The 72,089-nt window shown below is 41.4% G+C and overlaps 2 protein-coding genes across 3 annotated transcripts; both read right to left on the bottom strand.

Moving 5' to 3' along the window:
• Positions 1–19,811: 19,811 nt before the first annotated feature.
• RHOBTB3 (Rho related BTB domain containing 3) lies at positions 19,812–45,324 on the bottom strand. Its single transcript, XM_058043873.1, has 12 exons — positions 44,811–45,324; positions 44,425–44,641; positions 36,803–36,995; positions 34,844–34,995; positions 33,929–34,040; positions 32,775–33,143; positions 30,442–30,554; positions 28,769–28,880; positions 26,490–26,663; positions 25,139–25,305; positions 23,898–23,994; positions 19,812–21,321 (listed from the first exon to the last, which is right to left on the bottom strand). Coding segments are annotated over exons 1-12 (1,824 nt in total). The 5' UTR covers positions 44,813–45,324; the 3' UTR covers positions 19,812–21,205.
• An 18,755-nt stretch (positions 45,325–64,079) lies between these two features.
• On the bottom strand, positions 64,080–71,680 carry RFESD (Rieske Fe-S domain containing). Of its 2 annotated transcripts, none has more exons than XM_058043979.1 (4): positions 71,616–71,680; positions 65,459–65,639; positions 65,334–65,368; positions 64,080–65,154 (listed from the first exon to the last, which is right to left on the bottom strand). In XM_058043979.1, the coding sequence occupies exons 1-4, from the start codon at positions 71,676–71,678 to the stop codon at positions 64,861–64,863; spliced, it is 573 nt and encodes a 190-aa protein (XP_057899962.1). In that variant the 5' UTR covers positions 71,679–71,680; the 3' UTR covers positions 64,080–64,860. The 2 variants fall into 2 exon arrangements, with proteins under 2 accessions (XP_057899962.1, XP_057899961.1); XM_058043978.1 differs by lacking the exon at positions 71,616–71,680 and adding an exon at positions 66,403–66,695.
• Between the last annotated feature and the right edge of the window lie 409 nt (positions 71,681–72,089).

The raw sequence follows: 72,089 nt of genomic DNA, 5'->3' as shown, positions 1-72,089 counted from the left end.
AAGCAGCTCTCAGGCCTGCTTGTAAATCATGACCTCACCTTGACAGTGGGTGCCAAGGAATATCCAGATCTTTTCAAGAGTTTTGTAAAACACATGGAGAAATGTTGGAGTCAAGGTACTTCAATGGATTTTGAAGAGAAATTGGGTTCAAGAGTCTCCAAAGGAATCTCAATGAGTTTTGTAGTTTTCTCCAAACTACTCTGTCACAACCCATCTTTCTAGAGATACATGAATGTTAATTCCCGCACAGACTTGTGGGGACTTTGAAGTCTAGACCCTTTCCTAAGTTTCTTGTCAGGAATATATTCAGCTGACAGGGTAGAGGTGTGGCCAGCAATGCCAGAATCATCTTTTGGGAGAGATATGAAATTGACTGAGGGAGGATAATATTTGGGAACATGCAAGTAGGACGTTTTTCCTTGGAAAGTATTCTACAAATTCATGAATCATCTCCATGCCAATGATGTTGACTGCCCATTCCTGAGAATTCTTGGGGCATTTTAGATTGAACATCTGAGCCATTTTTTCCCTTCTGTTCTCTGTCAAGTGAAGTTCAGCAAAATGTCACCTCTTAAACCCTGAGACTTGGGTGCTTTTTTGCCTGGGTCAGGAGTTTCTCCTACAGCTCTGCAGTGCAGCAGCCCCAGGAACGCTGCCTAGGGGGGCATGGGGTGAATTGTGCTGGGGAGCCTCCCCTTGGCCCAGTGGCTGCTGCTGGTTGACAGAGCGTGCAGGAATGCTGCTGGCAAGATTGTGGGCTGAGAGTGAGGATTTTTCATAGTTACCCATTCATGACTTATCTGGTATTTCATAGAATTTTTTCTAACTAATTCAACACAGCAAAAAACATGTATTATTTCCAACCTTCACAAATCTAAGTTTCAAATTCTCAACTATATTTTCCTCTCCAGTTCCTTGTGAGTAGGGGCAGGCTCCCCTTGGGGGAAGGTGTATCATAGTATTGGTCCCATTCCCTTTTATTGCTGCAGGGGTGCTTAGGGATACTTCAAATGGTTCTTCCAACTTTTCTTGAAGTGCCTTGTTGCTGTGCTTTCTGACACAGACACTGTCCCCAGCTTGATGAGGATGTACCTGAGCATCCAAACTCATCAGGGATGGTCATACCCAAAATTGCTGTAGACATGAGAGCACTTGGCCAAAAGATGATGAAAAGGGACCTAAATTATCACTTCCTCTCATATGACTTTCTCTAGATTAGGATTGTGACTTGCTAAGGTCTTCCATAGAGCATTTCCTGTGGGTTCAATTTTTCTTTAGGAGCCACTGGAATTCTGATTCTCAGTAGTGCAAGGGGAACCTCTTGTGGTCTGCTGTGTGCTTTCCTGGCAAATTGTATTCATTTCTGTCTTTGTAGGCTCTGATTTGTTCTCTCAATCTCGCTGCTGGAGTAAGACCTCCATGTGCTAAGTAGGTCTCAACTGGGAGTTATTTCTTTTATTATTACTTGAGCTATGCCTAAAGCTTTGTTTGGTGTGACAGGGAAAAGTCTCTGGCCATGCAGAAAAGGGCCTACTAAGGCAAATAAATACCTAGACCCTTCCTGCTGAGGTAAGTCAGAAAAGAGTCTTTGGAAATAAATCTCCTGTACTACTTCCCTTTTATTGGATCCCTCCGGGCAGTCTTTTGTAAAACTCGGCATTGTTCTGTAAAAAGATTTTACATTTCACTTGTCACCATCCCTGTCAGCCTAACACCAAGTAGCTGCCTTTCCAAATTGTCTGCTGTACCTTCAATACACCAATCGGCTTCTTTATCTTTGTCTTCTCAAGTTTGTGTCATTGCTGCTTGACGCACTCTAACTTGTTCATTTGTTGCTACCTACCATCCTTCAGGACAATAAGGGATTTCAAGAATGATTGTTTTCATTGTGGTGTTCAGGTTCTAATTTGGAAAAATTCACAATTTGGAAAAAATTGGCAACAAGATGCTTTGTTCTGCCTCCTCTCCAGCATTTTGTCTCCTCATCAGTCTGCTGGTGAGCCCTGCGGCATATTAATGCTAATTCAGCAGGGAACTGGATGCTCCCAAAACTGTCCCTATTTCATTTGAGAAGCTGATTCCTTGCAGAGGGATTGAGGAACACAGCAGGGTTCAAGGCAGTAGCTGTCTTTAGCACCATGTCTTTTGTTCCAGGACTGCCATCTATTCCGTTAGGAAAACCAGTGAGCTCCTTTTTGCTCTTCACCAGACCTAACCCTCTGCAGGACATCAATTGCTTTTTTCCCCCCATGTATTTTCAGGCCTATTCTATCAAAAGAATAGCCTCACCTGTTCTGGCTCCATCTCTGAGGTGCACTGGCCATCCCTCAGTTACACTGTTTAGCTCTTTTTTAAGAAATACACTCTTTTCAACCCGCTTCTTCCATAGATTGCCAGCCCTTGAGCGAACTGTGGAGTGACGGCGCAAGGCAAAGGCTCTCATGTCTGAACAGTGCAAAAGGTTCAGTCAAATCAGGTACCTCCAGGGCAGGAGCTGCCATCAATGTCTTTTTAAGAGATGGAAAGGCTGTTGGACATTTTGCAGTCCGGTGTAACACCTCCTTGGATTTCTTTCATGGAATCCAATCCATACAAAGGCTTTTCCAAAAGTTCATCCATTGGACATCCAATTGGACTGGATCAATACGATCCAGTCATTCCTAAAAAGGAACACAGTTCTTCTATACATGTTGTGTCTGGTGTTTGATAATTTGCTTCCTTCCTTTCTGTCCCCAAATTACAATGTCCTTGTGAGTGTGGCAGCCAGATGAGACATGGACAACAATGGATATGGTCTTGAAAACAAAGACAAGATTTCATGAGAAATCACCTTTGGATGGTAATATTCAGCCCATTCTATATGACATGCTTTCATTACATCTCCCTGTAATGACCGGACAATAGTTTCATGGGTGCGAGCTGGCTGAAATCAGGAGTAAGCTTAGGTGTGTGGAAAATAAAAGTCAAATGATCATAAGCAGAGTATGAAATGTTTTTCAGGTGCGTCAGTAATTTCAATGGCCACCTGCAGCCAGCACAACTTTCAGCCAACTGTAATTGTGTTCATGGTCCTCCCTGGCCTTTCCATGTCAGCTCCTCCTGCAGAGCACCTGGGGGCCTGGCCATGCTGCTGGCTTGTTTCCATTGAGGAGGCTGGGATGAGGAAAGGCCGGGGCATTGTGTCAAAGAGATGATATTTGAGAGAGCGTGTGCGTGCTGGAAGCCTCACAGACTGACGGGCCCATGACAGGATGGCCCAGAGCTGTCAGGGCTGCACCTTGCTGCCCTGGTTAGAGGTATTGAGCTGCTCCTTTGCCTCAGAGAGAGCCAAGTGCAGCACTTTGGTGCAGAAAGACTTCATTAGCCCTGGTTTGCACAGCAGAAGCTGCTGGGGTTGGTGGGGTGCCCCTGTCTGCACTTGGAAATGAGCAGAACCAGTGATGGGACAGGGCTGGACATTCCCTACCTGTGCCCATTGTGAAATCCCTCTGCCCCCACTGTGTCACGTCCCGCTCCTCAGTGACATCCCGGCCAGCCTGGCACACGGAACTCCCCGTTTCCAAGGACACGTGGCCATTGTCACCGGCACAGGGCAGGAGCGCTCAGAGCCTTTGGCGGCTGCAGCGAGAGCGGGGGGGTCAGAGCTACAGCGAGTGTTGTTCCACCTTGGCTGGCTCCAGCACCCGTTGTTCAAGAGCCCGATCCACCCACTGAGTGGAGGTAATTATTTACAGGTCTGTGCAGACAGGGGGGCTCAGGGACAAATTCACAAATTCAGCAGCACAAGAACCCAGAATGTTTGAGCATTTATGCATTTGAGCAAAGAAAGGAATTAGTGTTCAATGCTTGCAAGTTCCCTAGTTCTCTTCATAAGGAGTATTCTGTCTGCTGTTGGAAAATGATCTTCTCACTTCTCATGCTCATTAGTATGTATGCTGAGTTTCTCCCTTCTTCTTAGAGAGAGGTTTCTTGAGTGGGTGGCCATGGTCTGCTTTTGCTGGAATGGCTTTTACCCTGCTGGAGCTGATTCAGCACAGTTGCTGCATTGCCTTTATCAGTTTGTTCCTTTTCTTTGGTTTCTCCCAAATGTCCTTGTACCCATAAATTCTGCATTCTTTGTGTCTACCATCATGAGTGGTACATCCTTCTTCCCAAACCTCGCTGACCTGCCCTGTGTCTGAGGTCACTGAAGCCTTTCAGGCCCTGCACCTCCACAAGGCAATTCAGCCAAGAAGTCACCTGCCTTTCCAAGGCCTGGCCATCACTTCCAGCTTGTTGGCTGCTTCTTGTTTCATGGGAATCATCTCCCTTCTTGTTGATGAGCCTTGGAAGCCACAAAGGCCAAACATCCAGGAACATATTTTTCTAAGAAATATTTTACATTTTTTAGATTTTCAGCAGGATCAGTGTGTGTGTGTGGGAGCGGGAGCGGGAGCAGCCGAAGCAGAGCGGGATGGCGGAGCTGCGGGCCTGGGCAGGATCCAGTGAATTCCGCAGGGCCCCAATCCGCACTGCGTCCCGCAGGGCCCCCACCAGCACTGCCATGCCCGTCAGGGTGAGCCAGAGGTGCCAGGAGCAGCAGGTGAGGGGCAGGTGTGGGGCTCTGCGGGTTGGCAGCAGGTGGGGCTTGGGCATGGTGTTGGTGTCAGGTGCTGCTGAGCCCGCGGGACCTGTTGGGCAGGGCTGGGGCCCCTCTGGTGCTCCAAGGGCCCTTTGAGGCAGCTGCCCGGGGGGAAGCGACTCACAGGGATGGCACGGAGGAGGTGTCTGTGGAAGTGTGAGGTTCTCTGATGGAAGTGGCCCTCAGGGATGACAGAGAGGAGGTGCCAGTGGAAGTCAGATATTCTCCATGCTGTGACACTCAGGAAATTCATGCTCTGGGCATGGCTCATGGCCAAAATGCACAGATTTCTCATAGTTTCAAGTTTGTACTGCCCTCAGAGAACATGTCAGGATAAAGGAAATCTCTAAAAACATTTTCTACTATTGGAAGGACCATTTACTCTAATTCTTTCTGTGATGCCTAATAAAGAACTCCACCCACATGCACTCCATTTTGAAAGCTTTTCCATTTATTGTTACATTTTACCAAAGAAAGAAATTAATCCTCTTTGGTTCTAAATTACAGTTCCCTTAAATACTATTCTACCTTCTATTTAGGATTGATGTGTCCCTTCTCAACGCTAATTAGTCCACATTTTTCAGTCCATTTATCATAGCCGTTTAGATTTTATCTCAGCCAATTGTGCCTGCAGAATGAAGCTGTTGGATGGCAGAAATTCGTTTTGTTAAAAAATGTTCTTATGTTGATAAACATTTTAGTGATGTTTGAGTTCCAATGGAATGCGACATATTCTGTACTAAATGATGTGTTCAGCCAAGCAACCCAAATTTCATTACATCTGACAAACTCTTTCCATTTCACATCTAGGAAAATAATAATTTCTAGAGCTGAGGAAAAGAGAAAGGGTTTTCATGCATGTTGAGAGTTGAAATTCAGATTGTGCAGATGAAATTCTTCTTAGAGCTGACTCTGTGATGTGCTTCCATAGTGCCAAATGAATCCCAGTGCTGGTCCTGCCCTGAATTCTTGATTGTTTTGTGAACCACTCTCACCAGGATTGTTTGCTGAGTCAAGCTGTCCAGGTCAATTGTACTCAGGCACTGGAATTCAAGGGAAGCCTGTAACTATAAATTCCAGCAATTGGGAAAGGATGACTTGCTACTCCAAGGCTTGGCTGCATTAGAGGCTGAGTGAGAGTGGCTCTCTCAGGGCACTTTTGTAGCTGGCTGCTTTCAGAGGGAGAACTGTGTCAAAGCAGCCCTTTTTGGTGATGTGACAGCAAACCTTTGCAAATACAGCTCTTATTTAAAAAGAAGGGTGTCTTTAATCTGAAGTAATGGAGAGTAGGCTAAAGTTTTTACAGAAAATTTCTTTCCCTTTTTAGCCAAATGCCAGTGATGCCTGGCAAAATGGAAGTGTACAGGGTGTCAAATCGTGTAACCCACTTGGAGGTATTGCAGCCTTTCATATTTTCTCAATGTCTGTGTGATTTTCAACTTAGTAATTCTTTTTCAGAGTATGTTGTTGGGCAGACGATCTCTAGTGTTCAGAGACCTCAAACTGGAGGTTGAGGTCAGCCTCAGGTCAGCCTTGCAGTCTCTTGTCACTGCATTCAGACAGTGGTTTATTTCCCCTGAGAAAGCCTGCCAGCCCTTCGTTGTTCCCATTTTGCTTGATGGGTTGCAACTTGGAGCATGGAGGTCAAGGTTTGGATCACCTTATGCATTTAAATTCACAGACTTGGTAGCTAAGATGTTGGTTTTGGAACAACTAGGCAATGTCATTATCCATTAAACTAAATTGGGACATTGAAAGAGAGTGACCTTGAGCAAGTTGCATGGAGAATTTCATAAGATCAAAATGGAAAACCATGGTAGATTAAATTTTTCATCTTGGTAATTAATAAGTGATGTTGCCACAATGCTGCACTAGGTTCTTTTCAAGGAAGGAAGATATTGATTTCATCTTACTGACAGATTCCAACATTCCTCTCAAAGCACAATGTGCTTAGGTGATGCCATTTGTATTAACCTGTTCTGAGTGCAGTTTCCCCAAGGAGCCTGGCTCCGGGCAGACACCAGGTGCACATTCCCCTTCCAGGCACTCAGTGGTGCTGCCTGCAGCAGGGAGCTGAGGCAGGCACAGCCAGCTGCCCTGAGCAAAACAGGCTCTGACCTGGCTGTGGCTGCAGTCACCTGCCTGCAGGGACATCCCTGCCCCTGCGAGTGCAGCTCTTGCTCTGCCTTAGCCTCGTGCAGAGCATTTTAAGGCAGTACCAAGGTGGCTTTTTGGAGAGACAAAACTCGACTTCTGAGTTATTCATTGGGGACATTCTGTTTCACATGTGATTGATGATTTGTGTGATTCTTGCTGGTGGTCTACATAGATCCTTTAGGAATATTTAACCTTAAATACCTGGGGGGTGGGAGCTGGCCCTAGTGAGCTAGTAGTGGATCTTGGTGGCAATTTTGCTTTCCGCTGGCACAGGGAAACTCAGGTGAGACAGATCTGATTACTGGTAGGGTACAGGGTGCCTTTGCAACATGCTCCATCCAGTACCAGTTAGGGACTGGGCTTTGTCACAGAGTCAGAGAATATGTGAATTCAAAGGGATCCACAAGGATATGCAAGTGCAACTCTGTCTCCAAGATTTCCATCATCATTTTCAATCAACTCTTTTTCCTTCTGCCACCTTACCATTTGACACTTCTATTTCTGCTTTCCTTTGGGAAAACCAGCAGATGTGAGAAGAGCCAAACGAAATGCTTCATGTCCTGTCCCTGAGGAGAAGAGAACAAAGCCCATGAAGCCTGCAGTGAGTGTACAGAATCCTTGCAGTGCTGTTTATCGGCGACCCTACAGGGACAGGGTGATTCATTTACTTGCTCTGAGGTCTTACAAGAAGCCAGAGTTACTTGCTCACTTGCAGAGAGATGGAGTCATGCAAAAGGACAAGGGCAGCCTTGCAAAGATCCTTCAGCAGGTGAGATTGTGGAGTTTGTGACAGCATTATTTCCACCACACTATTTTTTGTTCCTAATAGTCACTTTAAATACTGTCTCTTTAAATTAGATACCTATGAACAAGTTAGGGAATTCTCCCTCTTCAATTCTTCCATTGGCTTCATCCAGAGGTGTCAAGCTGCAGGTCCATGTGACAAAAAGAAAGGAAACTTCAAAAGTTTTGGGGCATTGTTGTTTTCCTGGACTAGCTGGCAAGGAGTAACACTTTGTAATCTTGTTGGTCTTCATTCCTTATTCCATTCTCTTTCTTTTCCATGCACTGTTTAACTGCTTCAGGGAGTAACTTCACGGATGTTCCTTGATTGTGTGAAATGGGTTGTGATGGCACTTGATATTTCTTGGGAGAATTTCCAGAGCAGAGGAGTTCAGGAACTGCAGGGGCCAGTATTTCATTTGAACAGAGTTGGTGGCCTCTCAATGGTACTTGGCTTCGCCTGGGATCTGTGGGGATTGCCTTACAGAAGTGTTCCAGGCATATCCTCCATGATAAATATGGTAGCTAAACTTTGAGCAGTGGGTTTTTTGCAGTCATGTGAATTCAATCTCCATGTTCCTTGGAACGCTTTTATTCCGTAAATTCTCGAGTGCTCCTCTAAATTCCATGGTTATTTTGTTATTACAGCCAACAATAGGATGCACATGCATTGAAAGTGCTCCTCTGAACTGCACTGGTATTTCCTTATTATAGCCCGCCTTAAAATAAACATGCATGGAAAGATGCATTGGTTCTTTCCTCCCTTTTAATATATTCCCTGTTCTCCTAGGCTGTTTCTGAATGCTGCCAGCATTATTATATCAAATAGGAACATTTCCTCTTTACCTAGGAAAAACATTGATGGAGGTATTTCAAAGGGCTTTTCTATGTAACTCTGAGCAGGTGTCAGCTGATGAAGTCTAAACCAACAGTTTTGATATCAGTGGTCTTGAGGTTTTACTACCTAATTTTACCTTTTTGATTAGACTTTGTATTTGTCTTGAGGAGAATATGATCCTAATTTCTTTTCTAAGGAACACAGCAATGCCTGTGCACAGCCTTCTCATTGCAGGACTTTGCTGGAATGAACCCTGGCTCTGCCACATGTTGTAGGGCTCTGGGCCTGATCCCTTCTCCTTACACATTGTAGCTCTCAGTGTTGCTTTCAGGGGCACTCTTGCTAGATATGAATTCAGATACTTGGTTTTTCCAATTGTTGAAAACAGTAATATGGCTTAAAACTCATGTGATAGAGGAATAATCAAGCTCTGTACTAAAAGACATAATTTAGTTGAAACTGGGTTCTCATAAGCAGCTGTTCAGGACCAATCATATTTCCGTAGTTTTGCATGCAGCAAGCATAATAAAGGTTTGCTTTCCTACATGTCTGCCTGTAGGTAGCCAAGTGGAATGCAAAGGATAATTCCTTCAGTCTGAAGGAACATCTCTTTCAAACCCTTCAGACTGATTGGCCTGGCTACACTGAAATAGACAGAATTTGAAGTTAATACTTTCTGGGTAAGTTCAGTCTTTCAGACATAGGAAAATAAAACGTCCCTGGTTAATGAAGCTGTGATTGTTAGAATATGTGGAGGTAGAAGGGACCTGCCAGGATCTTGGCCCTGCACAGGACATCTCAAGAATCACACCAGGTGCCCAAGAGTGTTGTCCAAAATCTTCTTGAAGCCTCCTGCAGTGACCACTGGCCTGGGGAGCCTGTTGCAGTGCTCCAGCACCCTCTGGGCCATGAATGTTTTCCTGATGTCCTGCCTAAAGCTCCCCCAACTCAGCTTCATGCTGTTTCCTTGAGTCCTGACACTGAAGGACTATGTTTTCCCTGCAAGGAATGAATTTTGACAGTTGATATTTAGGCTTTTTTAACATGAAATATTGGCCCATCCATACAGAAAATCAGCTCCATCTCAGAACACGACCAACAGCAGCCAAGCAACATCTCCAGGGCCTTCTGAGAGAGACGCTCCAGCAAGACCTGCTCAGGTATTTTGTTCATTTTGAATATTCTAGACTGTATGGTAAATTTTAGCTTACTTGATGCTGCTGTAAAAGCTGTGATGTGAACGTGCAGGACCATCCCTTTTGGGGAAGTCTTTGATGGAGCTCCTGAAGGGAGTACCTTTCACCCAAAGCATTTTAGCTACTGACTTGAAGTAGGACTTGCTGAGTGCTAAGATGGGAAAGTGGGAATGAGATAGATTCTGTATTTACCTGCAGTACTTCCTGGTTTGAATGCTCTCCTTTGTTTAGAAAGATGTATGTTCAAACTCTACCCAATCAGAAATGCGGCATTTTCAGAATGGGAGCTAAAGATGATCCTGATCATTGGTGAATGAATGAATTAGTTAGTTATTGATGCAGAAACGGCCTCTGGCTTCTGAGTTTTCCAGTCCTGTGACGAGCAAGAAGAGGAGAACTGGCCACCAGCACAGTCATGTCCAGCCAGCAGCTGGTGGCCACTTTTCTTCCTGCCTTCTGCCCTCCACATCTCTTTGCCCTTTGGACATGTCTCCAAGTGCTGGCTCCATTTCCCCCTGCACTCATGTGGTGCAGCCAACGGAGAAATTTCCGAGTTCCAGCGTCCCAGCACCTGCCAGGGAGCAGAAGGAGATCCCCAATTCAAATGGGGAGAAAAATGAATTGGGGAGGCTGAAGCAGTGGCACCATTTGGATTTCAATGAAGGTATTAATGTGCTGGTTTTCCCGACTCCTGTGTGGATAACTATGGTGTAAAGATTTGGTTATTAAGAGAGGCTTGTGCCCAAATGAAGGTGCAAGCATGACCCTTTTCCACACTCAAAAGTAAAAATGTTATTGAACAGTAAATGCAAACTAGGGAGATAGAAAGAAATGAGAGAAGAGAGGAAGGGTGATGGGAAAAGAGAGACATTAAGTAGGGAGATATCATCAGCACATGGACTCTCTGTTGTCCAGCCTGTCCTTCCTCACCCATGGTCTTGTCTGTGGTGGGGATCCCCAGGTCTCTCTGGAGGTGCCAGCTTTATACTGTCCAAGATTGGAGTATCCACAGGGTGGTCACAGCTGTCCCCACATCTTGGGCTAGAAGCCAGGCAAGCACTGATTTTCCCTACCCAGACTCTCTACTGTGGTGGTTTTTGTCTTGTGTCCTAATTCCAAACCTTCAACTCTGCTAGGTCAAGTCTTAGTGCTTTTCTTCTTGCCATCTGCACTTCTCTCCAATTCCTGTTGTGATGGCTTATCTTATGGGAACATCCTTCTTTGACTGCATTCTGAAATAGTTAATTCTGCTCATGCAGCTTGTGGAAAGGGTGCATTGAAAGTAGGCACTGGATACATGAAGGCACTGCTCTACACAACTGCTCTACCATTCTCTCTGCTGTATAGTCAGTATAAATCAGAACTTTTTCTTGTCTTCCATTATATTACATTTTAACTCTTGGTTAAAAAGACAGCAACAGCAAAGCCCAGAACCTGTGCTGTTGGAGCATTCTCTTAATGTACTTTGATTTTCAGAAATTCTCCCTCTATAAAACCAGTGAAGAACAAAGAAATGTCAAATCGAATTTGTTTGGGAGAATCTGGTAAAAGGAAGAGCCAGATGCTAGAAGCCAAGGGGAATGATGGATGTTTTTTTTATCCTCTGATTTCTAGTAAAATGACAAGTGTTGAATGACACAGCATTATTTCATCAGCAGATTTTCAAGACTGCATGCTGAAGGCAGAAACCTGTCACACATTTATTGCAGACTCATTTGCTGAAACCTGTTGATAAAATCTCAGTGATTCCCTGGTTGTTCACTGCACTCAGCATTTCCATGGATCTGCAAAGGCTACAAACCTGGGCTGTTTTTTCCTGGAGTTCTACTTTGGACTGCGCTGGGAGTTTCCAATACATCCCAGCTGCAGAATTTCATTCTTCAAAAGGTGTGGAAGAGATACAGATTGAAACAACATAGAAAAGGTAAACAGAAATGCATAAAGAACACTTGATTTCTGATGACAGGGACACACCCAGCAAGGCACAGTTCAGTTGCTTTGTTAAATCTGTGGGTTGTCTCTTTTGGAGGTTGACCCTGCAAATGACATGTTTGGTTTATCCTGGAAGAAGGTTTGCAGTGTGCAGATGCCTCTTGCAAGTGGTGGTGTGCTTGTAGAGACAGGTGCTTTGAGATGGTCTTTCCACATTTCTTCTGGACATAGACACGGTACCTGCAAACCTTGGGATGCCTTTGGAAAATCTCTGCTTGAATCTATAAACATATCAGCAGCTTTGTTTGGGAGCCAGTTCCCAAATTCTGCCCAGCAGGTGAAGGAAAAATCTGTTTCATGTTTCAAGTTGGGGCTTAGGCTGAAGTTTTCATGTGGACTGAGGCATGAGAGCAAATGTGCTTTTAGGAATGAAATGCTCACAGCAAAGCTGCTCTTCCAAGTTGCATTGAATGTACTGTGACTATTGGTATTTCTCTCCAGTTTTATTACCAGTATTACGCTTCCTTTTATACTTCTGCTATACAACTGAAATCAAGAAAAGCAAGTGGAACATCACACAACAGCTCTTTCCTCAAGAATTGAAGCTGTTGCAGCTTAAATATTGTCAAGAATGACTGAGTATTAACAAGATTACTTTGTGTAAACAATGGCAAATGGAAGTTCAAAAGGAATGTAAAGGAACTTGTGGCTTTCTATCTTTGGAATAACACCTTAAATGGAAAGCAGAGAGAGATTACCATGATCTTGATTGTTCCTTCCTGTTTCAGCTGGTGTTCCTTATGGCAACTCTTTTTAATATCATTGTATTTCTTCAACATTCCTTTGGAATGAGGGCTGCGAGGTTATGCTTCCCAAATGCCTTTGGAAAAGGCATTTCTGAATCCCTTTGCCAAGAGGCAAAGAGCAATTCCCAAGTGCAGAGCTGTTTCCAAGCCCATCCTGCCGCGTGAATGAGGAGCGCTGGGCTTTGTCTTCAGGGTATTGGAGCCTTAGTGCCAGTAAGCCCTATAGAATGGAATTGGCTTTCCTGCTGACAAGAGTGCAGGCACTCATTGATTTGGATTTGGCAGGGAAGTGGAGATAAAAACATTGCGTAAGAAGAACTTCTGATTTCTTCTATTTTTCTTGTTGGAACCACGATATTGATTTCTCTCAAGCTGTTGTCTTTTGAAGCTGCATCTTTTGCTGCATGACTTGAATGGCTGTGCAGATGCCACCTCAGTCCTTCCAAAAGGAAAATCTGAGCTGGGGCTAACACTGTGGAAATGCACAACCTGTAGAATACAGTGGCTCCTTCTGTTGCCTATTGAGAGGCAACAGATTGCAGATCTTAGGTGATGCTGGGAGGAGGATATTTGTTTTGGTAACAATCCCAGAAGAGTGGTGGCTGACAGAGAAGAAAATGTCTAGATTCAGACTGAGTGAACTTTTAGTGTTTTACAAACATTTGTATTTCATGGTGGTGATGAAACACTCCTCATTTTTTTTCTCTTGTAGGCACTGCATCATCGAATCATAGCAGATTATCAGCAGTTACAACAGGTACGTGTGACACCAGAGCTGCGGGGCCATGGTAACTGCTGAGTCTGCCTCAAGGCTTTTCTAAAGCAAAGGACATCAGACTCTAGACACTGCAGAAGTGTTTGCAGGCTCTTATTATTTGTTCTCCTTCACAGGGTAGCCCCAGCTACTCTGAAATGAAGAGCAGGTGCCTGTACCTCCAAACAAGCTGGCCCATATTCAGAGCCGCATTTCTGAATTTGACCAGCTGTAAGTGGAGTACTGGCACCAGACACCTGCTTCAGCCTCCTGAAATCTGCGAACCCTGGATTTTTTATTTCAACTACAAGATTAGGTTTTTAGGACTTTTTAAGTTAATTTTGTACAGTAGGTTCTTTTAGCGCTGAGTAGTAGATTATTTCTTAAAAGCATAGAATTAGTTCAAAGAAGTTTTGTAAGTTTAAGAAGTTGAAAGATGATAGTGTTGAACATTAACAAGAAAGAAATTCTCACTGTTTGTAATTCTTTCTTCTGTTGTTGTTTGTATTCTATTTGGAGTGGGTTTCTTCTGGTCAATTCTGTTCCTCAAGTCTTAAGTTTGTCCACTGAAATAAATTCATCAGTAGAGGGTGGAACCCCACTACCTCTACTGTGAAGTTGTGCTCCTTCTAAGAAAAGATTGTGGCAGATGGAAATTGTTTAGGACATGTGTTTTTGGACCTTTGTTTTTAAGGCAAATTCTTTCCCTGAGTGGTCAAAGGCTTTGAATTTTGTACAACCCCCTCCCCAAATGACCTTGTTCAGGAGGGTTACAGAGCAGTGCACATGGGCTGCTCTAAGGTGTCAGCTGAAGCAGCTCTCAGAATTGCTTGTAAATCACGGCCTCACCTTGACAGTGGGCGCCAAGGAATATCTAGATCTTTGCAAGACTTTCGTAAAACACATGGAGAAGTGTTGGAGTCAAGGTACTTCAATGGGTTTTAAAGCGGAATTGGATTCAAATTCCCCAAAGGAATCTCAATGAGTTTTGTAGTTTTCTCCAAACTACTGTGTCACAACCCATCTTTCTAGAGATATCCGAGTGTTAATTCCTGCACAGACCTATGGGGACTTTGAATTCTAGACCCTTTCCTAAGTTTCTTGTCAGGAATATATTCAGCTGACAGGGTAGAGGTGTGGCCAGCAATGCCAGAATCTTCTTTTGGGAGAGATATGAAATTGACTGAGGGAGGATAACATTTGGGAAGTCTCAAATTGGGCCATCTTCCTTGGAGAGTGTTCCAGAAATTTCTGAATTATCTCTGTGCCAACGATGTTGAGTTCCCATTCCTGAGAATTCTTTTGGCATTTTGAGATTGAACACCTGAGCAACTTTTGCCCTTCCGTTCTCCTTCAAGTGAAGTTCAGCAAAATGTCACCTCTTAAACCCTGAAATTTGGGTTCATTTTTGCCTGTGTCAGCTCTGCAGTGCAGCAGCCCCAGGAATGCTGCCATGGGGGGCATGGGGTAAATTGTGCTGAGGAGCCTCCCCTTGGCCTGGTGGCTGCTGCTGGCTGACAGAGCGTGCAGGAATGCTGCTGGTGAGTGTGGGCTGAGACAGATGTATTACAAGCACATCCTTATTCTGGGTAACATTTCACTCTTCCTGTAAACTGCCTTTAGGATGCGTAGTGTCCACTTACTTATTAGGCCTGTGTATTTTTGTCTGTCATTTTGGTGCAGATTCCTTTAAAAACCAAATCAAAAATAAAAAAGAGATTACTCCAACAGGGAAAAAATTCGAAAAACACAATACCTTTAAGTGTAAAAAGACTTTAATTTTACAATAAAAAAGACATCAATCCAATAAATTATAGTTTCTGGAGAGCTGCTTTTTATGCCTATCAAAAATTAATTTATGAACTCATGAGGCTCTGTGTGGCTTGGATGTAACTCTGCAAGTTCATTGAGGGGGAACAAAGCAGCAGCATCCCTTAGGACCAGACAGATGCTTGAGACCCCTGAGAGTGGGGTGGGGCACAGTGTCCTTGGCAGAGGAATATGATGGGGACTGGCAGCTGGTGGCTTCACCAGAAGCCTGTCACCACTCATATGACCCATGCCTGCTCACAGTTGGGATAACCTGGGGTGCAAAACAGATCTGAGCATTCCCAGCTTGCAGTGCTGCTAGTGACGCTGCACCCATGCTTGGGGTGGTCCTCACCTGCTGCTGCAGGCAAGAAGATTTTGGTATAGGAAAAAGCAGAACTCATCAGGTTAATGAATAAAAAGGTGTCCCAAACTTTAGAAAGTCTTTTTATATGAACTGGAGTATCCTTGGTCTTCAAAACAATGGGCATGTCATGGCCCAGGCTTGTCCAGCTGATTTCTCTTGTTAACTGAGCATGGCTGAACATATAAAGGAATGTAGGTAGTTCTTGATTTGCATTTACAGCCTATAGCCAGCCCCCTAGTCTTTATCCTTTTGAGCAAACAATAGTGAGAATTTCATGTCTTCAGCTTGGAGTTCCCAGGTGAATCTCCAGGTCACATGGAGAATCTTTCAGGTTAAAAACCGTAAAGCAGTCTTCACTCTGACAGCCACAAAAGTCAGAATCAGGGTTGACTTTCCTCTTGATGACATCTGCATCCCTGACACACAAAGGACTTGACCAGCAACCTGCACATGATGAAGACATTTAGCGTGATATTCCTGTTGGCCTCAGCCATTGTTTTCAGCTGTCCTTGAACAAGAGGCTGGGAGTGGAGCATGTCTGAGAAGAGGGATGGATCTCAGTACTGGAGGACTGGATGTTTTTCCCCACCACTTGACCTGAACCTCCTCCTCCTTTCCAAATGTGACAGTCACATATACAGGCTAAGAGAGGCTTCAAGATACTTAATAAGATACATGTTTTCAAAATAGCCATTTTCATATTAATAACATTGATTGCAAAATACATGCAGTAAAAACATTCTGTGAGGACACCACTTTACTGAAAAGTCAGAAGTAATGACCCAGACAGGAAGAATAACTGCAAACCTTTTAAAAATAAAGCTTCGACCAGAATTCAACCTTCTACCCCAAACTATCCTCTGTACTTGGGTGAAGTGTTGCTGCCTTAGGTGTTTGCCTTCTCTGTCTTCAACCTGAGGCTTCCGGAGCAGGCCTGGACTGGCCGATACGTCTGTCTTTGTATTGACACCAGTTTTTGTAGTATTTTCTAGGAGACGCTGGGGACTTACAAGGACAGCAAATACTGCGCTACTTGCTCTCCACCAGCAGAGCTTCCCCTAATACCACTGCATTGAAGTGGGCACAAACGATCTCAGGTAACCCATGATGGCTGAATATCATGTCACAACCCTGGAAAGAAGTAGCCATCTACAGCAAAGTTAGTGCCAATCCTCTGCATAATTTCTAATTATCCACCAATCCATCCCTTTCCACAGTAAATTTCTTGCAGTTCTGCACTTGCAAAAAGATAGCAAAAATCTCATCAGACAAGCTTTTAGGAAAAAGATGAGCAGGTTGCCACAGATTTACAGCAGTGTCAGTGAAGATGGGATGAGTCTTAATACTGTCCTTGTTGCCTCCTTGTTTTCAGAACCACTGGAAAAGCATGACAGGTAACAAAAAATTGCAGGGAGCCTACATATGCTTACCTATAAAAAGGTACTCTCATGTCGGGACTCAGTATGTCTCTCTGGGTGTCCAGAGTTGCCAAGGACCCCGTCAGGGGGCTTGAAGACCCTGGCATGCAGCCCAGAACACCTGGGGATTTGATTTTGACCCTTGGAGCAAGTTGCCAGCTTTGCATGAGGACATGAAAGTCACAGAGGTTTGAATAGTGTTATAACAAAATAATCACAGGGTGAAAATGTCGATTTTAGGATTTTTGGTATGGGGGTTATGGGGACAAGATGGAGGAACTTGGGCGTGTCCAGCCTTTCTCCTTCTTCTTGTTCTCCATTTTCAGCAGTGATGTTGGCACTTTGGGATTAGTTTAGAGTAGAAGTGCACTGTCTAACACAGGTGATAGGTATTGGGAATTAAGTGTAAATATGTTGTACGTAGTTTGTAGTATAAAAAGACAACACTGCCTCAGGACTGGTCAGAGCGCCTGTGGCTGCCTTGCTGAGCAGATCTTGGTTGGGCAGAAAGAAAATTTTATAGATAAGAATTAATAAACAACCTCAAGACCGAAAAGTGAAGAGTCCAGACTCGTTCTTCAGTTACGCAGGTGAAAGCAGAGACATCCTGCATATCTTGGGGCAGCAATTATCAACAGCAACCCGAGACCCTCACAGAGCCTGGGTGGGGAACAAGCTGGATCAATGCTGGATCCAAGACTGGTGATCCTCTCATATTTGATCTCCCCTTCCTTTTTATCTTTCTTCCCTCTTTCTTCAATGCTTCATAAACCAAACCCTTCCTCCCTTCCTCCCAAATTCTCCCCCTGCTGCCTGAACACACTCTGGCTTTTGAGACACTGCCTGCAGCTTCCATCAGTGCTCAGTGCTGCTCTTGTGGCTCAGTGGGTGCTCACTTGAGGATCTGGGTGTCCAAGGTGAGGCTGTGGCTCTAAGCAGTCTGGTCTAGTGGAAAGTGTCCCTACCCATGACAGGGGTGTTGGGACAAGAGGATCTTTAAGTCCTCGCAACTCAAGCCAATGGCTCTTCCCAAGTCAGTATGGTTCTATGATTCCAACATGCTACAAAAAATATCACCAGTGTAACAGCCAAGTATGTTAATATATATCCATAAGTAATCACATAAGACTGATAGGAGAACTTTTTTTTTTTAATTTTGTATCAAAATTTTTACACATTCAATCCAAAAATGTGTAATTTAGTCAGGGTACATTAAAAGAAAAACATACAAGTGTTTCACGACATGCCTAATAAAATAGTTATTACTTTTTCTAACAGGTTGGTGGGTTTTTTTTTATTTTGGTTTGGTTTGGTTTTTGTGTATTTTTTTTTCAAATCAACACCACCATGGCTTAAGAACAATAGCAAAGGTTTCCTGACTCTCATGTGGAAAACCTTACTAGTGCAGAAAAGATTTTTTTTGTCTCTATAAAGCTTAGTGCTAGTTTGCGACAAGAACACACATATATAGGATAGCAAAAATTAAGTCTAAAACTTAAGCCTAAATATATAATTTGAAATGCTATAGGTACTGCCTAGGGACATCCAAATTCACCACTGACCTCTTTCTTTCATTTGAATGCTGCCAGTGCCAGGGGAGTTTGGGAGGCGTTGGAACCAGTGGAAGCATTCCCAAAACATTCTATTTTTCAAAAACCACTTCTTTAAATAACTTTTTTTTCCAATTGGTTCCTGGTTTTTACTTTATACCATAGTATAAGGTGGGGGGTTATATCAAAGCAGTTTTTACTTTATGCCATACACAGTTTTAAAGAAATACCAAATTCAGTACTTCCCTAATTCCTGACTATCTGTGATGGATACAGTCCTAAAGCCTCCACTAAAACCAGCTAAGAATAGCAACTCACAAAGCAGCATTATCTACTTTCAGTCATGTTTCCAAATGCTAAAAAAGGTTTAAAAATAACTCTAAGTACATACTTTTCTACAGAAAATCATCTTTCAGAATGAAAGTAAGAATGTCTAGTAAGATTTCTTCTAAGACTTAAAATTTTTCAGATGGTGTATGTCTGCAAGTACAACACATCTGCACCTGATACAGGCAGCATTATGGGGATACACAGTAAAATGGAAACTTGGTTTATTGTCTGAACAGTAGTAAGCATTAATCTCTGAATCTCTGAATAAATACTAAATATTTTATACTGCCTAACTTGTCTGTATAAAACCTGTGGCTATCACTGTCTAAAATGCATAATAGCAAAATATTTCTCTGGTTTGGATATAAAGTGTTTATATTTCCACTAAGCCTATTTTTAAATACCTATAAAACATTTACAGATATTAAAACCAGTACTTTCTTATGTATTATCTACACACAAATCATTGGCAACAGACTAATTCCTAGTGAAAAAACTGGGAAAGCTTTCAAAATATTAGAAATGCAGGACTACATGAAGCTTAGATTGACATTCACAGAGCTTTTGTGTCACTTTTGCACAGGTTGTCAGTATACAGTATTTAATCCCTACTTTTGATAATTGAGCTGACTTCTGGTAGAAGCACCCAAGGATGCTATCAGACATCTAGACAAGCTGTAGTTTAACTGTATGCACAAATTTTTTCATTACTTTAGGCTTCAAAGAACTTACAGTTTTATTAATATCTATCCAGTAATTTTATTTTTGCTTAAATTTTTAAAAACTATGTAACTATAAAAACTACTTTTTCAGGTGTAAGTTCCATACATATTACTTTCCTACTAATTTTTTTGTTAATAATTTCAGTTTTCTTTCATGATCCTGAAAAAGCATTATCATTTTCTAGATTTTAGGCTCCCTATATGCAAAATGTATATAAGTTTATTCATCTTTTAAATAACTTTAGGATGTGCAGATGCAGGTTTTTGGGTTTTTTCTAAATCATTCTTGCCTAAAAGGAGCCTTGGAATTTTGAGTCTGCAGCAGCCAGCTGAGTCATAAACTCTTTTTTATTTTGAGTGTATACAAAAATAGGGAAGGAAACACCCTCTCAAGTTCTGCAAAGTATCACCAAAAAAAATCTCTATGATTTTAGAATGGAATTTGAAAAGAACAATTTATCTAGAAAATGGTATTGAAAAATATAACAATTCTTATACCTTAAAAAAAAAAAGATTCAGCTCCAGTAATTTGTTTTTACACCTTCTCATAGATGCAGTTTCCAGATACATTTGATGTGGTAGAAATGCCACAGTCTCAGGCTACATACCACATTACAAAGGCAGATGAAAAGCCAGAATTGAAAGTACAAGAATGATAATGAGGTGTTTAGTTCCTTGATTAGATTTTGCTTCTAGAAAAGCACCTATGCTCAGGAAAAGGCTCAGTTAATTTTGGCATTAGCACATGTATATACAAGTCAGCAGCATGACAAGTTGTTTTGGTCAAGAAAATGATAAATAGCATCTGCAAGGATCATGCCAGTCATAATATTCTGGGTTTTTCTCTTGTGTCAGAAAGGATCCACAGCTAGGTTTGTCTCACACGGCGCAGCTTACGAGCACACGATGATAACTAAACTTGAACTGAGTCCCTGCTGGGGAGGTTTGAGCTCCAAGTCCCACCACAAAAGCCAACATCCCAAATCTGTGAGGGTCACCTCCGTCATGGCCAGCACATCTAACATTTATTGAGGTGACTACGATTACTAGACACATTTTTCCCAAAAAAGCCACTTCTACTAGTGAGTTTTTCTGCTCAAACCCCAAGAAAGGCTGTTGACCCCTCTGCCTTTCTTCCTGTCCATCAGTACCATACAGATTTGCTCTGAGCATACGTAGTTTTCCCTCTCTTTATTCCTCACGGGGAAAAATTCAATATGGCCACACTAACAAAGGTGTTCTGCAGATTGTGAAAACAGGTTTTCTTCTCCTACCTACTGGCAGGAAAAATTATGTCATTCTTTAGATATTTGGAGGCACTAGAGAATACCGTGATGCATAGGCATTCCTCTGGAATTAAAATATGTACTCATAGGGTTGTAACAGAACTACAGGCTTTCTCTGGAGTAATAAATTAACAGTAACTACAATGCTTCTTAAGCCTACCCATTATATTGTGAACTAACAAATGCTGCAGAAAAGTTTTGCATCCTGAAGTATATGAAGAACTTATGACCTGGCTTTTCAGCTTCCCTGCACTGCTACTGTACTCCTATGTTTCTATGACACACAGATTTACAAAACCAGTCAGATTCAGTTTAGCAGCCACAAATAACCATGAAAAACAATAAAATAAACAAAAAGTAAATTAGAAAGAGGAGCAGATGCCAGTCACGGCACTGTCCTGTAATACATTTAATCCCCATGAATATGAAGTCATTGTGCTTAAAATTAATCTTCAACATACATTTCTCAATGCTTCAAGGTAAAAATTAGAGTGATTTGTTAGCAAAACAAAGAATGTCTGTAATTTCCAGAGGAGGTGAGCATCAGGTTTCACTCTTGACATGGTTTTTTTGTTCGGTATAATCCCCAATCTGAAATTTTGCAGTTGAAATGTACTTTGTATGCACTCAGTCTCTTTACATTACTGTGCAGTGGCATTTCTGAGAGTGGATATAGTTCCTGTAATCAGCAAGCTGCTTCAGGTACAAGTTTGAAGGCCATCGGTGCATCTCTACAAAATTGCGCTCTTCCACTAGAAAAAGAAATAAAGGAATTAAATGTAATATATAGACATAGAGCACATATGCACAGGCTATAAAAAGTATTTTAAAATAGATAAAAAAAAACATTAAAGATATAAATACAACTACAAAAGTAAAGGTGAGTGCTGCCTGTTTTGCTTTGAGCTCTACTATGGCACAGAGGTAAGAGTTATCACACAATGTTTCCTTATTTTTAAGTTAGTAATAAAAAAGTTTTTTTGAAAAAATGAATACAATACTTATTAAGGAGAGCAGAGAGATATTCCTAAAGATGAGTATACTTTATTCTTAGAGAACAGTCATATGTAGTATGCAAGGATTTTTTTTATACTGCGGAACTATAAAGCAGGGTATATCAATTCCTGTACAGGCAGTTTGTCTCAAGATCAGTACAGAAAGCAAGGTGAGGAGTGCAGCTAAGAATCCAGCAAGACATTAATCTCTTATTGCATACAGTTTTTAATCATTGACATAGTCATATAAGAGTCTTTTACCCATATTATGTAGATTACTCTTCTCTGCATTTGCAGAAAGATGCATTTTCATCCCCCTAACCCCAGATATTCCAGAGTCAGCTTGCATCCATTGCTCCTTGAGGGCCTCAGATGAAGGCAGAGAGTTTACAGCTGGGAGAGCCTGAGGACAGGCAAACTGCACTCACCTGGGCACAAGGCAGGGCTGCAATCCTCAGGGGAATATCCTGCTAATCAAATCTGATTTCCTCGATGGCAAGGTAACCCACCTAACCGATCAAGGGAAGCCAGTTGATGTAAGGTTTTTGCAGGTCAGTAAAGCTTTTGGTACTGTTTCTCACCAAAACTGGATCTTTCTTGACAAAATGTCCAGCCCACAGCTGGATAAACACATCAGGTGAAGGGTGAACAGCTGGCTCACAGGTCAGGCACAAAGGGTTACAGTGACTGGTGGGACATCAGACTGGGGACCTGTCCCTAGTGGGGTTCCAAAGGCCTCCATCCTTGGCCCTGTGCTCTCCAACATCTTCATAAGTGCCCCAGATGGAAGACTTATGGAAAGGACACTGACCAAGTTTGCAGATGCTACAAATCTGGGAGGAGCTGCTGACTTCCTCAAAGGCAGGGAGGCCCTTCGGAGAGGCCTCAGTGAGTTAGAAGACTGGGTTATCACCAGCCATAGGAGGTTCAAAAAGGAAAAGTGCTGGACTCTGCCCCGGGGATGGGGCAACCCTGGATGTATGGACAGACTGAGGAATGAGATGTTGGAGAGCAGTGCCCTGGAAAGGGATCTGGGGGTCCTGACGATTGATGACGAGTTGATGATGAGTCAGCAGTGTCCTGGCAGCCAGGAGGGACATTCCTGTCCTGGGGGCACCAGGCCCAGCATGGCCAGCCAGGCAAGGGAGGGGATTGTCCTGCTCTGCTGCCCACTGGGATGGCACAGCCTCAAGTCTGTGGCAGATTGGGGCACTACAGTGTAAGAATGACATTAAAACGATTAGAGAGTGTCCAAAGGAGGGCAGCAAAGGGCCTTGAGTGGAAGCTGTGTGAGGAGCGTCTGAGGGCACTTGGTCTGTTCAGCCTGGAGGAGACTGAGGGGAGACCTCAGTGGGGTCTGCAACTTCCTTGTGAGGGGAAGAAGATGGGGCAGACGGGATAAAGAGGGGCAGACACTCCAAGGGTATGGCCTGAAGTTTTGTTCAGACCTCCTTGGGGAGGTTTAGGCTGGATTAGGTAAAGGTTCTTCCTCCAGTGTGTATTTCAGCATTGGCACAGGCTCCCCAGGGCAGTGGTCACAGCACCAGCCTGACAGAGTTCATGAAGCTTTTGGACAATGCTCCATGGTGTGACTCTTGGGGATGGCATTGTGCAGACCCAGGAGTTGCATTCAGTGAACCTTGTGTGTTATTCCAACTCAGATAATTCTGCATTTCTGTGAAGGTCTCAGGTCTTGGAAAGCCCTGGGAGAGCTGCTGCCTGCTGCTGTGTTGCTGTCCTGAACCTCGAGGTGATGAGGTGCCACAGGTCAAAGAGATGCACCCCTCATCAGGGTGAATGAAAATCACACAGGCAATGAGCAAAACATTCTAGTTACACTACCAGAAACAAATACAAATGCTTGGAAAAATAAATATCAGGTCCCTGGAAGATGGTGGATTTATTTACTTGAATGGGCCATAATTTTTTAATTTTATAAGATCTGCTGGAGCATACTATAAAAATCCTACTTTTTTAAAGGAAGACCCTTTGAAAACCAGCACTTGAAGAAGTATCAAAAATGACCCATTACCTTGATTTAAATTAGCATGATAATATGAAGGGGTTGACATACAATGACCAAACTGGTCCAGCAAATTCAGTTATGGGTAGGAAACCTGGCCATCCCAACAGGACCCATAAAAATGGTGATACAATGCTGGCTGTGTCATGCTGTGTGCTGATCCCACACCAGGGTGGTGAAACATCCTGCTGGAATATCCTAAAGAAACCTTAATTATTTTCTCATGCAAAAATGGTATTATCCAGAACATCACTTTTTATCTCAGCAAAACATAAAAACATTTGTCTTTTCAAAATGAACAGAAAAATACCTGAAAGTTCTTGAAATTCAGGCTTTTGACTGAAGATGAGGTAGTTAGTGGCAATAAAATGAAGAAGCCAAGTTGAAAGGCAATCAGAATTGTGAAACTGTGGGAAAAAAGAAGACGAAAAACCTCTTAATGCTATCATGTCTAAGATATAACCACATCTCACATGTCAAAATATTTCTGGTTTCCATTGTGAAGCAATTTACTAAATAAAGATTTGACTATAGCAGATAATGAAAGAAAAGTAATTTAATGGAAATACATAAACAGGTGAACACCCAAGAACAAATCAACAAAGTCCCTCTCCCAGGGGTAGAAAAAAACCCCTGAGGTATCATGAATCTTGAAAATTTTGACATCTGCACAGAGACAGAACTTCACAGGAAGGAGGGAAGGAATGTGTCATGTTGGTTCTGTGGTCTCCTCTTTCTGCACTAAATCCTATTTCATTAAGGCAATATCCTTCAATCTAGTTTTTACTTTCCTCTTCTGTTTTCCAAACCCGTCTTTATTGTTTCTCTTTTTTAAGCATCTAATCTTTTCTTTTCCTTCTTCTATGCATTTCTCTCAATATTCTATGCAGTTGGAACTCCTTTGTCACCTCCATACCACATAATTTTCTTTTTTGTCTAAAGGAGGAGCGAGCGCATCTTTACTTGCCTGAAACCCATCTTTCCTGGAAGAAGCTGTAATTAAATTGAATTACTGCAGTGTGTCCATGATAAAAGGAATTCTACAGATGAGGGTGTGACTAGAGGGTCTGGAGCCCAAATCTTAAGGGGAGCAGGTGAAGGAGGTGGGGTTTTTATCCTGGAACAAAAAGAGGGTCTGGGAGACCTTATCACTCTCTACAACTCCCTGAAAGGAAGCTGTGGACAGCTGGGGGGTCAGTCTCTGCTCCCAGATAAAAAGTGACAGGACAAGAGGAAATAGCCTCAGGTTGTGCCAGGAGGTATAGGTTGAATAGCAGGAAAGCTTTCTTCATGGTGAAGGTTGTCAAGCTCTGGAGCAGGCTTGGGTACACTGGTAGAGGCAATTCTGTGATTCTGTAACTGCATAATCAGCAATTAAAGGCTGAAGGATTTCTTCTGGCCACCCTTGTGTCACCAGTTATCCTAATAAACAGATTTTATACCAACATGTTTCCTTGGGAACAGAAATTGCTCTTAATATTTTTAAAAATTTTAAAACAACTTATAACAGTCAACATATATATTCTCATTTGATATATATACAGTGAGTACCTTAGCTTTCTTGAGCAAGCTAACAATACTGAGGCTTGTGGAAGCCAGTTCCCTGCTAGGCATGCTCTGCAGCTGCGTGATGATGTAAAGTTCACAAATATGCTGGAGTCTCATTACTTGGTACATCTCTGCACAGATCAGCAGAGACATCGCCTGGAGAATACTGGCTAAAAAACAAGAAGACACAAGTTACATGTATTTTACCTTTCTGACAAGATAATCAAAGCTACTTTTCACTAAGCTGAATTTTAAATACCTAACAACAAACACAAAATCAGAGTCCTGTGATCACCTTGTTTTATTTTTTTCATTATTATAATTTTTTTTTTTTTTGCTGTATCACCCTATTTTTCCAGATAAGCTATTCAATGAAGAAGAAAAAATGTGTTTAGAACTTTTTGGCAGATGGGTGTAAAGAATTGCTGTCAATATTGTGGATCTTGAAAATGATGAGTCAAGTGCTCCTGATTTATTTAGAGTAACTGAGAAGGAAAAAGGGAATTTAGCTAAGTTCTCTTTCAGAAAAGCACTTTTATGATACAAGAAAATATAGCCAAAAGCCCAAAGACAAAAAAAAGAGCAATATTTTGTTTTAAATATAGCACAGTAGTTGCATTTTTAAACTGATAAACAAGGAAATGTTAGGTGGAGTGAAAAGAGAAACATGGAATATCTAAGAATAAGGTAGAATAATTATTTCAAAATAAAACAAAGCAAAAATACATATCACAATAGCATTTATTCATTATATCATGGAAAAATAAGCAAAATTTAAATAATGGTTTAGATTTAGTATTCAGATTTTCTTCTCATAAGAAAGATAAAAATTGGGACATAAAGAATATTTTAGCTCAATTTTTCTTGCAAAACACTCCTGTTGGCATATTTTTCTGGGTATAAATACACATAAAATAACCATGTGTATAAATAAGATATTCCCGCAATTTAGCCTTGTTTATAATACACTCAGCTTTATGTGTGTTCAAGAAATGACAACTTTTAAATTTAACACAGAATCCAGACTAGAAAGCAGTATTACTGTAACGTAAAAAAAAAAAAAAATACAAATATTATAATGGATCAGAAATGAAATTGAAACTTCTTTGAGTCTTGTTATGTGAGCACAAAGCAAATAAATAATGTTATTAGAAATATTTTTTCTATTTTACTTGTATAGTACGGATTTCTGTTTTATTGCACAATACAAAAACATTATCTTTCTTGAGACATTGCACATTCAAATATTGGTATTTTTCAATCAAATAGGCGCTGCTACATTACTCTCTATCCATGCCCTGCTGTGGAAAAATGAATTACAGGTATAGAACTGTATTTTACAGTATTTCCTTACCTGGACAGCAGGAGTCAGTGTAAAGGTACTCTAGGAAGGACAGGAAAGTGTCTTTGGAAACGCCATACACTGGAACCTGAATGCTATTTGCTTCTAGATAATTACCATTAAACATTGCTGCCATAACCTCACAGCGAGCCACCAGAACTGCCCTGTGGGCTGGAACAGTTGCACCTGCAGGATGTAAGACAAAAATCAATATACAATGATTTTATACAACACAGAAATATCTTCATTTTAAAGTTCTTAGGAGGTTTTCACCCCACTGAACGTGATTAAAGTGTTGAAAGTTGACAATGACTAACAACACACTCACTGCATACTAGTTAGGATGAATAATGAATAATAAAATAAAACAAAATCAACAAGCAAAGAATTATTTAAGTCAAAATGCAATAGACTAAACCAACTGAGAATAGACAAAATAGAATAAATCTGTTCACACAAACTGAACCCATTTCATAAATATGCCATATTATGAAGTGTTATGCAAATGGTTAATGGTTGGATTTGATGATCTTAGGGGTTTTTTCCAACCTGAATGATTCTATGAGGAGTCATTTATATGCACCAGTAACCCTGCTGGTAAGTGATGTTTGTATAGAATGACCAAAGGAAGCAGATAAAGGCAAATTTTTCCAGATGAAATTCCATTAAGTCCAGTAAGTATAAATTTAACTAGATTAAATACTGTGACTAAGTGAATTTCCTGAATGGTTGTCTTATGAAAAAACCACTGATGATTTTTTCCCATAAATTTAATAATTTTCTATTATTTACAAGTGAACCCTTTGCTTTCCTACAGTCTTTGGAAGACTTGGAGAGGCCAAGAGCCCAGGATGGCAGAGGCCTTTTGGGCTGCAGAGTCCAGCTGGACTGAGCAGTCCAGCTCAGTATGCAACAAGTGCCAAGCAAATGCCAGTCAGGACAGCAACCAAACCCAAAATGAGCATTCAGAGTTGGATGTAAATGTTTTAATCAAAATTATAATAAACAGATCAACTCACATGCAATATAATGCATATACTTACAAAGAAGTTACTGTTTTAATTATGTCTTTAATCACAACATTGGTACCTGAGTAATTTTTTGAAACCTTCTGGCATTTTTTGTCTTTTGTTCTGTTTCTACCTCCCGTACTTCCGCTTTCAAAATGTCTAAGCTGCATGCTATATGTCCTATATGTGCTTGTGAATGGACACTCATCTACTAATTAAGATGTTCAGTCACGTTCTGTGTCTCTACACAGACACAATGGGCTCCAGTTTTTCCTGGCTTCCATACTTCTGTAAGCTAGAAAACTCAAAGCAATGCTAAGCATCCAAGGAATTGCTCAAAACCTTACAAATTTGTTTGTCTGGTAAAGATTAGGGCCTTCAATTTCTTTTAGTAGTTATATGATTTTGATACAATTGCTCTGATTGATGAATTTGAGAAAAAAATTTAGAAGATGTATCAATTATTAGGAAAAACAGTTCACATTTTTTAGTGGATAAGCATGCTTTTTAAAAATATTCGTCAACCCAGATATTTGGGGTTTATTTCTGTAAAATATATAGCGTTGTGTGGGAATCTATAAAATTAGAGGGTTTTGGGAAAGCTGCAAAAGGCTGCAAAAGGAGTCAGGTTCCCGCAAAGACTCTCAGGAGTGGGACACTGAGGTGAATTGTTCATGTCATTGAGGTCAAAATCAGTATTTTCTTCTCCTTTACCACGATATTTTTGTGCAGTCTTTTCTGTGTGTTAAACAGAACATCTAGAAAGAGTCTCCTTGACCTGTGCTTATATTTGAGGAGTTAATGCTTCATATCTGTCCCTGAAATATACATCTGAAAATAATTATCTAATTCTAGAAGGCCATTCTGCATGAAGGGCGAGTATGGACAGACTAAGAAATAGTGTTAGCTTTTAAAAAACATCTCATTCTTATTCTTACAAAAGCATGCAACACATTTCTCACACTGCATCTGTCGTTATAACAATGAACATATTTAATTTCCAAACAAAACATTGAATCCTGACACTGCAGCACATTTGGAGTAAAACAAAACAGAATAAAATAGAATAAAAAATAATGTCAATCAGGGAGAGGGAATTCCCATAGGCTCAGCCCAGATGAACCATGGTGCAGGGCATCCACAGGGATAAGCTTTCCCTGCTTTCCACAGTGACAGCAAAGCACTCATAATTCCTTAGTTTTGATGCCACGGTCACCTCCATGTCCCGCATTCTTGAAGAGGGGAAAAAGGGTAAAGGATGGATGCCAAGTGGTACTGTACCTTGTATTTTGAAGATTACATCAGCCAGCACAGGTGTGTTAAAGAATAGCCTGAGAGAAGTATTATAGAGCCGTTTTATCTGGTGAGACTTGCAGTCCTTTACAGTGTTTAGCTGAAAAATAAATTGGTAATTAAACACTGTCATGTGTGGCTGCCCACAGAACTAAATATTATGGGACATAATTTTTATGGGAAAATAAACAACAGCTTCTGGCATGTGCATTCCTCTGCAATCATCTTTTGCTTTCTTGTTTCCTATTCCCTGCAGTGCAGCAGCTCTGAGGGGTCTCTTATCCCTCACAGTCACACCAAAGTTTGCTATTTTGACCTCCCCCATCCAGCCCCTACAGGCAGGTTGGGCTTCACCAGTTTTCTGGAGTCCCAACCTTTGCAGACATTCCCTGTGCAGACCCAATGCTGCAGCAGAGCGGGGTTTGAGGGCTCTGGGGGGAGCAGGGATGGGACACACATCCACCCCGCAGTGTGATGCTGTGTACAAAGGCAAGGCAGCTGCAAGTTTCGTGTTTATATTGCCCTGGAATCACCTCCACAGAGGCACAGGGAGCTCACAGGCTGGAGCACAGACTCCTCTTACAATAACCTGGTAGTGTCAGGGCCCTCCAAAACCCAGTACTGCCAGTTAGTTTTCAGTTTTGGTTTTCTTACCTTAAAAGTGTAACCTAAAGCTGACAAAAGGAACTGCATTAAAATCATGTTGCTAGATTCTGACAAGTGAAATTCAGATGAGGTTGAATTTATGGTTAAAAGGTTAAATTTATAAAATTTTTAGTTTTATTAAGACAAATCACAGATCCTTCTTATTGGCTTCAAAAATAAAAAAAGCTTAAATGAGAAATAAGAGTACTCTGAAAGCATAAAAAAAGAATAAAAGAAACTACAACAGCTCAGGCTTGCTATCTTAAAAGTCTTCAGGCCCTTCAAGGCCAAACCTATAAATGTTTTAGCTGTGGGCACTAAGGGCTGCTAAGCCTAAAACAAAGCAGTCATAAGCTGAAAACAGTTCAGTGACCTTTTGATGTCTATATTGTATTGTTCCTAGAGAATCTGAGAGGTTTTCCTTTCTAAATCAACAGAAATCAATAGAGCAAGTTCTGTATTATCAGGGAATGTATATGCTCCAAGAAAAAATGTCTGTAAAAACTAATTCTATATTAAATCTAATTCTGCATGGTGACTTTTTATTAACTTAATAATATTTTACAATTTTTGTGTGGTCTTCTATTGACTTAAATATATTGAGTTACAGACAGCTTTCCACAACACAGCATTTATATGAGAAACCACCCCTCTCTAGATCTACTGCAGAAGCCCAACTTTTGGCTTATGTTCAGGAGCAAATCTTTCCTGGGCAGCCTCTATTACATGGGAATTAGCAACACATAATCATATTGGCAGACAATGTTTAAAGCTGTGAATACGAGTAATCCCTTTAGAATACCTGCTTGTGTGGTTTTTACCAATTACATTAATTCTGCATGTTACATCAGGATCTCTGTGTATGTGCCTGCAAACTACTCACTGCAAGCATGAAAAAGTACAGGCTCTTTAATCCAAAGTGACTTTAAAACAAAGACTGACAGGAAAACGTTGTCTACAAAACAATATCTCAAAAACTTAAGGAACTAATAGTGACCCAAAGGAGTTAGATGTACCTTTCCTGGAGTTCTCAGGATGCATTTAACTTTCTCAAGCACATGTTCTGTTTTATCTGGATCCTTCAGCTTCTTTCTTATGTCCTCTTCTAATCGTTCCCACTGGAAAGCACCTACCACAAAACCAGGGGGAGACAGATTATAAATCAGCAAGGCACAGGCCTCAGCAGGCAGAGGAAAGATGACATCAATGTCAAACACATCCTGCAGAAATGGTAGGGAGCTTGCACATAAATCAGCCCAATCTTTGCTTTTAGGAAGGGCAGAATGCAATTTTTGCACATTAAATTTCTATGGTACTTTTTATAGTGTAACCAAGTACCAACAGACTATAAAATCTCACTTGCTTTCACACTCAATCTATTAATTCCTCCCAGTTCAGTCACTACAAATTGCAGGTAGAGATTCAGAAAAAAAAATCCTTCATGTTTCAACATTTGTAGAAATTTTTTAGCTTCTGCTCATGCTGCTGACTGCATTGTTCTGTAGGGGTCGGAACTAGAAAAATTTAATGCACAGCTACATTCTTAGTCCTCACAGCTAAAATCAGCACAAAGTTCACAGTAGAATTTCTGTTATTCTTGTTTTTGCAGTCAAAGCCATGACATTCCCTGAGGTGTCTCAATAGCATTCTTGGAAAAATGAAGAGAGTGAAAACAAAGATAGTTTATCTTCATGCACTTTGCTGGAGTAAGTCTCAGAGGCAAAGTGGGGTTTTGTGCTAACTTTCAGTTCTAACCCAGGACAAGAAGGAGACAGAAATAGATCGAGCTCAGTAACAAGCCTGACTCAGCACAGCTGATGCTGTCAAGAGGCTCAATCAGCATCTACAGCACACAGCATTCTCAGCTCAATTATCTCCCATCTGTACCACACTGGTTAAGGGTTTATAACCTCATGAGCATCATGTCACAGCACTGAAAATCTGAAAACTCATTATTTGTTCTCAGCCTCTACCTCAAGAATCTCCACCTCTCAGAGGCACCAAAACATAAAGCAGAGCTCTGCCTGCAATTGCAAAGTTTCACAGCACCTTGGCTGACATGAAGGAAAGTAAAAAAGGAAAATTAGCACACACAAGGCACTAAACCCAAGCTGTAGATGGTAACAGATGAAGATGTTTACAAAGATATTTAGACTGGAGGAAAGGAGGCTCAGGTGTGAACTTGTTGCTTTCTTCAACTGCCTGGAAGGAGGTTGTAGCCAGGCTGGGGACAGCCTCTTCTCCCAGGTAATAAGTGACAGAACAAGGGGAAACAGCCTCAAGTTACACATGGGGAGGTTTAGATTCAGTATCAGGAGGATTTCTTCACCTCAGGGGTTGTCAAGCACTGGAACAAGGTGCCCAAGGCAGTGGTAGGGTCACCATCCATGAAGGCACTTCAAAGATGTGGCACCTGGGGTCACAGTTTAAGTGATGGGCTTGGCAGTGATGGGTTAGTGGTTGGACTTGATAATCATAAAGGTCTTTACCAACAAAAATTATTAAATTATTCTATGAATTAAAAATACTGTATTTATCCATTACCTGCTGAAAATCTGGTTTTCATCCCCTATCCTTGGCTCAAATAAATAAGAACAAAAAATTAATCTATTCATGCATCTTTTTTCAGTGAAAAACTTCATCTATTCTTCATGTTTGTTACTATTTTGGAAAGTGTCTTTGATGTAAAGATCTGAAAGCTGAAAGATTCTCTGACAGGTTGAAAAATATCTTACAAAGAACAAACAGGCGATAGCTACTTCCAGAAAAAAAACCCAAATCTTTCTGCTGAAACAGAACATCTGAAAAGTTAAACAAATATCAGTGCCATTTTGATAGCTGGCATTAGGTAGGTGAGGTCACAGACTGTACCAACTGGAAGCAGAACTCATGCAACACATCAGAGGTCTCCACAGTCCAGCCACTTTTTCAGTGTTTTCTCTTCAGCTGCACCATACTCAGAATAAAAATTACTTGAGTTTCCTTAAGCAACTCTGCACTCTTGCCCTTGTGTTTAGAACATGCAACCATTTACAATATTTTAAAAGCCTAGGATCTGAAACTGACTCAAACTCCAAATTTGTTTTGGCAAAATTTAGAATGTTATTGATGTTAGCCTATGGACTAATTTAATTTAGGTCCATTAAATCTGGAATGACAAGTAACATAATTTTTGTTATAGGTGGTGGTGTTTTCATTGTGCATGGTAATCACAAGGGATAAAATAGATGTGGAAACAAGGTGAGACATCATCTAGCAATAGCAAAGCCAAGTTCCTTAGGGCGATGCACACATTCCTTCATGAGACAATAGGAAGAAACAAGTTGCCAGATCTGTTCCCAGCAGGTACCTGAATAAATGAAGTGGAGGATATCTGGGAGACAAGAGCAGAAGACAGAGTCCTTCACCACCACCCTGACTGGTGGGACACAGGGTAGGACACCCTGGGGCGAGGAGGGGAAGGGGTCCCCGGCCTGCACCGCGAAGAGGCTCTGAGCCAGCTGCGCCACGGAGGCGTCGTGCGCGTCGCACGGGCTCTTCACCCCAAACAGCAGCATGAAGAGGTGGCTGACAGAGCACAGGATGATCTTGTGAGCCTCCACCACCGTGCTGAGGTCCTCGGGGTAGAAGGCCACATCTGCACACTGGCAGCAGCAGAGCAGGTTGTGCAGGTCTGCGTTGTAGTGCGAGGCTTCACCCTTTAGGATGGGCATCTTTTCTGCAAAAGAAGTCAGGCTGTAAAACCTAAGTTTTGCAACCTTAGCAAGTGCTAACCACAGGACAACTGACCTTATCAGGTCAGTTTATTTTTTAAAAGAGACATTCAAGAAGAATATTTCTTATATGCTGTTTGAATATCTGGAGTAAAATACTCAAGATATTCAAATACTTAATGCAGTAAGTAAGTTAAGAAACACTTAGTTTAATAGTTAGTGTCTGTCCTTTCATGAGCCCTCTATAGAAAATTACACTATAAAGAAACTTTGACTGTGTATTCCAAATCTAAGAGGTCTGAGCAAATTTTTAAAACATGGAAGAAGAGACAACTACAGGTTTATAGGTAACTACTTGTCAGTAATTCTTTCACTGAGCAAATGCATCAGATGCTCAGAAATCACAGCAGCAGCAAACAAAACCACTATCTGATTATACTGTAGAGTAATAATTCATGCTCTAACAACTTTCTTTTTTAATCTATCTGCTAAGACTTTATGTAAAGCTTTTATCAATTCATGTTTTTGTAAGTCCACCAGAAAACCATTTCTATTAGTTATACCTAAAATAAACCAGAAATCCATTGCAGTGTTATATTTTGCCATACAACTCTTCCCAAGTAAATTAAAATATCACTAAAAGGTGATGCAACATAACCGCAACAGCTGATAATAGATAACACAGCTCATAGTAACAATTGTTACTAAAAAATGTAGTAAAATATACTGATTGTGCAAAGAAAGTGACACACATAAGGAATTATACTAGAGACCAGATATCAATGAGCACCTGGCTGTTCAAGCTGAGGTGGTTGGACTCGACGGCACTTCTGCATCTTTTTCCTTTTCTTCATTTTTTCAGATGACTTCTGATTCAAACTTTGGATCATAAAATATTCAAGCTAAGACAAGAAATATTAAAAAAAAAAAACTTATTTAATAACAACCTATACATCAAATTAGGGGTATAACAGGCTCTGTATGCAGGACTAAAGCTGCTGACACTATTACCAGTCATCCAGGAGAGTACCAAAACTCATTTCAGAGAAGCTACCATACATATTTCGATAGAACTAGCACAATTTACAAGACTATTTATTCAAATGATTGTGGTTAATTCTTGTGTATTTAATCTCCCTAGAACTGACAGACAAAAAGATATTCAATTTACCGACCTCTTAAGATGCTAATTCTATCTTGGGGAGTGGCTTCATTCGGCTGGATGTTAGCCAGCAAGATAAAAGGACAAGAATACAAGAGGAAAACTTACTGCAATGCGACAAATAGCTTTCCTAAATCTTCCTACTTAAAACCAGAGCAGCCCTGGTACTACTAATTCAGATAGCACCATAGACTCACAGAATCCTAGAGTGGTTTGGCTTGGAAAGTGCCTTGAAGACCATTGAGTTCTTCCGATGGAGACACTTTCCACAGATGAGGTTGCTCCAAGCCCCTTCCAACCCAGCCAAGAACACTGCCAAGGATGGGACACTCACAGCCCCCTGGACCATTCTGTCCCACTGTCTGACCTCCCTCACTGGGAGGAATTTCTTTCTAATATTTAACTTGAATTTTGCCTTGGTGGGAACTCGACACTTGGTGGGAGGGCCATGGTGTGCCTCCCCTGGCTCTCTGAAGCTCTCACATCTGCCAAGCACCTCATGCATGTTCCACCCTGCTTCCAAAGCTGCAGATTCTCACTCACCACTCCTCCAAAGTATTTCTGGATGTAGAAGTCATTAAGGGTGTGCAGCTCAAGGTAAGTGGCTCCAAGTTCCTTTGCAAGCTGGACTCCTTCAGAGGTTGTGACACAGCTCCTCCTGTCTGAAGTGCACAGGGGACAGGTGCAGGGCACTCCTGGGGTAAAAAGTCATGGAAAATAACCATTTTGGCCAAATAATGCAGAATTCTTAGATTCCTAAAAAACTGTAAAGATATCTTACTTATAGTAGAACAAAGAGGGAAATGAAAACATAGGAATTTTATAGTAAGAAATCTGTAATGACAGAAAAAAACCCAACTTCATATTAATCAATTCAAAACACTAGTCACTCTACAAACCACTGAATACATCACATTAGTATTATTTTATTGATTTTGTTAAGTTGGAAGAGTTCAGCCAGACTTATGGATGCCAGATTTGGCTTTGGCTCAATAGCTTTGCATGCCCAGGTCTTGTACTAGCCTGCAGGTGTTATCATTCATGAATGTCACTCTTAAACCTACTGAATTCTTGTGGCCTGTCCATGCAGGAAGTACACACGGCAGTGAAAGAAGAAAATTTCCACTTCAGACCAACCTTTGATGGGTTTGTATGTACTGCAGGATCTGATTCATCTACATGTATTTCACATACACTTTTTAAAAACACAAAATAGGAACTTTTAAGATTATGCCATTTAAATGTTAAAAATCTTCCAGCCACATTGGGTCAGCTTTGCTTAATGACAGTAAGAATGTGCCAGCCATGGATGTGCTTTCAAATGTGCTGTGCCTGCTCCCTGCTAATGTCCTCTGCCTAGACCTATGGATAACATAATAAAACAGCTTTTTCTGGGTTTTTTTAATCATTTGTTTTGGCATCAACATTTACCACTACAGAGGATTAAGATCTTAGTAATCTGTATGAGCAAACTGCTGTGTTCACAAATACCTCCTAGAAACAAAAGGGCTCTGTGTGTGCACAGCAGTTTGCTCTGACAGGTCCCAGGGTAAACCCAGAGGTCCAGCCTGGTGTCTCTCATGGCCACATTACTTAAGGAGGAAGAGAGAAAAAAAAACTAAGTGGAAAATAAAAAATAACCACCAGAGGAGTCACTCAGTTTGGTGATATCCTGGTCTTAAACATAAAGTGAAAAGAAATGCTTAGGGAATACAAACAATTTACCAAAACCTTGCATTTAGAATGGGAGATTTATTACTCCTGTATATATCAGAGCATGAAAGTTCTTGGTCATGATCACTGAATTACTAAATGGAAGAAAATAAATATTTAACTGTTATGCAGCTCTTTAACTGTCCTATATCTGTCACTGAGCTAAAAGGTTTATAAGTAGACCTTAGCAACACTGAGCATCCACAGAGGATATACTTCATATGGACTAATATTTCTCTGTACAGTACAAAACAAATATCTACATATATATTCATCATGTCTCTTACTCATTAAAAGGAGGGATGCTCAGAACCACTTGTTTTAGTAAAGTATCATGAAGTAAAAGACAAGCCAGGCTTGTAGTTTTCATTCATTGCTTTAGGAAGAAAATCCCAGAGAATTTCAAGGCTTTTCCCAACCACTCTCCAGTGTTTTCAGAATATTGGATATAATTTTAATCTCATACACTAGAGGTACTTTATACCCAAATGTATGTTGCTTAATCCAAATTACTAAATTTAATCCTCATGTGTGATGGCTCCACAAGAAGAGTCATTGCAGAGGTCAAAGAAGGATAGGTTGCCTATCATTACTGAGGTTAATTAAGCACAGTGTTCTTGCCAGCACATCAGTCTAGAGAGCCAAAATGCATGTGCGTATTACTGTCATCCTGACAGACTAATTGTTTCTGTTAGCAGCTTGGAAAAACAGCCAGCTTCTACTGAAATTACATTATACTCAACTTCCAAATGAGATTTTATCTGTTGTTACAGGAGGCTGGATACATACCGTTTTTTCTTGCACCAATAGCAGAAATTATTACTGGAACTGAGCAGTGATTTAGTGCTTTTTTCACCATTGGCACATAGCTGTCCTTTAGTTCTTGAAATGAAGTCTTGTCATTGACAGAGTATTTAATCACAATAATATCAGCTCCTCCAATGAGCCTGCAGGAAGTGTACCAGTCACTGTCAAATATATCCTAAAAAGAAAAAAAACACCAATCAAGAATTGACTGACTTAAAGATGAAATATTCTAGATTCTTAATGCAAAACTCTACATAATTGTTTTTGTCTGATTAGATCTTATTTGAAGACATGCAACAATGAGCAGACTTCCTGCTTTGTAATTTCCTTGTTTGGAGAGTAAGTTGTTTGTTATAATAAATCATAAATATTTTCCATTAATTCAGGAATTCTGTCAGAAGAATTAAAAATAGGGTTTATCAGGGAATACTCTTTTCAGGAAGAATCTTTGCTGCTTTAATTACTTAACTTTAAAACTGCTTCCTTTAGGAAATAAAAACACCTTCAGTGGTAGATGTTTTCAGCAACACATACAAAAACATTATTAATCACATCATTTTAGAGAAAGGGTTACACAGAATTATCCTACATACCTATGAACTTTTAAATACAAACTTAATAATTCAGTGTGACTTTTGTCCCTAGAGCGTCTACATAGCTTCACCAGGTGTTAATGTCTTCAGGATAAGGACTTAAATCACATACCTAAACTTTCTTTTTCAATTTCACATTCAAATTTTCATTGCTCTGTGCTGAGGACTTAACCTCTAAAACTGTTTGAAATTCTGTACATTTACAGCTGCGCTGTATCCACATGCAATATACAGTTATTGCTTGTGTATCTGTCACGGAACTGTGATTCCACAATTTCTGCTTCACCTGCAGGTAGCTCATAAATACCAGGGGAGCCTTGGCTTTGAATGTATGCTGAATTGAAAACTCTTGAGAGAAGTCTGGAAGTGGTCCAGAGAACGGAAGAAAACCCCCAATGACCCGAAATACTATCTCCTCTTAGAACAGAGAGGCTTTTTTTGCCCTTTTTGTACTTAAAGGGGGCTTGTAAGAAAGATGGGGACAAACTTTTTGGCAGGGCCTGTTGGGATAGGACAGGGGACAATGGTTTTAAACTAAAAAAGGGTAGATTTAGGTTGGATATAAGACAGACGTTTTTTATACAGAGGATGGGGAGGCCCTGGCAGACTTTGCCCTGAGAATCTGTGGGTGCCCCATCCCTGGCAGTGCTCAGGGCCCAGCTGGATGAGGCTCTGAGCAATCTGGTCTAGAGGAAGGTGTTCCTGTGCATGGCAGGAAAGAGCTAACAATTCCCAAGCACATGTTTGTGCAGCCTCTCCCCAGCATGGCAGGGGGGCTGGAATGAGATGATCTCTAAGGTTCCTTCCAACCCAAATCATTCAGGGATTCTGTGATTCTATGGCAGCCCTGCATAGCATGTGAGGCAAAACTAGAAGAACTTGGGATATTGAGGGGAAAAAAAGGGAAATTAGCTGTAATGAAATACAGACAGTGTGAAAATAGGAATAAATGAGTGGAGAAAAAGTGACAAAAGGGCAGAACTCAAAAGTTTGGTAGTGGGGAGCAATTTGAGTTTTGTAAAGCAAGTACAGAAATAAGAGCATTACAAATGGGAGTGAAGTACATAAAAGATTAGTAATATCAACAAGTGGCATGGCTTGCATTATCAACATAATTATTTTTGACCACTTCAAAAGGGTCATTGTTTGAAATCTGGTGAGGTAGCTGCAATGCTCTTAACTACAAGAAGTAGCATGACCTTGATGGAAGTCAAAGTCAGAGAGTATTTGCCTAAAGTGTCACTTCACATCATTCCCAATTCAGGTCTTGACCTTACAAAGCAATAAGTCAGGAAATAAATTACAGTTCACATTCCCATTGATGTCTGTAATAGAAACTTTTGTTCTGCAATAAGTAAACCAGAATTAGCAATTTATCAGGAATAGCTCTCACATGATTAACCATGTTGACAATAGAGGAGGTCAAGTGCACTGCTCTTGATATTTGTTTTTTTGAGACAACTCAGTTAGAGACTATTATAAACCCAGGGTAAGGACAGTGTCAATTAGCACTTAATACAATCATTTAGGCCCGGTTAATGATACAACATTTACACATAAATGCACATTTAGCGCCTCTAGAAGTAGGACTACCAGCTACAGTGCTTAGAGACAGCCATCTAGATGGACATTTGGAGAACTTGATCACACAAGCAGGCAAAAACTGAGAATTTTCAAGGGAAAGCTTTAGTACACTTTAATTGATGAAGATCTCAATGGGGATTTTTTAACAGAGCTGCATGCATTTAACACAACAAAGGCTTAAAGGAAAAATACAGCACAACCCCAAAAATAACATGGGCTATTTATTTTCTCTGTTCTGTTGGCAGACAGAAAGCACATCTGTTCCTTTGCAATTTCCTTCCAGCTGACCATTTTCAAGATCAGCCCAGTTTTGCACCTGCCCATCTCTACAAGATTGGAGACAATGGGTGGTATCATAAGCAAAGAGTAGAGCACAAGTGCACAAATAGACTGCAACTGCAGAGCTTTAAGCATGAGTAATAAAAAATGCTTATGGAAACTTCCTATGGAATTTAATATATATATTTTTATATTGTTTGTATATTGCTTTTGTGGTATGTTGATATATTGTTTTCTACTCACTCAGGGGTAGAACTGAGGTAAATCTCATGTGCCATGAAAATCCTCCAGAAATATCTCTGACAATGGGTTTTTTTCACTAGACATCCTTAAGACAGAGCATCTAGAGCCTCCTTCATTATGGCTTTTAGGGAATCTTTCATGCAAAAATGACAGGGCGAATGTCATCAGATGATGAACAGCCATTCAGATTTCAGGAATAACCTTAATTTCAGGTTCCATGTATGAAATTTTTGTAACAGCTACTCCTCATCATGTTTCCTGCTCCATTTCACAAGTCAGACATTGGCTAAAGGAAGAAGTATATGTACAGCTAAGGTCATTTTATTATGACCTTAATAATTATAACTTTAATTATACTTCTGTTGCTGTCCACTCAGGACATACTAGGAAAAATCTTCATTTTTTTCCTTGCATGCCTTCATTCTAAGTGTCTCATAACACATTCTTGCCATTAGTAAATTATACTTCTCAAGACTCAGTGTTGAAAATAAAGCTTTCAGAGGCACTGAAGATACGATTTTCCTACAAAATCACATGATCCCAGAAGACAACAATACCTGCTTTGTTAAAAATTATTTATGAATGCCTTTCTGAACGGCAGTGAAATTCCTCACACAGCGCCCTTGCAATGCCCACGCTCTTTCTGCTCATAAGTGTCCCCACGTCCAACCACCCCAGCCCTGGGTCTGAGGCAGCAGCAATGCCAACCACTCTGTGGGGAAAAGGGAGCCTGGACACCCCGCAGGAATGTTCCCCTGGAATTTCCCCAAGAGAACTGCATTGGAAACACTGGAGAATTATCCCTCTCTATAGTCCATTTACAGACCCAGTCTCCACAACCAAAACCTTCTTCACACTGATGTCCTCCACACCACATACCACAGCCTTCTCTGTTTTTATTTTAAGATTCCTCTGCAGTTTCTTATCAGGTCTGCAGCAGGACAAACTTTACGGGTGTACTCTCCATAACTTAGTCGTCCCCTGAACTTACTCAGATAAGTAATCTACAGCACAGAGGGAAGTATCTCCTCCAGAAATCCCCCTAAACATCCCCCTCACAAAACAAAGGAAGATCATATTGGCCTCTGTCATCCTCTCATAAATGAATTTAATAGTAGTTTTTACCAGGATATGATAATTTGTTGTAAATTGCCACTTTCAGCCATTCAAGCTTAAAAATGAGGAGGGATGACCTACTGAAAAATGAAAAGTTACTTTCTAGCTGTCATTTTTTTACTGAAGCAGTAATATGTCTAGATTTCTAAAAATAGTAAATAAATCTGAACATGGCTCAGATTCCTGTACCTTTAGACATGGTAAAGGCTGGCCAGCATAAGGATAAGGATAAAGAGGAAAAAGACAGAAAACTACACTATGGATGATATTGCTGACATAAGAAAACTCACAGTGTTTTAGGGATGACTCTTGTTGGTACAGTAAATAACAAGGAAAAAAATATAAAAAGGTTCAGGGAAAGAGATTGTTGAAAGGGAGAACTAGAAAAAAAATTCACAGAGCCCCTTCTCAAAATTGTGGTTAATATATTTAAGTTGCAGGTAATAAATTTGTGTACTAGTGAGCCCCATGGAGGTCTGCAGCTCCGTGCAAGGCACTGAGCAGACACAGCAGAGCATGCCCCCCTCTTCAAGTATCTAACCCAGCACAAGACGATCTCCAAAACCCAGCTGCTCCATATTCCCCTTTTGTAAACATTTCTGTGCTTGATGATGTCAGTAATTCTCTAGAAGCTCAGCAGTTTTTATACAATAGGAGAAAGATAAAATAATTCTGGGGGGGGGGGGTATTGTTTCTCATAGGGAAAATAAACCCAAACAAAGCAAAAATAAGCCACAAAAACAAAACAAACAAACAAAACCAGGTGGGTCTTAGTAGAAAAAGTTAAAAACATCAGCAGGACCCCCAGGCCAGGACAGAAACACTCTCATATCCTTAGGGTATTGCTCCAGGTAAGAGAGGGGAGGACAAGACTTACTTCAAGCAGGGAACATTACAAAGGACTTGTTATTTTGCCACTTATTTTCCAGCACTACAATTAGGTGAATCAAACATGAATTACAGCTTCTATACTATGCTAAATTCTGGACTTGAGGAAGATTAACTTAATTAGATATTAAAAATTCTGCCTGCATTTTTTTCTGCAGAAGCCTAAATTAATTCAGAGTAAAGTGGAATTGCAAAATACAGGTAGGTCAATAAAATGGCATCTCGGTCCTGAAGACTGTCAAATCTAACACAGATTGTTAATTAAAGCAGTGTTTTCCAAAGCAAGTCTTAAAACTCATCTTGTGAATTTCTCCTTTTGATTTATTAGCTCCATACAGAGGTTCACCCCTGCAAAATTAGAAAAACTGGGTCATTCTTATTCAATATGCCTTATTATAGAGCAGCTTAAGGCTACATTAGCAACTGATCAGCTATTAAAACCACAGTATTCAGCAGAGATGTTAGCACACATGTGTTTTCCTTAGTTCTTTATGTCTTCTCTTGCCCTAGGTTTGTGTTTTTTGAGAAAACATTTTCAGGCCACATGATTTACAATGATGTCAGTGCTCTGTGCTCCTGTCCCCTGCACACAGCCCTGCCAGAGCAAGCCACAGTGGGACACCCCGAGAGCAGCACACAAAGAGCAACCTGGCCTTGGAAACCCTGACATTTTGCCCCCAGACTTTGAAAAGTGTGGTGTTCCACTGCTGTCTCTACAGCCCTGTGACATTGCAAGGTCCCCAGAGTCAGCATTTCCCTCCTGCACCCTGCAGCTGCCAGGGGAAGGAGAGGTGCTCACAACACGCTCGTTTGCATGTTGGCAAACAAACATGAATTTACCTTTGTGATTTCCCAAAGACACCTGAGCTGCTGACCCTCCTGCAGGCTCAAAAGGCTGAGCAGTATCCTGGGCTGACAGACAGGTGCAGCAGCAGACTCAAACTCGAGAAAATTAAACTGCACCACAATCTGCCGTGCAAAAGGATCCCCCCACTCTCTCTGGAACTCTACTCAGTGAAACCACATCAACATTGCTTTTCCAGACTCATGGCTGTGGAAGACAAAGAACAGCTGGGCACCCTTAAGTTTTGAGACTCACAGCTATGAGTGTACTCAGTTGCCAAGTTCATGTCTAGGACTCTCTTGCCTTAATAATTTGGGTTTAATCTAGATGACGTACAAATCCCAGGTAAATACAAATCTCTCTTGGCCTCAGATATTAGAGGCTGAAATACTGCAGGGCCCACGACATCACCACCTTTGTGTTTTGGTAAAATGAAACAGGGATCATTTCCATGCAGAATATGGCTTGAGGCGATATCTGTCAACATCTTGAATTGTTCTGTGCTGTTTCCCCAGGCTAGCAGAGGAGCAGCTCTGAAGGATCCACTGTGATATAGTGAACCTCAAGCACCCAGGCTGTGGGAAATGGTCCTGCTCTGCCTTACCCTAGCAAGGACACTGCTTTATGCACGACACATAATCTCCTGCAGAGTCCAGTCCTGATATCTGACGCATCTTCCACGAAGAGAAACATGCTAATTTGTCCTCAACATTCTCAGTAATATATCTCCTGCCTCCTTTAACTGATAGAGGGAAAAAAACCTGAGGACGCAGAAATGCAGTGACTCCAACAACAAGCTAACTTTTGAAAGGCAGAAATTAAAAGGTGTCCAGAACTGAACAACCTTGATCTGCAGAAGGCCAAATGCAATTAAAACAATGTAAAAACACACCAACTCTGTCTCCAATCTATGTCCTTGCTTCCCCTTCTCCAGCTGCCCCCACTCACCTTCCCAACTCCCTTACCCACCTCCCTCCATCCCTCTGAAACAGCCTCCGAAGCCCTACAGACTTCATTTATATTCAGGAGATTTTGCTGCGCTCCGGTGACTCCAGCAAACTGCACATGCAGGTCACATGCAGCTTCAGATTAGAAACAGGATCCCCCAGTCCATCTGAACTGGTGTCTGTAAGCAGCTGGCAAAAAGAAATAAAGAGCAGAAGGACAGCTAAACTGGATTGTTTAGTTTTAAGATTGTTGGCTTCTGATAATTTCATGGAGCTGTCATGGTTCCTGCAGATTCTACAAAAGGTTTCTCTTACAGGAGTACAAAAATCACCCAAAGAATAGAATTATGGAGCTGAAACTGATTATTGTTTTAATTTCTAAAAGCTGGTAAGCTGAGGGGTTTTTTTTAAGGCTGCTAAGTAGTCATTAAATATGTTTTAATTTAGATTATCAGTATCATTTCTTACATAATCATTGATCTGCTCACACTCCAAACTAAGTTTTCTCACTTACTGATAAAAGTGCTGGCAACTAGCAACAGTGCCAAAATCTTTGTTATTTACCATCAGATAAAGGTAATAATGTTAAGACATGATTATTCTTGGTAGGAGGAGTAAAATTATTCCCTTTATTATTATATTAATAATATATAATTTATATAATATATAATATATAAACAATCAGATCTTTTAATCTGTTATTTTTCACAGCTGGAAAACTTACTGCCTTTATTTACAGAAAATTTCATTTTATTATTGGCAAATATTTGGAGAGAGAACTTATAGTGCATTGTTACAAGGCATTCTTGTTTACTTTTGGATTGTCTTTCACAAAATTTCCACTGGGCAATACGGTTGAAAAAAACACCTTATTACAGGGAAGGCCAAGCAGAGGCTTGTTTATAAGAACCTTTTTATAGCACCTTTGATATTTCCCAGCATTTGCCTGGTTACATTTTTAAAGTTTTTTTTTTTACTAAATGCAGTAATAAAACTACAAATAAAATCCCACAACAATGAAAACCATTTAAAAAATAGAACATTATTTCATTTTACTAAAAGAGTTTACACTGTTAATTGTAGTTAAAAGGACTGAGATGGATCTCTTACCCAGACAGGACAGTCGTGCACCACCAGTCTGACATTTCCAAATACGCAGGCTTGATACTCAGTAAAAACTGGGTTTCCAACATGACTGGCAGACAAGCTGCTGTCGATCTGGGAAATGAGAGCACTTCTCCCGAGATAGCTCCAGATCAGGCTGGGCTGCTGATTGTCCTCAGAAAAACCATCTCTTTCATTCCCAAAAGCTACAATATTAACCGACCTAAAATAAAAATAATAAAGACGAAGTTGTGTTAACAAAGATGAAGGGCAGGGATAAGGGGAAAGAAAATAAAATCCCCTTAAATCAAAACTAACATATTAATCCCTCTGAATCCTCTTCCCTCCCTAGATTTTAACACCCTCCCGTAATCAACAGCAAAACCACATACATGATCTCAAATCCAACAGCAGGGTGAGAGCAAAGTGGAAAAGAAACTTGGAAAGGCCGCTTGCATTGCAAATCCCCAGCGGGTTTGGCTTGTTATTCCTTCCTCGGCGTCCAGGCTCAGCCTCGCCGCGGTGACCTCGGGGACTCCTGCCGCATTGTCCCGGCTGCGGCCAGGCGGGGAAACTCCGGGCGATGGAGCTGCAGCTACAGCAACAGCAGCAGCGGCAGCAGCGGGATGGGGATCTGCAGCAGGACTGGGATACGGAGCAGGATCGGGTTCTGCAGCAGGATGGGGATGGGGATCTGCAGCAGGATGGGGATCTGCAGCAGTAGCGGCAGCAGCAGGATGGGGATCTGCAGCAGCAGCTGCGGGATCGGCCGCAGCAGCGGGGATGAGCGCAGCAGGATCTGCAGCAGCAGCAGGATGAGCAGCAGGGGGATGAGCAGCAGCAGCAGAATCTGCAGCCGCAGCAGGATGAGCAGCAGGGGGATGAGCAGCCGCCCGGGCTGCGGCGGGCGCGGTGCCCCGGCGCTGTCGGGGAAGGCGAAGCCGCGTCCGGCCGGGCGGTCCCGGGCCCCGCATCCTGACGTCAGGCAGCCCCGAGCGGCGATGGGCAGAGCGCGGTGACGCGCCGAGGGCAGGTGCGCCAGGTGAGCAGGGCAGGGAAAGCGCCGGGGCAGAGCCGGGTCCCGCCCCGCACCGACAGGACCAACATCCCCGCACCGCCTGTCTGCACCGGGGGAGGGACCTGGGGCTGTCACAGCCAAAGGAGAGAGCAGTGTAAACTTCCTCTTTTAAAATATTTAAACTTTTCTCTTTTTTTAGTTAGTATTTAAATAATATCTATCTTTTCAATAGTAGGCTGATTAGCAATACAATTTCTTAAATGCCGCGTGGACTTTTTAGCGTTCATGCGATGTTTAAAGCACAATTTTCCAAAAGGATGCTGTAGCGTTACAGTAAAACAAACACAAATCACAGAATGGTTTAGGTTGCAAGGGACCTCTGAAGATCACCTAGCCCAGCCCCCAATGCAGGGTCACTTGTAGAGGTTACACAGGAAATATACCAGATCCAATATAAAAATACCATTAGCTGTCACATACCACTGTGTACACTAAAAAAACAGAGAAAAAATACAGAGTAAAAAAACAGAGTAAGAACACAGAGTATTGTGTACCATCTAGTATGCCTAAAACATTTTTACTCTTTTTACTCTCTTCCTTTTATGTACATGCTGGTATGTGTGTACAGGCATTTTTACTCTGTTTTTTTAATGTACACATACCAGTGTGTACATAAAAAAAAGAGAGTAAAAATGTTTTAAGCATACTAGATGGTACACAATAGTCTGTGTTATGTGAACACATGCTGCCTCTAATCCCACGGGCAAGAACTCATTCAAAACAGGACTTGATACGATTATCAACAGAATAATGAATAGAGCTTTGGTTGCAACAATCCATACTTTGAGAAAAGTACTATTCCACTATTTGCAAATTTAGGAGATTCCATTTGATGTCACTAACAAAGTTTTTATACAGACATAGTACTGAACAGCAAGACCATTTTAATAAAACGTAAGTATTATTATCAGCTAATGAATGCTAATTTATTATTTTTATTTTTATTATAAATTGTATAGGGGCTACTGAAAAAGAAAAAACCCAAAGAACAAAACAACAGATAATTCCCCAGCCTGTTTGTTTTCACACATTTTATCCCATCCTAGCTTCTGCTTTTCAATCTAGCTTTGCTCTAGAAAACCAAAAGAAAAATGACAAGTGGAGGTTGTTGTTTTGTTTCATCCTGGAAATAAAAGTTAGAATGCTTGTTTCATAGGTAACTTTTAAAAAGTATCACAGGAAACCACTATTTTTTCCCCAGATGATCCTCTGACTGTGATGAATCACTGTCCACATCCAAAGCCTCAGTGGTGTCCAGACTCTGGGTACATGATGTTGTGAGTCAACAGAGCAGCCAATATTTTGCAACCATGACTATTTGTGTATGTTTTAAAGGTCACTGAAGATCCCTTGGAATTCTTAAATTTGTGCTTGTAGCAATCTACCCATTGAAAATGAGGAAACCTTTGGGAGAAAAGTTCTTCACATCACTAATGAGCCTGATCTGGTACAGATAAAAGCATAAATAGCTATATACATAAATAAATAAACACACCCATGCATATATAGACACAAATACGCATACACAGATTTATATAAACATATGTTTAAAATACATGCATGGATGTTATAAATACAACACACCCATACATGCAGATGTGGACACTCATATAGGTAGTTGTAATACCAAGAAAAACCGGACTGGTAAATATGGCAGTACTAATGAGGGGTGACCCAATTAACCCAAACTCCAATTAGCATAGCTTATTCATTGCTGCAGACCTAGTGCTGCCCAGGGGTGACAAGGGTAGCAGCACCAACTGAGATAGAGGGTCACAGCAAACATTTTTGTTTTCCTCTCACTTCTTCCTTCAACTACCTGGGAAACTTGGGACTGACAGAAGTCCCATCAGCTTTGGCAAATTGTGCAGATGGGAGACGTGAGATTCATCTCAACTGATGAACAGCACTTAAAGCTTACATAATAAAATACACTGAAATACACTGTCTTAATAACGGCTTTCCAGCAATCAGATGACTGAAAGCAGTGTTTAAAAACCAAGGATTAAAATTGGAGAATGCTGTCTGTTCTGCTGTCAAAGTAGGTCCATAACCCTGTTTTTGCTTGCATTGCTCAGGGATTGTGCAATGCATTTCAAATAAACAAACAAACAAAACAGGAAAGGAAACGAGTTCACTTTGGCAGGATAATAAATACCACGAAGAGGGAAGTTGCTTGGCACCTCTACCCTAGAAGCATTCTACAAGTTACACGGGCACTGCAAGGGAAAGCTGCAAAGGATTGTTTAACCTAGAGGATTACAGAGGATTGCCTGACTGTTCTCTGTTTGGCAATCGGAATGTTGAATACCCTCCTGTGATCAGCAAACCTTTCATCCACCAAGCATTTGCCGTTGCTGCTGACAAACAAAGACTAAACTGCAGAGAAGGGAGCCTTTGACAAGGTCCAGGAAACAATCGCGTATTCGGTCTTGTGTAGTTTGTGCTGGAACATTTTTTTTTTTTCAAACCATTTCCGTCGTAGCTTTCCGGTGAGTACCTCAGATAAAGCACTGAAAACAAATACACAGTCCTTAATGACAAAGGGGAATGATATTTGCTAGTGAAAGGAGATAAGTGCATGCAAGTCAAGGAGAAGGATTTTTTCACTAGTGGAAGCTGTAGCCTTATGTGCATAGATCCATGCAGAATTATCCAGCTTTTATTTTCAGGACAGTGAGGAGATTTAATGTACTTGAAGTCAAAGTCATTGCCAAACCTGCTTATTAGCTGAGTCTGCACACTGCACAAAGCTGCTGCTGATGCTGGTGTAGTCAGCTTCAGGTGCAAGAGAAAACATGTTGCTCTAGGACAGGTAAATTTCCAGTTTGTTTGGGGTTTTTTTCAAAGATAGAATGTAATTCCAAATAACACTAATACACTTTGCTGTATAGGCCTGTTTCCTGATAATACTGCAAAAAAATATCCTGTGATAGTCTTGGTTTTACTGGTGCTTTTCCAGAGTAGACATGGCTGCTGCAGGATCTGCCAGCCAAGACCCCCTGCTCGGACAAAGCACCAGAAACAAAAAGGAGGTTTTCTGTTGCTGTAGCCATCTGCCACATCCCCACCAACAAAAGCCATCTGTGTGTGTGGGTGGGAAATGAATGGAGGGACAGTGTTCAGGGTCAGCAGTATTTCTCAGCATAATCATGCCAGAAAAATCATGTAGTGTTTTTCAAACATGGAAGCAATTTTTTTAAATTTCCATGCATAAACCATAGAATGGTTTGAGTTGAAAAGGACCTTAAAGGATCACCAAGTGACTACAACCACAGCCAGTGTGTGCCTCTCCAGCCCAACAGGTTCCACTGCTTTCTAGAGGTTTAGATGGAGGCATCAAGAAAAAACAGCTCAAATTCTAAGGCTTTTGTGTCAAATTATGGAATGGCTATCCTTGGGCATATTCAAGTTTCACTGAAGAAGTCCTTGCATAACCTTAGCCCTTTAGACATGCTTGGAGAGCAGGCTGGGTTAGATGGCCTTCAGTGGTCCCTTCCAACCTGAATTATCCCCTGACTGCATAAATCTCCTCCTTCCTGGAGAGTGACCACTAAGCCCTGTCCTTCACTTCCTCTTCTTACACCAGCTTTCAACTCCAAAACCAGCCTCTCATCCAATCTTGTGGCAACTTATTTTCTTTACAAAGTTTAATAAGCTTTACAAAAAGCTTCTCAAAGGCTTTTTGAAAGTGCAAGAGGATTATTATGCTCACACAACCCCTTTTTTTGGCATACTTACCACTCTTCCTTCAGAAACCAGTGATGCTGAACTTCACTGGAGCCTCTCCAACAGCTTCCCAAGAGACTGTGTTCATCCCTGGATCTCATTTTCTCTCAGACTTTGTCATCTCACCAGGAGTGGTAGCTGCTCCCACTGCTTTGGCATTATCCAGGCCTTGCTAAAAGAGTTTTTGAGTATATTGGTGGCCTCCTATGATACACAGACCCCAAACACAGTCTCTCGCCACAGTTTCTTATGACTGTTCTCAAAAATTTTATCTAATCCTGCCCATTTATTAACACCTATTTTTACTACTGTTTTTTCTAGTCTTAGTGAATCAGATTGAGGAGTACCAGTACTGCTGCCATGACAATTTTTTTGCCTTTTCTTTTATACACCTTTTATGTATTCTCAGCGCCCTTAGCATGCATTTAATTCCTTAAGTCTGATAACTTAGCATAGTCCTGGTATTCTGTTAGGACCCAAGACCAAACATCCCAAAGGCCTCGCAGTTGGAGGCCAGAAATCCCACACTATCTTGAGAAACCAAGATCCTCTCTAGAATGCACCCTGTAAACTAAGATTAGGCCCATCTAAGGGGGAATACTTCAGGATAAGGAGATATCATGCTATTCATTCAAATCTCTCATTAGATCATCTTTGTTAGACATGCTAATTTACAAGGTCTCTAAAATTGTATACGAGATCTACTCTGTGTGTGTGCATTTTTGAGTATTCCGGCTTGGAGAAGTGTCACACCATAAAAGTCCTTATTCAATACCAAAGCAAAAACCCTTTATCCCTTAACCACTTCTGGCTCTTAATTTTAGGACCAAGGAAAAGGCATCAGTGCAATATTGAAACAAAAATATTAAGAGAGTGGGAAATTATCTGATGAGAGGAGAAGGAGAAATAAAAATGTATGCCACTTTTAAAATTAAAACTAGATCCATTTTGTGGCAGAACAGAGCTGTGCAAGTAACTAGCAAGTTGTGGAAAGCAGCTAACTCTGTGAGGGTGAGATGTGGAAAACAAGAGCCAGGTCTGCTGCGGCAGATGTGCAACACAAGAATTGCTCAACAAGCTGGTTGATTTTGGCAGTGAAAGAAAGGCCTGGTGCCATGAGGAGGGGACCCATCTGGTGCCTAAACACCCCAGCCTGCCTCAGAGGGGAAGGGCTGAAAGCACAGCATGCTGCACAAGAAGAAACCCCACTCACACTGGTGAAAATCCCCAACTGTAGGTGCAGAGCTGCACCCTGCAGTTCTTATGTTATAGTTTAATAAGTGTTACAAATTGCGTTAGAATGAAGGTCAAAGGATAAAAGAAAGTACTTCATATGTCATTTCTGCTGTTTTAGAAAAGGAAGCCATTGCCACAAGGTGGACACAGACCATTGTGTCACTAGAGAGCAGGGAAAGATCCCTTCTGGCACCGCCTGGCCACACATACTGACCAAAACCCTTCAACAAATCTCACCCTGTGGGTGTCCTCTCCCACAAGGCTCTCAGAAAAGTACCACCTTGGCCAGAGATGCTGCTGATACTAGGGGCCAGGGAAGGGATGGCATACACTCAGCATGTTCTGAAAGTTCTGAGCTATTTTAATCCACCTTATGATCCCCCAGATAAGCACTTCGGACTGAGTGACTCAGCACATGAATTTTACTGAGAGAAGTGCCTCAAACTGCTTTAACATGTTTCTGCAGAAGCTCAGCCCTTTGTCTGCCCACATGTTTTTTCAGTAGGCTGCAAGTTTCTAGTTTTTCTTACTAAAATCAGGTTTCCACTTTTTCTTACAAAAAACATTCAATATGATTGCAGATAATGTTCCTTAGCTATGTTAAATGAAAATTATCTAATAATATCAGCAAAAATATGAGTTAATATCTATTTTAAGAGAAAATTAAAGAGAAATTTAAAGATCAAAGATTTATTTAGGAGAAAATTAAAGAACAAAGGTTATACTTAGATATACAAATATCTGCAATAGTTTCTGTGCACATAAAAAGTTATTGACTTATCAAAGTTGTAAGGTCTCAATGAATCATAAATAAATCTTAATTTTTATATAGTTGCATTTTTCCAGAATGAAAAGGCATAGCACATTGTTAACTAACTTTCATTATACAGGTGTTAAACATCTGCCATTGGATGACCATTTCATATTTAAAAAATAATATTTAAGAAAACCCTCAATTTACTAAAATTCACTGAGTCATTTCAGAGTGAGTCTTTTAATCAGCTATTTCCTTTTTAACTTAATTTCCTGTTTTCTATTTTCTTGTTTTCCATTCCGTTATGATTTCACTGCTATTTTCTAGTTTTCAGCCTCCTTTTCTGTCTGCATACCTGTAAATACAGAAGCAATTATCAGGGCAGCAAGAGAGGATGAACAGTGTGTGATAACTGAATGTTCTTCATGGATTTGAATGTTCTCCTTACTGCTTTGAGAAATTAACTTGATTTTAGCTTTGTAGCCTCTTGAATTATCCTGCACCCTCATATTACTTACTCTCCCAGAGGTGTTTGGCTGCTTAGAGCCTTTGCCGCATCTTAATTCTGTATGTGGTGTGAGAAATGGCTTCTCATAAAAGGAGATAACTAAATCTGTATTTGGAAATGGGTTATTCATGTCCAGCTTTTCATCCACCAGCATACACCAGCATCCACTGTTCTCAACAGGGCTGCTTCCAAGGATTTCTTCCCCAGGTCTGTGCTCATGCCTGGGATTGCCCTGACCCAGGTGGAGCACCGGCCCCTGGCCTTGTTGAACTTCATGAGGTTGTCATGGGCCCACCACTCAAGTTTGTCCAGCTGCCCCTGGATGGATCCCATCCTTCTGTTGTGCCAACTGCACCAACCAGCTCGGTGTCATTTGCAAAAGTGCTGAGGGTCCACTAAATCACTCTGCCTGTGTCATCAACAAAAACAGCAAAGAGCACCGGCCCAAAGACACCGGAGGAACACCACTTGTCATCAGCCTCCACCTGGACACTCGGCCATGGACCACAACTCTGTCTGCATCCACCCAGCCATTCCTCATCCATCCAGCAGTCCACTTTCAGCTGCATGTCTCCCTGATCTGGACATTAGGATGCCATGTGGGATTGTGGCATCAAAGGCCTTACAGAAGTTTAGATGGATCACACAAGTCACTCTTCCCTTGTCAGTCCTTGCAGTCACTACAGAAGGCCACAGATTGCTCAGTAGTCCCTTTATTCCCTGTTTAAAAATAGGAATGATGCTTTCATTTTCACAGTCACTGGGGGCTTTTCCTGGGTGCTGTGACTTTACAAACATCACAAGGGTGTCCTGGCAACAATGTCATCCCTCAGGGCATTGGGGTGCCTCTCACCAGGCCCCAGAGGCTTGTGCCCATTCAGTTCCATCAGCTGCTCTTGAATCTGTTCTTCACCAACCCCCACCTGCAGCCTCAGGGAATCAAGTAGCACAGGAAGCCTGATGGCCACTCACTGAGTACCTCGGCCTTCTCCAACTGCTGTCCCCAGTTCTCTTTTCTCCTTTATCAGGGGTACACTGTCCTTGGCCCTTCTTCCCAACTGATGTCCTTATAGAATCCCTTCTTGTTACTCTTCACACCTGTTTCCAAGCCCTGTTTAATTTTTGCTTTGGCCTTCCAGATCCCATCCTTACACATCCAAACAATATCCCTGTACTCTCCCCAGGTCACCAGTTCCTGCTCTTACTCCTCAGTTTCAGGAGAAGATCCCTGCTTTTCTGTGGAAGTTTACTGTCCACCTTACTTGGTTCCTTACACATCTGTGACAGTGTTCACAGAGGTCTTAGGATGAGGGAAGAGACAAGAATGTTGACTCCATGTTTCAGAAGGCTTGATTTATTGTTTTATGATTTTTATTAAAACTATACTAAAAGAATAGAAGAAAGGATTTCATCAGCAGTCTAGATAAGAATAGAAAAAAAAAGAATGATAACAAAGACTTCTGTCTCAGACAGTCTGAGTCAGCTGATTGTGATTTGCCATTAATTAGAAGCAACTCTATGAGACCAGTCACAGATCCACCTGTTGCATTCCACAGCAGCAGATAATCATTGTTTACATTTTGTTCCTGAGGCCTCACAGCTTCTCAGGAGAAAAAAATCCTAAGGAAAGGATTTTTCATAAAATGTGCCTGTGACACACATCAGCTTGGAAAGGTCTTCTGCTCCAAGAAAAGTCTCCTTAAAAGGTTGCCAGCTCTGATCAGGTCCTCTGTTCCTAAAGACATCCCAGCAGAACTCACCCACTAATTCTTTGTACATTTGGAAATTCTTTCTGCTGAGGTTTAGGGTCCTGACCTGTCTCCTCACCAGGCCAGTGTTCTTCAAGGTCAGGAGCTCACCCAGGGCAGGGTCACCACAGACCAGAAGGGAATTAGTGCTGGCTTTGATGATGGGATGGCTCTGGCACCTTCCCCCTGTGGGTGATGTGCACAGAGCCCTGTGCCTGTGCAGAGGTTCACAGGGCCCTTGTGCCACACAGCAGGACTCAGGATGGAGATGAGGGGGCCATGGAGTTCTCTCCACACCCTGCACAGTGCTGCTCTTCACTGGCCCGTGCCAGCAGTTTGGGCCAAATTAGAATCATAAAATGTCCTGAATGGGAAGGGACCTATCAGGATCTGGAAGTCACCTCCTGGCCCTGCACCAACACAGCTTCATGAATCCCACCATGTCCAAACACTTCTTGAACCCTGTCAGGCTTGGTGCAATGACCAAGGGAAGCTTGTTCCAGTGCTTAACCAATCCCTGGATGGAAAACTGTTTCCTGATATCCAACCTAAGACCCCCTGACACGGCTCCATGTCATTCTGACTTAGAGCAGCACTTAGAATTAGGAAAGGCAGAGCCTGGGAAGCAGAGCCTGGGATACACCTGGGCTTCTTGACCTGCTGGATCCTCTTGCATTTTTTTCTGTCCCCTTCTTCTTCTCTTCTCCTCCTTTACTGGCCAACATTCTGTCATTTTCCCTGGCCTCCAATCTTTTGGTTTGCCTTTGGTTTTCATTTTCCTGGAAGGATCCTGCAAACTTGTCCACCCCACAGGCAGGAAAAGCCACTATTGTCTGGAGTCAATTCTTGTTTTTAACCAAAGAGAGGTCAATTTACATCCTTTCCTCTGAAAGGCTTATCTGCCGTTCCACATCTACCAGGGACTCTGCCACATTCTCAGGAAGCAAAGCTGGAGGTGCCTAAACCAGGCAGTTTGGGGTTAATGCTTGGCAGAAGGCAGCCTAGAGGTGTCAGTGACCAATTGCCAAATCACCACCTCAGTTCTGCAGAGAAGATGCTGGTTTTCATCATTCACATCTTGCACAGTCCACCCACCCCAAAACAGACTGGATGAAGCTGTGATGAAGTACAAGCTGAGCAAAAATCCTCTGAAGTTGACTTTGTTTTTGACTCTGAAGCTACACTTTGTTTTTCCAGACAAAGTTTTGGTATTTGATTAAACACATGTCACAAACACATTTTATGAAAAATCCTTTCCTTAGGATTTTTTCTCCTGAGAAGCTGGGAGGCCTCAGGAACAAAATGTAAACAATGATTATCTGCCGCTGTGGAATGCAACAGGTGGATCTGTGATTGGTCTCACAGAGTTGTTTCTAATTAATGGCCAATCACAGTCAGCTGGCTTAGACTGTCTGGTCAGTCACAAGACTTTACTATCATTCCATTCTTTTTCTATTGCTTGCAAGCCTTCTGAAGAAATCCTTTCTTCCATTCTTTTAGTATAGTGTTAATATATCTTTTCTTTTTAATATAATATATATTATAAAACAAGAAATCAGCCTTCTGAAACACAGAGTCAGATCCTCGGCTCTTCCCTCTTCCTGGGACCCCTGTGAACACCACACAAACACATTCCTAATACATTTTATTAAAAACTCCAATTTGGGGTTACAATGTATTATTGCAGTGGCACGAGGAATTCGGTAATCCCAGGAGATGGGCTGCTTTTGGGAGGAACAGCAGAAAGTACCTCACTGCCCAAGACACCTTATTCCAGTGTTTGTGGAGCTGACATACACCTGCCTTTTGGATTCCACCCGTGTCTCTCCCATCTTCTCTGTCTGGCAGAGAGGGGGATGGATCCATCCAGGTCTTGCCTGGTAATCCCACCTGTTCTGCTTTCCTGCTCCACTATTCCAAATGCTTTTCCACAAAGCACCAGTGTGTGCAGCAGTGTCTTCTCAGAAGTCTGAAGCAAAGCCCACCCAGAGCCCTTCCCATGTTGTCATCTTGACTTTGAGCTCTCTGGAACCCCAAGCCTCAGGCTCTGTTCCTCCTCATACCTGTCAGTGCCCATGGGGGTCTCCTCAGCTGAAGGACAGGACAGGCCAGCCATCACCTCCCCACACAGTTTTCAACCACAGACTCCACCAGCACCTTCACCTGCATACATCAAAATCTTTTTCTCAGCCCAAAAGCCTGAAAAGTTGTGAAGCAGCCCCCCTGCACAGAAGGCTGTGGATGTGGAGCAGCCCTTCCAGCAGCTTCCCCACCAGCACTTGTTGGAGAAAGCAGGCTGCCAGGGACTTCTGAGCTCCCAGACTCTGGTGGGACAGGAGGCCTCGTCCTGCTGCCTGGTCCAGAGACATCCTCTCCATCAACTCCATATGGCTTTCAATAGGAGGCCTCATCCTGCTGGCTGGGATTTGGCCCACACAGATGGCTGGAGGTCACCCTGCTGGAGGCTGCATCGTGGCCAGTGTGCTGGACAAGGGCCAGGCAGCCACTTCAGAGGGAGGAGATTGGCCACAAGCAACTCCTCAGGCACCCAGAGGGAGAAGGAATACAGGGCCAACAAGGCACAAATTGTCCATGGGCAGCTGCCTATTTGAAAGTAGCACAAGACAGGGGAGAGGCACCAGCTCTGCTGCACCACTGATGTACAGGTGCTACAATACTCCTCCTCCTAAGGCTTCTAATTTTTCTGTTAGAATCTGGATTATCAAGCTCTGAAAAGGATGAACATCTGAAGGAAGACAGGGTCTCCAAGATATCTCATTTGCAATTCACCATGTGCTGCCTCCTGGCAGACAGAGCTTTCTTTACTCAGAAACCTTGCCTAATTTACAGATATATGCATAGCAGTGTACCATAACTCACCTTACTCCTAAATAAAATAAGCCTGTGACTAGGGTGTATTGCCAGGTACCACAGGGTATCCTGCCAAGATCCCTTCTCAGCAGTAAGCATCACACATGCCCCACACTCATCAGGATGGGATACAGCTGCAATCAACTAAGATGTGGAAGCTGTCAAGTGCTGCTGGGCTAGAAAAGCTCTTACAAGGACTGAAGGAAGCTTGTTTTGGAAACTCAATTCCTCCCCTTTGAAAGAAAGGCCTGAATTCTGCTGGTTGTCAGGCAGCTTGCCCTCCATTGTTCCACTTCCCTGGATGCAAGGAAACCTGTAGATGGGTGATACATGAAAGATCTTGAGAGTGATTTTTGTCAGCCAGTATTCACTCGTAATTAATGTTTATATCACTCCTGAGGTACAGAAATGACATTGCAGAGCATGTCATCCAGCTATTTAAATCTAAACACCAGGAATCTGTCAATGTGAACTTACTTTTTTTTTTTTTTTTTTTTTTTTTTTTTTTTTTATTTCAGCTGGGTCAACTCTGTCTAAATAAACTGATATTCTTCCCACACACAACTCTTGCAGAAAGGGATTTGGTGGAATGTGACAGTGGCAAAAGTTATTCCTTCCTCCTTTCCCCCACCATCTCTGATGGACAATGTGGTTTGTCCTAAGACTGGAACAGCAGAAGGGAATTGCAGGAGGGACTGCCTGTGCACTCTCATAATTAAAGCATTCCAGAGATGGGGGAGCAGAGATGTTTGGTTTTGGTGCACATCTGCCTGCAAAAGTGCATAAAATGCTGTTGGAGACTGGGACAACTGGACTCATGAAGTTGCAGGCAGCTTCTAAGTGGAAATACACACACAAACCCCCACACTCCCTGCAGGAATGCCTGCAGGCTACATTAACTGCAGTAATGTTAGTAACTGTAGTAATGTAGAAAGTCTGGGGAACACTCACTTCTGGACAGAACAGAGATAAAACCCCATCAAGTGTCTTTATAGGAGCTTTGTTCCTTTGTTATTGTGCATTCCACAAGGCCAAAGACTGTAAACCTGTGTTTCCAGCTGAACCTGCTGGTACAAGAACCCTTCAGACACAAGCTGTCAAGCAAATCTGAGACTTGCTGGACCAAGCTACACCTGCTCTGAGGTGAGTTCTGCAGAGCCAGGGACAGGGAGGGTTCGGGAGCTCTCTGACAAGCTGCCTTGTACAGCTAAGGAGAGGGTAAATATGTCACAGCTGTGGAAACAACACAGCTTGTCACCACTGTGGGAGAGCAAAGCTGCTGCCCTGGGCAGGGGGCAGCCACTATGTGCTTCACTGTTTATCTGTCATCTCAGGAAGGGAACTTAGAACAGCTCTGGTTTCGTCCCATTTGAACTTCAAAAGACAAGAAGTCAAGATTTATTTTCTTTAGCCCAAGGGAAATTTTGGGTTCCTTCTTGTTTCAGTTTTGCAGTAGGGAGGTGTGGGGAGAGTGTTTGGGTAAATGCCAAAACCACATTTATTTTTTTTTTTTTGTTTCAGTTAGAGTATTCGCACTTTTTTAATAGAAGACTAATACCCTATACCAAAACTAGGAAACATTTAAAATGTTTACTTCTGTTTCAGTTTCACAGCCATCAGCTATTAAAAAACAATGGGAAAAGTAACCAGAGTATCACATCACATAAAGTCATAAAATCACAGAGTGGTTTGGGTTGCAAGGGACACTTAAAGAGTGACTAGTTCCAACACCCCTGCCATGTGCAGGGATGTCACCCACTAGACCTGCTCATACAAAGCCCCATCCATGCTGGCCTTGAACATTTCCAGGGATGAGACAGCCACAGCTTCTCTGGGCACCCTGTGTCTGGGCTTTGACCCCTCACAGAGAAGAATTTCTTCCCAATGCCCAATCTAAACCTGCCCCCCGTCAGATTGAAGCAAATCCCCCTTGTCCTGTCACTCCAGGCCCTTGTCAAAAGTCTCTCTGCAGCTCTCTTGGAGTACCTTTACAGACTGGAGGGGACTCCAAGATCTCCCCAGAACCTTCTCTTCTCCAGGCTGAGCAACCCCAGCTCTCTCAGCCTGTCTCCATAGCAGAGGGGTTCCAGCCTCAGATCATCTTCGTGGCCTTCTCTGGACTTGCTCCAGCAGGTCCACATCCCTCTGCAGTGGGACCCCAGAGTTGGATGCAGCCCTGCAGGTGGGGTCTCACCTGAGTGCAGCTGTGGAATCACCTCCCTCAACCTGCTGCCCACGCTGCTGTTTCTGCTCCAGTACATTTTTGGCTTTCTGGGCTGTCTGAGCTCATTGCCAGCTCATCTCGAGCTTCTCATCTCCCAACACCCCAAGTCCTTCTCCTCACAGCTTCCATTCTCTATCCTGCCTCTATTTGTTCCTGGCAGTGCCCTGATCCAGGCACAGGACCTTGCATATCCATTCAGTTAACATCAAAACTCCATTCTGCTTAGCACAAGAAAACTGATAATGAAAATTGGTGTGAACACCTGCGCCTCCAAACTTAATTTTAGGTTCAGGTATTCTTTCAGTGCTGAGTCTCGTGAAAAATACCATGAGCATTGCAATGTGACACAGCCTCCAGGGAAGTGCAGCTGATCCTGAACATCCTTGGCTGTTCAAATGATGGCATGCTGGTCTCCTGGGTGCTGAGCCAGTGCCATGCCAGGAATATTAAAGGCCTTATAATGAATGTAAGGGGGGGCATTACTTCTCTGTTCTTCTGTGCTTTCCTGGGCCAAAACAAAGCTACACAAGTATTCAGTTTTTCCTGGGGCAATCTGTGCCAAATAAAGATGTAATTTTTTTTTTTTGGGGGGGGGGAGGAAGGGGTGGGAGGGGGATGTTCAGCACACACTGCAATTTAAGAAAGTAGTTTTCCCTTGAATGTAATTCTTAGATGTTAACTGAAATCACAGATAGACATATGTGTGCAGAGGTGAAACCTCTCATTGAGCAACTGTCATATAAACATTAAAAATCAGAAAACCTTCAGGTGAAGCCGACCTACCTTAGTAGGGGTAAAAGCTTCACCGCTTTTTCCACTGTAGTGACTGTCTTAATAAAGAGGGATCACCTTTGCTGGTAATCTCTGCATTATCTGGATCCTTAGTCACCCACAGCTGCAGCAAAAATTAATTATAATTTGAACAGTTACATTAATTAATAATTAATAACTAATTAATAAATAATTAATTTTAAACTTTGTTGCTTGATTTGTTTGTTTTAAAAAAGATAACAAATATTTTTTTATTTTCAGGTAGAATAAATATTTCTGGAGTTGTCTTCTTAAATCTTGAATTTATAACTATTATTGTTGGTAACAATAAACTATATTCTCTGACATCTTTCAGGAGAACAATTCCACTGTTCAGGTACTGCTTGTCAGGGAATTCTCTTCATCTCATGGAGGGAGAGTGACTCGGCTAATTAGAATATCTACACTGCTTTTTCAGTTTTTCTTCCCGACAGGCAAAACTGTCACTTTCACTTTTAGTCTACTTCAGTAGTTTATAGATGGCAGGCTGAAAACAGTGCTCAAGTCTTCATTCAGCTAAAAAAATCCACTTAATGAAATCCATGCCTTTGCATGATTAAATGCCACATCAAAAAGAGCGTTTGCAGAACGGAGTTTGAAGAGCTGACTCAATTTGTCACATCCCCTGAAGCCTCACTGACTCCTGCCTCCCTCAGCATGGTCCTGCTCATCTGCTGATGGAGCTGGCTGGATTTGCTGGCCCAGCAGAAAGCCACGACCCAGTTGTTATAGGCAAAAGTTAAATTAAAATAGGGTATAGTTCAATTATATTGTATTAATTTTGCTATAGCAATTGTATTAAGAAGAGGAGGTTATTGGAATGTTCTAGGAGAAGGGCCTAGGGTTTGGTGGAAGGGCAGTGTGGCGGGGCAAGGCGAGGTTGAAGAAGGATTGGATGGAAGATCTGACCAATCATTCAAAGCCCTGCAGAAATGATTGGTCCGGAATGACCAATGAGAAGCCTGGAAATGGACCAATCACCATACGGATCCAAAATGGACCAATCCTGGACTCGAAGGGGGCTATAAATGGGGAGAGTTCGGTTGGGTCAGGGTTTTTCTTTTTGGATGCTTTTTTATTGGGGAGAGCCCAGTGCGCTTGGGGTTAGCATAGTTTTGTTTTTGGCTCGCTGTGTGGGTGCCTGGGCTTATCCTGGGTACTCCATTTCTTGCAGGTATTTTAATAAACGAGAACCTCTTTCTCCAGAGAAAGTTTGGCCTTGTTCATACTCGTAACACCGACGCCTCAGGTGCAGCCATGGCCGGGTCTGCAGTGGCAGCAGCTCTGACAGAGCTCTGCCAGCCAAGGGCAGCCTCCCCACACACACACAGGGGCTGAAGAATTTCTCCTCTGATGTTATTTCCATTCCCCATCCCCTGCTTCCCCCAGTAACGTTGGGAAGAAGTTGCCAAGCCAGTGGGGCAGTGATGGCATTCGCTGAGCGCTGACTTTCACAGTCTGTGTTTGTACCAGCAACAAGGGAGCCACATGAGATAATTCTGATCATTTCAGGAACCAGGGATGCAAAATTCAGAACTGATTTAATTCCAATATTAAGTATAAAAATTCTGATCATTTCAGGAACCAGGGATGCAAAATTTAGAACTGATTTCATTCCAATATTAAGTATAAAATTAGGAACTGCACAAGCTATTGAAAAGGGCTTCAGTGGTGAAAGACTGTTTTTAAAATTGCTTTCTTACAGAATGTACATTTTTCTCTTTGTTCTGCCATCCCACAAACTGTTCTCCCCCAACTTATATGCTCCATAATGGACTTCTCAGTCCCAACTTGATGGCATGTTTTACATTGGAGGGGTCCTTCATTTAACGTTTAACCAGGGGTGTATTGCATATCAAGGCACTACAAATAGAAGGGAAAGGACAGCACCCAGATTTACAGCTAACACCGTCTAATCAGAGTTTGCAGTGCAGGTACATCAGGTCACGGCTCACTCTGCACTTCAAACTGCTACACAGTTTTCACCTGTCTTTTTAGAAAAGATGATTCCATGATAGCATAACATTACTTATTTATTGTATTCAAGCTACTTGCTTATTATAGAGACTGCGTACCTTGCCAAATCGTCACAAAAATTTTCCTTCCAAAGCACAGAAGGTATTTCTCTTCTCCCTGCCTGGCTGATCTGTGATGAAAAACAGATGGTATTTGTTCATTTGTCATATTAAACTAAACTTCCCTTCCCGCAAACAAAACACTCTTCTGGAATGGCTTGGTTGATTGCTGTCATTAACACACCTCTCTAGGAAGCAGTAATTATCCAGCCACTCACTCACTGACCTCCCGCCCACAGCTACTCATTCCTTCTGCCTCTTCATTGTGCCTTAAATGCCACGTAGGAGATTCAGAATGTTCAACTACAGGGCATTAAATATTTAAATTATTTTCAAATTAGGTGTACAGTCTAGCACTTCAAAGCTCAGAACAGTGCATGCAAATTTTAAAGGTAGCGACTTTAATGTGTTGAAAGAGAAGCTTTGTTTTTGCTGTCAAAAATCAAAAAAAAAAGGAAAAGAAAAAAAAGAAGAAAAAGGAAAAAAGGGAAAAGTAGGAAGGTGAAAGAGCAAAATAAAATAAAAAACTAACAGCCCACCAACCTTCCCTGCTCTGTTCACAGCGACCTAAGTTAATAATTTTCTGTTCCTTCTGTGATCATCAACAGGAAAATTGAGGGGAATGAAATTCAGTGGGCAAACTTCCTAGGAAAGAGCACTTAAGAAAAAAAAAGAGGCAAAATAACTATGAACTCTCTCAGATAGCTATTATGCTTGAGAAGTACTGAAGAAAAAGGATTTACCTATACCTGGACATGCAGTTTCATTTATTCAATGTGATTAAGTGTAAGCCCATGATTAAACACTTTTCTGAATTTTAGCCAGTAAATTAAATTCTGCAGAATCTTGAGTACTCTTCCACTAGTATGAACATGTCCACAAAACTTTCAAGTAAAACTTCCTATTTCCATCATTCTTCTAAACATCATACAGATAATAGCATACTGTTTAGAGTCAGTGCTTTCTTAAACTGAACTGCATCTTTATTAATTTTATTTACTAGAAATTCACTCTAGTAATGCACTACTTCAAGAAAAGTCAGTAAAATACTATCTCAGCAATCACATGAGTTGATGCAGGTGTATCTGAAATTCTTGCAATACTCTCCTTTTATATGATCCATGTCTTTGACTAGGACACAACGTCTGTGGTTGAGTTTAATCTCAGGTGCAGGTATCTGCGTGAGGAGGGAAGGAAGGGCAGCAATTCTGCACCCCCCTGACACCACCCAAGCCCCTTGGGACACCACCTGGAGTAGATGGCAGGAAGGTACCTGCTCCACCTTCCTGCCTATTACCCAGTGGCTTCAAGAGAAAAAAATTAATCTATTCACTTAAAAGCAAACAAATTTTGATAAAAAAAACCAACAAATCACAGAACTGGTCAGTTCAGAACAGCATTTCATAGCAGATAATCAAGACGTGATTAACCTGAAGGAGGGCAGGCATTTGCATCTGATCATTGGCACTGTCTGGTTGAGTGGTCAGGGAGAGGAAGAGGAGGAGGAGGAAGAGGAGGATGGCAAGAAAAACATTTCTGTGCTGTAGTTTTTACAAAATGCAGAACTGCGGTGGGTCAGCCCAGCAGCACTTTCAAGGTAACACTTTTCCCTGTCAACTGCAAAAACTATGTCAAGGAGGCACGACCAGAGGTGGTTTCCTCTCAATTTAGCTGTAGTGAAATTAATTGATCATGTACTTTGCTTGATTTGTTGTGATCGATGCAGTACAAATTTTCCTTTGACTCTTCCCTCTGCCTCACTACTTCTAAACACTTTTGTACCAGCAGCAGTGTTGACACAGGCCTGGTTACCCGTGACAGGCATTAAAAGCAAGACAGCCTGCTGCAAACACAAGAGGAACATAGAGATGAAGAGCAGGCACTTCAAACTGAATCTGGCTATGAATGAACTTTGCAAAAAACCCAAAAAATTACACAAAAAAACCCCACACTGAAAAATTGCAGCCATGCAGGATGGCGTATTTAAAAGGAGTGTAGATGTGGCATTTGGGTACAGGGTTTAGTGGTGGGCTTGGCAGAGCTGATTTAATGGTTGGATTTGATGGTCTTAGAGGTGTTTTCCAGCCTCAAAGACTCTGTGCTCTGTCTCTGCACTCCACAGGCTGAACAGTAGAACCCATCATGTCGCAGACGTCTTTTATGAAAAATCCTTTCCTTAGGATTTTTTCTCCTGAGAAGATGAAAGGCCTCAGGAACAAAATCTAAACAATGGTTATCTGCTGCTGTGGAATGCAACAGGTGGATCTTTGATTGGCCCATGTTGGTTGTTTCTAATTAATGGCAAATCACAGCCCATCTCGGACAGAGAGTCCGAGCCACAAACCTTTATTATCATTCCTTCTTATTCTATTCTTAGCTAAACTTCTGATGAAATCCTTTCTTCTATTCTTTTAGTATTGTTTAATGTAATGTATATCATAATATAATAAATCAAGCCTTCTGAAACATGGAGTCAAATCCTTGTCTCTTCCCTCAGTCTAAGACCCCTGTGAACACCATCACACCACCACATCCTGGAGTGCAGCAGAGCCCAGAGAGAAACTTCCTTGGAAGGGGTTTTTGGGGCCGATCTGATATTGGACAGAAACACACAGAGAAAAACACAGGTTTTGCCTCTACACAGACAACACTTTTTTTTTTTTTTTTTTCAAATGAATGCAGAAAAATGTGGTTACAATAAAGAAAAACAAGCAAACAAGGGTCACTAATTTATATATCACGCCAAACAGCTCCCTCTTTAACCAACAGAACCAGGAAGAACAAGGTATATATAATAAATCCTTGCTGCATTATTTGATGAACTAATAAGAGGAATTCAGTGAGAAGGAGGAAAAGAAATGCATTTATATACTCAAGGTGTCAATGCATAAATAGGCATAAAAAAGTGTGCTAAAAAATTCTGAAATTCTGTGCTTCCCTTTGTGGCGTTTAATAAATAGCTAGAAATCACACAAATATCTCAAAAGTTAAAAGTTTCCATGACATTTTTACCACAGGCATTAGAAGTATAAACTGTTAAGTATATAAAGATAACCTTTACACCTGACTATCTACTTTTAATTATGTAGTAAGTTTTATAAGCCATAATATACTATATCCCCTCTTAAAAATTAAAATAGTTCGAGCAAAATATCAAATATTGTGAGGCACTCTGCTGGAATTAAGTCTTTTTTTGAAATGCAAGTGCAAAAAATATCCTCAGCACAAAATCAGTCACATTTCTGACAATGCAGGTTTCTTATCATACTCATTTCTATGTATTTCAATGCTTTAACATAACAATATTAGAATTTAATTTGGAGACAATCTTGATGGCACAGTCCATTTTTATTTCCCAACAGATTCTTCATTTGTGCATTCCCCAGGATTCTGGCTGTCTGGCCATGACCTACTCCGTGTCTTCTGAGCGGCTTGGTTTTCCTATAGCTAATTCACCACCTTGTTTGTACTTTTCAGCATAATAATCAGAGTCAAAGCTCACAGAAAAATCTGGGGGACTCACATAAACATTTCCACTGTCTATTGTGACCTTATAAATCCTTTGTTTGACTCCTTTTGATTGCCACTTTGGTGTTGGTGATGGCTCCTGAGGATTTATTCCTTTGTACAGTCCTTCTCCTGTTTCCAAGGCAATTTTAAATTTATGCCAAGGACAAACAATACATGCTTGTCCATCGATATCCTGCAGGAAGAAGAAGAAAAGATAGCAAGTAATCTTCTAGGACAGAAGGTATGTTTGGTTGTAAGGCTGTCTGAAGTTATAAGTTTCTCTATATAGTGTTCAGATAAAAGCATTACAAAAAATCCATTAGTTTTCACATGACTCCACACCTCTGCATTAGTTTTATTTTGCTTACATACCTCTATTTCTCCAAAACACAAAGGGCCTCCTTCATCTGAAACATGGCAGAATACCATATTAATTTATGCAGCAGATTTTATGCTTAATTCTAACAACACTGATATCACACAGGCCAATATCTTACGGTAGCAGCGAGAATCCAGAGCATGAAATTTCCCCTCATGGTAGAAAACAACAATTTCTCTGCCATCGATTTTGGGTGTTATTCTTTGGGACTTCTTTATGTCATCTTCTTTGCCAATGAATATAAGACCATCTGGCTGCGTTTCAGCTCCTCCTGTGCTTGAGCTGTGTGAATCCACATCCTTAAAACACACAAACAAATAAATTAAAAGGTCACTTAGAAAGCAATTCACATTTGGATTTCATGTGAGGAGAGGGAGAGAAGATTTCAGTGAAAGACTGTCAGCATGCAGAGGTAGAAAAGCACAAGAGCTTGGTGACAATGTTCAGTTACTGTGTTCACTAACAGAACTGACAGGACAAGGAAAACCAGCTGCTGGAAACCAGATACCTGAGGCTCAGGCAAGATAAACTCTCAATCACTATTTGTTTACTCTGCACCTAAACCACTTTCACCCCTCAAAACACACATGCAAACAAATATAAGGATGGCCAATGTAAAATACTATACAGTTCAGGTATGCAACAGGTAACATTTACATATAAATCCAATACTTTTCTATAATATTATGGTTAGAAATATAAAGTGATTAAAATTAATAAAATATTATTCTGCAAAGGAAAGAAAACATTTTTTATTGAGAAGCTGTATTCAACCTGACATTTCTAGTAAATTTTCCTCTTTCCTTCCCTCCTCCTATGTATTTCAAACATATAACAGACTCTCCCTCTCACAAGACAGAACATAAGCAGTTTTATGAAAACAGCCTTCCCTTTAAATTTACTTGCAATTAGGTACTGTGTTCCAGTTCTTCCCAAATTCCCAATACAACCTTGCTTCCTCAGTAAAACAAAGCCAAACCAGGTCTTTATAAACACAGAAAGGGTAAACATGGATAGGGGGAGGAGGGGGTGTCTCTCTGGCTGCAGGGGGCTGCACTGTACCTTTGGTCCATACCAGATTGCAATGAAGATGAGAAAGCAGATGAAGAAATGAAGGCTGAGGATGATGAGGTCCAGCATGGCCTCCCTTCAGGTCTGTCACCGCTGCCCTGCCTTGTCCCCATGTGTCACAAGGTGCTTCTCAGCCCCTCTTTAAGCGCAAGCAGGAGGCAGCGGGGCCAGGCCCTGCAGCACCCTGTGACGGGACTGTAGAGGCTCAGTGCATCAGAAACTGGCTCTGCCAGGGCTGATAAGAGCCAGGGGCAGGCTGGGGCTGGCCTGATAAGGGAGGAGCAGAGCTTCCAGTTCCCCCTGCTGCTGTCCTCGCCGTGAGCAGGTCCTGCGGCCTGCTCCCAGAGCCCTGCTCAGAGCCACACGCGGCCCGTCCTCAGGATCAGCAAATGCAGGTTTCCTCTTAAGCCACCGTGCTGGGGAGACCGGTTTGAGTTCCAGTGTGGCATTTCCAAGACCAGTTGTGAGCTGATCTGCACGGGATCAGCTGCTTAGACCAACTCCCTGCTTTCCAGTTCAAGGAACTGCCACCCAGTCTTACCCAGAAAGTGAAACGTCACTGCCAGGCTCACAGGATGATCCAGTAAAGCATTCACACTCAGTTTTTTCAGGCGATAAGCAAGATAACCACAGGAACCAGAGTAGGAAATCCCCAGTTTTTGCTATCACCTTTTGGCTGACTCTCCCTATAAACTTTCCAAATTGCCAAAGACACTAAAATGCAGAAGCCTGTAATTAAAACCTCGCTTATTGAGATGCTTCTGTAAACCCTGTGTATATAAATGCATACATCTCTAGAAACAGAAACACACACACATATACATATGTATTTGTGTACACACATATCTGTTTGTATCTCCCAACCAGTATTAGAATACATCTAACCTCCAGCTCGTTTAGATGACTACTTACACTCAGCTTGGATTTTGCACAAATGAATTATCCAGGTTCCCATTCTGAAACCTGACTGAGATCATCAGCAGCACATTGTGTACCCCGAGTAGCCTAAAACTGGCAAGCAATCAGTAGCCAAAAAGTTCCTTTCACAGCTGATACTTGCACACTTATCTATGAACAAATGTAGGCTAAGGACTACACTGGCACGTCAGGGGCCCTCCAAAAGAAAACACTCAAGGCTACTTTCTTCCCCTAGATAAGAGGAAACGGGTCACATCACCTCCTCACAGATCCCAAGACAGAATCCTGAGATATCGGAGCAATTCCAAACTGTGCAAGTGAGCATACTTCAGTAAGTGAGTAAGAGGAAAGGTTGATTCCAGGCTTATGCAGGTAATTTAGCCTTCCAACAGTTTTTTTCCTGATAGTTTCTTAAGAGGTTGGCTGCTTTGATATTTTCTGAGTCACTGCAGACAGCATGGATGGAATTGTCCCTGCTGCCAAGTGCCACCTGGTGGGAACAGCAAAGGGGTTTGCAAGCAGTGTAAGGACTCCTTCTACAGCTGGAAACAGAGCTGGATTTGTAAATTGTGGCAATCCTTGCTGTACCCTGCTCTGAATAATTTTTCCCTATTTTGGGTAAAAGAAAATTACCCCTGCTGCAGGGCACATTTTATTTTATTTTATTTTATTTTATTTTATTTTATTTTATTTTATTTTATTTTATTTTATTTTATTTTATTTTATTTTATTTTATTTTTTCGTTTCGTTTCATTTAATTTAATTTAATTTCATTTCATTTCATTTCATTTCATTTCATTTCATTTCATTTTCTTCCCGCTGTGTTTCCTTGTCAAACTTCAAAAAGCCTGTAAGATCAGCGGGATGGCAATTGCTACACAAATTGCCCAGATATTCTTCTCATTCAGATTTCTGAATTCTCATTCAGAACATGAGTTTTTGTTATCATTAAAAAACTTTGCAATATTTTGGTCATATTTGTGGATTTTGGGATACATTATTTTAGAAATAAAATTGGCCAGTCTGTTGTCGGGAGATTTTTGGTAGTTGCTGTTGTTTAAACCCACCAGAAGAGTCTTGGATTGTGATCATTTCTTTTCGAGCAGGCTGGTGCAATTCCTGCAATAGTTAACTAATGAGCTGCACAGACTGTAACAGGCACACTGCAATGGGATGTTGTATATGCTAAAACCTGCCCTGCTTGTGGCAAAAGGCTTCTAAAACATTGTTATAATTATTCCTGCCTTTTAAGGTAGAGCAATGAAGACTGTATCCTCCTCACTTAGTTCTGTTGCTATTCATAAGATTTTTCACTGCACTCACTGAACCAGCTGATTTTTTCTTTTTTTTCATCATTTTGACATTACAAATAAAACCTGTACTTTTCTGTGGTGTGAGAGCTCTGTTTCTGTGTGGTCGGGCAAGAGCAACCTGCAATCTTTAGAGCTGGTAGCAAATGTGTTATTAAAACCCTCAGCATGATGATGACAGCTCACATGTACAAAAACGATGGACCAACCAAAGCAGGTGACATCAAAATCTCAGCGGCTTCTTTTTTAGTAATAATGGTGAAGCCTAAACCACCCCCCAAACACAAAGGGGCTGTGAAGCACATTCCCACTGATTTGTGTCAGCCTCCCTATCTCGTGCAAGATCACATCTACTTTGGCCATTCCTGACAAATATTTTGAACTAAATTCCAGTGGCAGAGTTTGCATAACTTGGCAGGCAGTTTTCATGCCTAAACACTTGGAGTTCTTCACTCTTTTCCTCCAAATTGCTCATCAGAAGAGGCCTGCCTGGAAACCAAAATAATTTCTCTTTCCTGCTCTGGGTGGCAGCATTTTCCAGGTTGTGAAGCCTTAGTCGCTGCAGAGGGCTCCTCAAGGTTCCTCTGACGGCTGATACCTCATACAACTTGCATGTCTCGTGTTTGTATTATTTTCCTCCAAATGCTCTCATATTTTTATGATCCTTCTAAACAGATTAAGTCACAAAGCAGAATCAATGCCCTGAGCATTCACTGCAGTTAATAAAACAGTTGCCTCTTGTGACTCCTTTAAGCCACATGTCACTCATTTCCTTTTCCACCCCATCATGTGGTTGGCTAATGCTCTGCTTCAAGTTCTCTAAAATTTCCAGGCATATTGCACTTTTTTTGAACTGCAAAAATGCAGCTCGGACAGTTTTTTGTTCACCAATATAATGTTTTTCCCTTCCCTTTTTATTTTTACTTCAAACTAGTCCATGATTATTTTACCTGATTGATTTAAGGTATTTTTTCCAGCTAATCAAGACTCCTTTGGATTTTAGCCTATCCTGAGGAGCGCTGGTAGCTCTCCCAGGGTGCATTTTCTCAAGCTTAGCAAGGAGTGCATACTCCTGCATTCAATTCCTTCCCAAAAAAATACCAAACAGCACTACATTGAATTCTTGCAGACCAATTATTTTATCTGGGGAAAAGGCACAAAGTAAAATACAAGTGTTTTAAAACTCATTATCTATATAAGTTTTTGATATAAATAGTTGGAAGACAAAGCTATTCAGATTTTATGTCCTATTTTCAACTGGATAACTGGTTGCAAATATTTGAGAAGAGACAAGCAGACAAATCTTTTGTTCTGCTTTTAGAAAATGAAAGTGAAACAATACAAGATTTTTCACTGGCTTTCATTGCCAAAAGTGCAATTTTATCTCCTGATCCATGTTCTCTCTGGAAACTGCAGTTTACACATGACAGTTCTGAAAGAGCAGGTTTTGCAGTCTGTATTGCAAAGAATGTTTTCCTGACCCTTAGCTTAAAAGATCCCAGATAAACCCTCTAAAGTTCAGTTTCAATAAGATTAATCTCCTACATGTTTTATCACAGAGCACTTCAAAAATTTACTATTAATGTTAATTTCCATGTGTGTTTAGGTAATTTAATGTCAGTCTTATTTCTTTCATTCTCTGTCTCATAATGAGTGCCTGCATATCCAAGGAGGTAAGAACTACATCCATTATAATATCTTATTTTCATATTATTACATATTATCCTGCTGGTCCAGATCAATAGTACATTTCCTATATGGAGTCTTTATCACATTTCTTCCACATGACCCTTCACAATGGAAATTTCTCTGATAAGCTAATGAACCTGCCGTCCTTTCATGTTTAATATTATTCCTGGATGCATTTTTACTATCATTTCTGTAGTAAACTGTTAGGCATGACTGCTAGCAAAGACTGTGTCTAAACCTCCTTTTTTAACAGCAAATAATTCTGAATCTAATGATTCCCTGTAGCTGTGTTGATGACAGTAACAGTAATAAGGAAATTGTTTTTGTAAGAAGCCACATATCTCACAGAGCTGAAAATATATCATGTGCCACAAGAAAAATGTACTTTCTAAATATTCCTTCCCCTCTGTACCAGTGAGGGAGCATGCAAATCCCAGGGAATCGTGGTTTCCAATCCTGTAAATTAAGACCAATTTGTACAATCATTTTTATGTATGAAGACCTTACTGCAAACTAGGAAGAATTCTGAATGCCCAATTAATGCTTTCTTCTAAACTGTCAATAATATGCTGCTAAGGAAGACTTCAGGAATAACCTTACTCTTTAGTCCATGCACAACAGCACCTCATCCATGCCCTAAATTTTTTCTCTCCCTGCAGCTCTGCTTTGCCTGTCTGTCCCATTCACAACTATTTCCATAATTTCAGTCAACACTCGGTCCTCTTGTTAGTTCTTTAGTTAGTTGCTCAGTTCCTCTTGCATGAGTCACATAAAACATTCCATATTTCACTGCAGTTACTGTGCCTCTGACTGCTTCTTGTGATTACTTTACAGAGTACTCTCACTTCATCTTGCAAAAGATTCAAAAGTTATACAGTTGTTTGTCTTGTAGACTGGGTAAGCAACATCCATATGATTTATTCCCAGATCTTTTTTTCTTCCCCCCTGCCAAAGTCTAGCCTATCAATATTTAAAAAAAAACCAAATCAGAACAATACCTACCAGGTATGGCATCTGCCCCTGTACATACAGCATAATAAAATATTTTCAGTTTTCTCACTTCCTGCTCTGAGAACTCTCCTGTGCAATTCCTTGGTGTACAATGAGTAATAATCTACTGAGTGCACGTCTGCAACCATTTAGGCATTTCAATAATTTCATATGTTACATAAAGGTAAGAAGAAATTACAATACTTTAGCAACTAAATTTAACACATTTTTTTAAAAAAATCACAAAACCTCCCAAAACTAAACAAAAAAAAGCAGATGTAATTTAAAACCTTTTACCATATATTTATCGTTTTCAGTCTGCGGTCCCAGAAACACAGAGGCTAATCTGTTACACAGCATTGTTACCTCCTTCATGTTCTCCCTCTGCTTCCACAGATATCAAGCTATTTTAAAAGATGCCTGCAAAAATCAGCTAGAAACAAAGCCTAGGAGCCAGAAATATGTGCTTTATCAGCTCATGTCTTTTTTTTTTAAGGGGGTACTGCAGAACAATCTCCTACAGTTTTACTCTATAGAAAATACAGAAATACTGGCGTAGCATCTCATTAGCTGTAGCATAACTATAAACCATAAAGACTGGGCATTATGTGAGACTACAGAACAATATAGAAATTCATTTAGCCTATAAAGGTCTTCAGGACAGTGCATGACAGATCTTGACGCCTTGATAGAAATAATTCAGTGCATTACACCAATTTTATAGTACTCTCTCTTTTTTTTTTTTTTAAGCAGGTGCCGATCCATTTAGTT

The sequence above is a fragment of the Melospiza georgiana genome, chromosome Z, assembly GCF_028018845.1.
Source record: "Melospiza georgiana isolate bMelGeo1 chromosome Z, bMelGeo1.pri, whole genome shotgun sequence".
Lineage (NCBI taxonomy): Eukaryota > Metazoa > Chordata > Aves > Passeriformes > Passerellidae > Melospiza > Melospiza georgiana.
The sequence above is the reverse complement of the archived record's forward strand: the minus strand, read 5'-3'. Positions and strand labels throughout refer to the sequence as shown.

What these genes read in the sequence shown, in the direction of transcription:
- RHOBTB3 (XM_058043873.1), bottom strand. An exon ending in TATTGGTGCAAGAAAAAACG is followed by an intron (nt 34,996 to 36,802) that starts GTATGTATCCAG and finishes TTTTTACCCCAG; the next exon opens with GAGTGCCCTGCACCTGTCCC. An exon ending in AGAAATACTTTGGAGGAGTG is followed by an intron (nt 34,041 to 34,843) that starts GTGAGTGAGAAT and finishes TTCTTGTCTTAG; the next exon opens with CTTGAATATTTTATGATCCA.
- RFESD (XM_058043978.1), bottom strand. Translation starts at nt 66,480, where the DNA reads ATGCTGGACCTCATCATCCTCAGCCTTCATTTCTTCATCTGCTTTCTC. An exon ending in CAATCTGGTATGGACCAAAG is followed by an intron (nt 65,640 to 66,402) that starts GTACAGTGCAGC and finishes GTGTGTTTTAAG; the next exon opens with GATGTGGATTCACACAGCTC. An exon ending in TCTGGATTCTCGCTGCTACC is followed by an intron (nt 65,369 to 65,458) that starts GTAAGATATTGG and finishes GCCATGTTTCAG; the next exon opens with ATGAAGGAGGCCCTTTGTGT.